Raw genomic sequence first — 72089 nt, 5'->3', positions numbered from 1 at the left:
CATGAGAGTTGGGTAATGACCGAAAGAATGCAGACACGAATCCAAGCGGCTGAAATGAGGATCCTTCGAGGGATTGCGGGGATGACAAGACTCGACAGAGTCAGAAGCTCTGCAATTCGGGAAACCCTCAATACTCAACCGCTGCTTTTCCGTGTTGAGAGATCACAGTTATGTTGGTATGGGCACCTGGTCAGAATGCCACAAGAGAGGCTCCCCCCCCCCCCCAGCAGGCCCTCTTTGCCAAGGTGGGAGGCAAGGTGGGAGGCCAAGGACTTGCTGGATAGATTATATCCAAAACCTTGGGTGGACACGTTTGGGAATCCCACCAGAACACCTGAGCTTAGTGGCAGAGGATCGTGACCATTGGAAGTTCTTCTTGCAGCTGTTGCCCTCACAACCCAATTAGGAAAGGCGAGCCTTGAAGATGTATGTATGTATTATTATTATTACGGGCAACTCTAAGGAGTCCTCACTCTAATCGAGGGAGGCCCTAACATCATGTCAAGAACAACTATTCAACATTCACACAGTGTCTATTATACCTTGCCTTGAACTCATTCAGAGTCATGGCACCCACAACAGACTGGCAGATTATTCCACTCATTTACCACTAGCCAAGTAAAAAACCTAGCTCTAACACCCCTGCTAACCACACTCTTGCCCAGTTTCCCATCATTAGTCCTCCCATCACCAGTTTTGTTTTCAAAAATATCCTCTGAATTAATCTTACAGAAACCTTTCAGTAATTTGAATATCTCAATCATATCACCCCTTTTCCGCCTATCAACCAATTTCTGCAACCCACAAATCTTGAACCTGTTCTCATAAGGTTCATTCCATAGACCTGCTATCATCTTGGTCACTCGCCTCTGGATACTCTCCATCTCCTCCCTATCAAGAAGAAACCCTAGCACCCAAATCTGGGCACAGTTGTCAAGATGAGGTCTTATCAAGGCGTGATACAGAGGAACAATAACTTGCTTGTCTCTGCTTATCAAAATAATGCAAATAGATAAAGTCATTATTGAATTTGGTGTTAAAAAATCAATCTTCAATCAGAAACAAATTACTGCAATTAATTTCTGTTTCTGACTTGCCATAATTTGTGTGTACTCTGAATGAAGTTCCCATATTCTATTATTGAAAACATTTTCTTAGAAATTGTGTATTCATTAATATTCTAGTGCTTTTATTATTATTATTAAAAAGAAAATGTACATTATTACTAACTTCTAGTCAAGAATTTTCTGATAATCTGTTATTTATATCTTCAGTGTGTTTTCACTGCACGAATTTACACTAGACCATGGCCTTCGTCTGAGACTTTTACCTGTCACCTTGGAATCAAACACCTTTTTTGCAGATCTTTCCCTTTGCATTCTTTTTATCACCTTACTACCTTATATTAATTCTGCTCACACATCGTTGAATGCTGACAATATATTTCTTCCTAATATCTTAATTTTTATTACAATTTTTCCACTGATGCCATTTGTTCACTGCCGTAACTTTTCTCTGAGCTCTAATATCTGTACTCTCCAGTAATTGATAAACTGTTTTATTTTGAACCTGCCCTTAGAATGATAAAATTGGCTTAAACATTGTCTTGTTTACAACCTTTGTTTATTCTATTGTTCATTTCCATATTTGCAGTCTTTACTACAAATTGGGCCTAAATAGAACTGAAATGTTTTACTCATTCTATAACTTTGTCATTCAACATGCAGATGATGTTTTTAGTGGGTTTGTCTTTTTAATTGCTGATTTTCATACTAAATTTGTTACAGCAGTTATTCATTTATACAAGGAATCCTGCAGACTTGTACTGGATTTATTTAAGAGAACATCTTCTCCATTGCACTAGTATACCTTCTGAAGTTTATAATAACAATAATATCCTTCATTCAGCTAAAAACATATTTATCATCATCAACAGCTTTCTTCAGTCCGCAGCAAGATGAATACCACCAGACTTCTTCCATTTTGACCAGTTTCATTCATCTGTCCACCATCAATGTTAACAACATCTTGTTATTTCATCATCCCATCTATTTGCATCTAACTGATTTCCCATAATCAGTTCTTGTTCATATATTGTCAGACATTCCTGCCCGGCACCATTTGTTGCCTTTTATTAATAATGCAATGCCTTTGTTTGCTTCCTTATCCAGTTATTATTCATTTAATCTAACCATGTTGTTCCCAAAATGGCTCTCTTCATATTTTGTTGTATTGTTTTATTGGATGTTTTCAGTTTCTTCAGCTTTCTTTGTAGGCAGTTTGGTAAATGGTTTTTAAATATCTCTTTATAATGGGTAAAAACTTTCCATTCTGTTATTATCAAGTTTATGGTTACTTGCAATGTCCAAGTTCACTCGCTATTTCAAAATGTTTCGTTCTGGAGTATTTTTATTATACATTATTTTTGATTTATCCACATTTATTTGCAGGCCCATCTCTAAACTTACTTCATTTAATTCAATCATCTTGTTTTCAAGTTCTTTTGGTGATGTTACTATTAATATGATCATAGACTGCTAAAGTATTCTCCATTAATTCAATTTTCACTTCAATTCACTTTTTCATTTCATTTCATTTCACTTCAATTTTACTCCACTTCAGTTTTCTCATAGCATGTTTAATGGAGGTAGCAAATAATTTTAGTGAGATAGTCTCACTGTTTGACTCCTCTTTTTATTTCTATTTCTCTTTCTTTTCCATTTATATTTATTACTGCTGCACTACTCTCATAGTTCTTAAGGAGTGGAAGTAGGGCAAGATTGTGCCACTTCATAAAGGAGGTGATAGAACTCAAGCATCAAACTATAGGCCTATCTGTGTGTCAGGTGTTGTAGTGTTAAGTTGTTGGAGAAGCTTGTGAGAACTAGGATCCAGAATTGGGTTGACAAGAATGGTATTATCTTTGATGGACAGCATGGATTTGCTAAAGGGAGGTCATGTTTTAGTAATCTACTTACTTATTACAATAAGGTGACAGCTTCCTTGGACAGAGGAGAAGGATACACAGTAATATACTTAGATTTTGCAAATTCTTTTGATAGATTACTGCATGATAAGTCAAACTAGAGCGGATGGGGTTGGATATTACATTGGTGCATTAGATTGGAGACTGGCTATCTGATAGGTATCAACAAGTTGTGTATGGGGGGTGCGATATCCAGGAAAAGGAAAGTCACTAGTGGAGTGCCTCAGGGGTCTGTTTTAGGGCCATTACTGTTTAACTTGTGTATTAATGATATTGGCAAAGATTTGGATGGAGATATTCAGTTGTTTGCAGACGATGCAAAGTTGGAATGAACCACGAAGAGTAAAGAAGATGTTGTGGCTTTACAAGATGACTTGAATAAATTGAATGATTGGGCACAGTAATGGGGATGTGATTTCCATGTTGCAAAATATAAGGTTTTAAAATTTGGAAAACAAAGATAGGATGCAGAATTTATTTAAATTCTGCATCCTATCTTTGTTTTCCAAATTTTATATATAGAGCCAATAGGCTTCATTTCGGCGATATAAACATTATTCAAATTAAGGGGATATTAAATCTCACATTGTTTTAAAACCGAAAAAGAAACTCAAAGATTGGAATCAGAGAGTTTCATGTCGAATATAGTAAACTATAAAAGTATCGGCAGCCACTAACATGAGCTAATGCAAGTAGTCCTAGTACGTAGTACAATCTCAGGCAACTTGTTGCAAAGGTGGGGAAAGTTCTGATCGCTAATCTTGGTATTTTCCATAATGTAAAAACACATTTCCTAGGAAATGTATGCTGTTATTACATTATGGTGGGAGGTTACTACCCAGACCAGTTTCAGCCTTTTTTGAGGCTTCATCAGTGAGTAGCTAGACCAAATAGATACCAAAGGGTATAGCGAAAAGAACTTATATACTCTGCTATACGAGTTGTCAAACAGGTGCAACCATTAAGTTACTTAAATATAAAGAGCCAATAGGCTTCATTTCGGCGATATAAACATTATTCAAATTAAGGGGATATTAAATCCCACATTGTTTTAAAACCGAAAAAAAACTCAAAGATTGGAATCAGTGAGCTTCATGCCGAATATAGTAAACTATAAAAGTATCGGCGGCAACAGGTCTAGGTAGTGACCTCCCACCATAATGTAATAACAGCATACATTTCCTAGGAAATGTGTTTTTACATTATGGAAAATACCAAGATTAGCGATCTGAACTTTCCCCACCTTTGCAACGAGTTGCCTGAGATTGTACTACGTACTAGGACTACTTGCATTAGCTCACACTAGTGGCCGCTGATACTTTTATAGTTTACTATATTCGGCATGAAACTCTCTGATTCCAATCTTTGAGTTTCTTTTTCGGTTTTAAAACAATGTGGGATTTAATATCCCCTTAATTTGAATAATGCAGAATTTATGTTTGCTGGTGAGCATATATTGTCAGAGGTGGAGGAAATAAGAGATCTGGGGGTGATATTGGATAAGGATCTGAAATTTAGGGGACACATAGCCAAAATTGTGAAGATAACACAAAGGCTTCTGGGAACAGCGAAGAACACTGACTTGTAAAAGTAGAGAAATTCTTGTTCCATTGTAATAAGGCTTTGATTAGGCCACACATGGACTATTGTGCCCAAATTTGGTCACCTGGTTTTTCAGAAGGACGAAGAGATGTGTGAAAGGGTCCAGAGGCGACTGTTAAGGTAATTTCTAACCTCTGGAATGTCAAGTATGAAGAAAGATTAAGAAGATGCAACTTGCAGAGTCTGGTGGATAGGAGGAAGAGGGGCGATAAGATAGGGATCTACAAGTTAGTAAGTGGTTATGTTGAGCCTCTCCAGGATCAATGCTGGAGAGGGCTCTAAAGAAAATGGTGGAGAACTAGAGGTCATCCCTGGAAACTGTATAAAGAGGGTGTGAGTAGGGGAGTGAGAAACAGGTTTTTTCATGCAGAGTCGTGAATGATTGGAAAGCCTTGCCTGAGAGTGTGGTGTCTGCAGAGAATTTGAGTGTGTTTAAAGCATGGTATGATGAGCTGTGTGTATGATAAAAGGACCTCTGAGTTGAGTCTTTGACTCCATGGGGCCTTGGGTAATAATAATAATATGTATCTTAATATAAATATTAGCTGTTCCTGTATGCTTTGAAGATTCAAGTATTTTACATAGATGTATTGAGTCAAAGACTTTTTCTGATTTCTAGAAATTTAATATATTGTTTATTCTGCTTTTTTTTTTTTTTTTTTGTGAAAACTTATACTGAGAAGGGGTGTACGTCTATAATTTCATATGTCAGTTTTATCACCTTTCTTATGTAGAAGTATGATTTTTCCAGTATTCCAATTTTTAGTTTTTCCTGTTTGTAAACACTCTGTGTACTATTCTGCTGGTTTTATATGCAAGAGATCCCCTCCATTTTTTAACATTTCCATTAGTATTCCATCAAGTCACAGGTGGCTTTCCATTTCTCAGTTCTGTAAGTGCATGTTTTACTTTATCATCTTTAACTATATATTCATTATAGTTTTCAGTATGCTTTTCTCCATTGTTGTTCTCTATTACTTTCCCATTATTTGTATATAGTTTCTGATAAAATTTAACTATAATCTCAAACATGTTTGTTTTGTTTGTAATTCATTTTCTTTGTTACACCTGTCATATAAAGATCACCTGCATTATCATGAAGTTTCCTTTACACTACTGTTATTTTCAGTGCACTTCTTGTATGGAAATGTCTTATATCATCTTATCTTCTTTCCTTACTGTTTTGTAAAGTTTATGGTTGTTAATGGTTTCATGTTTCTTCTTTTTTTCATTATTGGGTCTTTATTTTCCTTTTTAATTCCCACATAAATTTTCAGCATTCCTTATTATACTTTTCATTAGGATACTGTTGAAATTTTCAATATTTGAACTTGGGTCATTTTTTAATTTCTTTTTCTAAATTTACTTGAAATTCTTTTTTGTTTCCAATATATAAAGATGTTTGTTGTTCTCTCTTTTATTTCATAAAGGTTAACAGCAGAAAACTTGCTTCCTGTCCAATTGGAAACCATGTCTTCTGATCCCTTGCTAAGGCCGTTGAACGCAACTTTTGTTCACCTGTATTTCCACCTCTCTCGTTCTCTTATCCTGATGGGATCACTGTTTCTTCACCCAAAAATAATGCTGACCTCCTAGCTCTTTTCACTCTGATCACTCTTTTCTACAAACTCCTGTATTAATTACCAAGGGAAAACTTTATCTACCATATACAAGAATCCAAGCACCGTATTCCTCCTGTAGTTTAGTGACAAAAAGACATCAGAAAATTACTAAAAAAGGTTTTTTCACCTTTTTTAGTAATTTTCTCTAAAGTCTCCTAGTCCCGATGGCATCTCTCCGTTTGTTCTCAAATATTTGCGCTTCAGGGCTAACACCTATCCTGTGTGCCATCTCTACTTTCCATTATACATCACCATAGCAGGTACTTATCCCAACTTTTATAAGCAATCTCTTATGCATCCTATTACAAAAAAGGAGAAAAAGCTATCATAACTACCAACCAATTGCCATCACCTCAGTCTTCTCCATAATAATGGAGAAAATCATTAGTAGCCAACTTTTCCATTACCTAGAGGTCCATCAATTACTCAGCAACCACAAGTATATATTCCACCATTCAAGACCCACTGCTGACCTCTTAGCTTAACTCACCCACCACCAGCAGACATGTGCAATGGAGAGGTTTGTAAAAACTTGTACTGTTGCTCTTGACATTTTCAGCGCTGTGGATTGTATATGGCATCATGACTTGATAAACAAACTGCCATCCTTTGGTCTACCTTTGGTCAACCCACCACCCTATGTAACTGGGTTGCTAGCTTCGTCTCTGGTCATTCACTGTGTCATGGTTGATGGCTTCCTCTCTTTGAGAGTAGGTCATATGAAAGAGAGTAGTTCATAGGACCTCAAGGCTTGTAGGACAGCCTTGAGGTCCTCCTGCATTGTCGGTGAAGCTCGAAGAGTACTATCGTTTGGAAGACGATAGTACTCTCCATTCATCCTACTCGTATGACAAACCACACAGTGCACAAGCATCAGGATTATGACAAGTGCATTAAATACAATCTTTCCTCTTCTCTCAAAAAGAAATCTCAGTTCACATTTATTTACCCCCAGTAATACACAAATCACCATACAAGTCCAGATCTAAACATTCAAATCCAGCCTCTCGTGGCACAGACATCTGAACAAAAGTTCCTCAGCATCAAAAAAACTAGGCATTCTCCTTTGTTCAATATGCTATTTTACATCAAACTGACTCTTAACGATATATAAATCCAAAATCCACCCATGGTTAGAATACTCGTCAGATTGGAGTGGAGCACCTAAAACCTCTAAAAATTCTTGACACTGTCCAGAGAAGAGCAAATCGGCTCATAGACAATCCCTCCCTTACAGATTCTCTTCAACCTCTATCTCACATAGCGTTTCAGTTCTGTGTCTGTTCTACATGTATTTCAATGGTTGTTACTCCATTTAACTGGCAACCGTCATTCCTTCACTTTCTGTTGCACCTATTCATAAAACCAGTGTGTGTTGTTGCTGCTCCTGCATCAGCAGCATACACTTTTACTATGCAACTGCAAATGCACTGAACATGCTTTTCCTCTTTCATTCTGTCTATATCGTTTGAAACAGTCTACCACAGAAAGAAAAATGTGAATAAACTTCTATTTCACTCACCCCCAGACATGGCAATGATGTTCTTATAGATTCTTTGACCTCTTGTATATGGAATCAGTGTTTATTTATTTATTTATTTCTAAAAAAGTTATTTCTAAATCTTCAAATCTTAAATATAGATCCTTGTTTGTTTAATTGCCATACCTTCTCAACTGTCTATTAATTTCCTCTAATATGTACTCATGACACTGTGTCCTCCTGGATGTTTTACTGAATATTTCAATATCTCCTTTAGTCTTTTTTTTTTTTTTTTTTTAATAATCTCTGATTGCCCTCCATTTGGTAAGCTTGCACGGTACCTTCAGAACATTTTTACCATCTTCATGAAATTCATCTTCTGTATTGTTGTTAATATCCTTCATGACTTTGGTTAGCTATTTTTTATACAATGCCTTATTAAATTTCATTTTTTATCTGTGTTTTCTAAGAACACATGCCAACTTATTGATAAGAACATTTTGATAATGCATTCTTCTTTAAAAACTTTTTCTTTCGTGTCTTGAATTAACCATGAAGTTCTGATTGTTTTTGTCTTTTGAATACATTGTCACCATACATTATCCTAGCTCAGTCACTGATTTTTTTTTTTTTTTTTTCAAATGTTTCCACTGGGTCTTTAAGGATCGGTTCTTATTTTTCAAATCCTTCATTTCTCCAACAATATTTGTATATTTGATTCTGCAGTTCATATTACTGATAACTGCTATGAATTGATTTTAACTTGAATACTTTTTTTTTTTCTTTTCAATGTGACATCCAGTTTTACCCTGCTCAAAACTCTATGGTAAATACATCCTATATACTCTTGTATCTTTTCCACTCTCAAGATATCACTTTAATAACAATAATCAATAGTGTTTCATATGTGTTTTTACTCCACATCGATTTATATGACTAGTCTGTTTAGCTCAGAAATCCAGCAGGTGATTGCCATTATTAGTCTGAGCATTTTGTTCATTAATTTCTGGAAACATTTTTCTATGCATATAACACTTTCATGTAAGGTGCTTCTACCCATATAACAGATAACAATTTTTCTATTTCTTGCGAATTGATTTAGGATCTTTCAACAGACTAATATATGATATCATCATCAATTTAGATGATTATATCTCGTACTTTAACTCCCATTTGATTTTAACTCCTCCCAACACTTATACAGTAAGATACTGCATCCCTCAATCAATCCCTAACTATTACCCATGTGCTATTCTATTGCTACTTCTTATCCGATATCAATGCTCCAAAGAAAATATAAAGAAAAAAATAAAGGTGATCACATGATAAGGAGAATTAACTTGGATTATGAAAGGAAATTAGCTAAGTAAGTCAAAGGAAATACTAAAGAGTTTTTTGCTTTGTAATGAGCAAGAGAAAGAATAATTATGGTAGGATCACTTTAATCATTGCTGATGGTGTGAAAGTTACAGAAGCAGTATTTCTTCTGTTTCTATCAGGTAACAGATGAGTCAGAAGTGATCACTTGTCAAGATGTATCATCAAGTTGGTGATATATACAGTTGCTGATGCAAGAATTCACATAGATGAACAGGAAGTGCTCAGCATTTGACAGTGCTACCGACCAAGTGATTATTATTATTATCATCCTAAAACCCCATTGGAGTCAAAGACTCATCTAGGAGGTCCCTTTGTCATACACACACACACACAGCTCATATACCATGCCTTAAACACATTCAAATGTTCTGCAAACACCTTGGGCAATGTATCATTCACAACTCTTCATGCAAAAGACCTAGTCCTCACTCCCTTGCTCTCACCCTCCTTATACAACTTTGAGGGATGAACTCTTCTTCTACCCTGACCTCCCACCATTTCATAAAATAAATGCCTGCAATGTTAATCCTATAACAATCCCTTTCCAACTTATATGTATCTATCATATCACCCTTCATCCTCCTATCTACCAGACTTTGTAAATTGCATCTTCTCAACCTTGCTTCATATTTAACATTCCAGAGATCAGAAACTATTTTAGTCAATCACCTCTGGACACTTTCCAACATTTCTTCATACATTTGAAAACCAGATGACCAAATGTGGGAGTCTGCACGGTTAGCCTAGTGGCTGTGCGCTTTTCAATCATGTGCCTGGGGAAGGAGTGTACTGGATTCCTGTTGGTGATGTGAGGAGCTGAAGGATCTTCCTCAGCCATAGCCAAGTTAGCTAGTCTTGGGCATGGACAGTAGGGGTTTTTCATCCCACAAAGCAGACAAACCAGCCTTGAGAACTTAACACTACAGAACGTAGGATACAGGAGGCATAGGGCTGACCACCTTATCCTGTGAACGGTTTGAGGGCCGATGATTAATAAACCCTCGAGACCGCAAGGTAAAAGAGGTTATAAAGAAGATGAGATGAGATGACCAAATCTGTGCACAGCAATTGGTATGTTGCCTAATCATGGCCTTATACAGTGGAACTAGAATCTTCTTACTTCTATAAGTTAGTGTCCTCTGCATCATCACAAGAATTTGTTGTGTGTCCACACAATCTTAACAATGTATCCTTTAAATATTAGATCCTTATCCACCATCACCCTAGGATTATTTCCTCCCAACAATGTATCCTCACCAACAGTAAATTCTATATTCCATCTGTGTTTTCTATATTTTAAAGTCTGACATTTTGCAACATTGAACTGTCCCCCCCCCCTGCTACCACCACCACCCATTCATTGTCTGTTCAAGTCTTCTTGTAAGACAACAACATCTGCTCTACTTCTCATCTTTCCATCATCTACAAACAACTGAATATCCCCATTCAAATGCTCTCCAATATTATTAACATACAGGTTAAACAGCAATGGCTTTTTGAAAGGTAGGTTCTACTTTAGTAATGTACCCGTATATAATAATACAGTGACAGGTGAGTTGGATTAGGGAAACGGTTACACCATATTGCTGGAGTACAAAGGCATTTGACACAGTACTGCATGGAAACCTGGCACTGGAGCAGGTGAAAATGAATATAAATCAGTGGCATGGATGGGATACATGGCTGAGAGACAGACTCCAGACATTTCTACATGGTGTAGAATGCAGAATGAGGGTGACTGCTCAGTACTGTAGAATGCAGAATGAGGGTGACTGCTCAGTACTAGGTTCATCTGCTGTTTGATTTACATATTAATGATGTAGGGAATAATTTGAGAGGAAGCATCCAGTCATTTGCTAATGATGCAAAACTAGGGAAGGCAGTAGTTAATAATGGTGATGTAGAGATCCTGGAGGATGATTTAAGTAAATTGGTGGTGTGCACAAACTGTAGTGGTTTTAACATGGCAAAGTGTAAGTTAATGGGATGAAAAGATTACATATGAACTACAGGAAATTAATGAGGCTAGAAATTCATGGAAGAGTGGCACTTGAGATCATATTGCAAAAGTGGTCAAAAACAGCTAAAAGAAATACCTGGATGTTGAATAACACATTGTCACTTAGAAATATTATTATCCATCTTTATAAGGCTATATTACAGCCACACCATGACTGATATGGACTGATTTGGTCTCGTGGGGTTTTGGAAAATCAGGCTGTGAAGGAGAGTATCCAGAGACAGCTGAGCAAAATAGTGAAATTGTCTTATGCTCTGTATGAGGATAAACTTGGAGGTATATAGATTGCAAAGTTTAATTGATTGGCATAAAAGTAAGGACATGATAGCAACATATAAATTAATAAAAGGGTTCTATAAGACTGATATAAAAGAAATATTTTGGTGGAAGTTGTGTAAGAGTTGGTTATTACTAGGTGTGAGGACTAGATTTTTTGTTTCCAAGTAGTGAATGACTTAAATGGATTGATATAGATGTTTGTGACCCACACATCTGAAGAAATACAACTTAAATCTACTATCCACGAAACATTTTTACTGACTCAAGGTATCTACTTATATAAATATTGTTATAGGTGATGTTTTAAAAAAACTAAATGTTGTGAAGACAATTAAATTCAGGAAAACAGTAAAGCAGGTTGCATGCACGTGCTGTAGAGTCAGACTCACTTTTCACAATGGACTAAGTTACATGATATGGTCTTTGACATGTATTTGAATGATAACTTTTTATTTTTTTATTTATTAATTTATTTTATTAATATATTAATTATTAATTAATATATACTTTGCCCTACTCGTGTATGTTAAACTTTTCCCCACATTCACTCCTTTTAAGAAACTTTTAGCAGCTTATGTGTTTACATCTTATCTCCAGTTAAGATATATATAAATATATATATACATACATATATATATATATATATATATAAGGCAGTCAAGATGTGTACATATCAAAGCCTCATGGAGAGGAATAACGATTTCTTTGTTTCAACTACTAGTCAACATTGAAGAAAATAAGAGATCTGGGGGTGATAGTGGATAAGGATCTGAAATTTAGAGGACACATAGCCAAAATTATGAAGACAACACAAAGGCTTCTGGAATGATGCAGAGGACACTGACTTGTAGAAGTAGGGAGATTCTTGTTCCATTATATAAGCTTTGATTAGGCCACACTGGACTATTGTGCCCAGATTTGGTCACCTGGTTTTCAGAAGGACGAAGGGATGTTGGAAAGGGTCCAAAGGCGACTGACTACGGTAGTTTCTAACCTCTGGAATGTTGAGAATGAGGAAAGATTGAGAAGATGTAATTTGCAGAGTCTGGTGGACAGGAGGAAGAGGAGAGATATGATAGAGATCTACAAGTTAGTAAGGGGTTGTTATAGGATCAATGCTGGAAAATAGTGGGAGATTGGGGGAAAACCAGAGGTCATCCCTGGAAACTGTATAAAGAGGGTGGGAGTAGGGGAGTGAGAAGCAGGGTTTTTTTTCATGCAGAGTTGTAAATGATTGGAATGCATTGCCTAAGAGTGTGGTGTCTGCAAGGAGTTTGAGTGTGTTTAAGACATGGTACGAGCTGTGTGTGTGTGTATGTGAGATAAAAGGACCCTAGATGAGTTTTTGACTCCATGGAGTCTTGGGGTAATAATAACATGTTTTTAAGCATCCAAGGGATCTGCTATATTGTTTTGATATTTTTGTAATATGGTGAACCTCTAAATAAAATGAACCACTAAATTTCAGTTCATCATATTCCACAGGCGAAGCCTCACCAATATAATATACAGTTTGAATTCTTTACAAAACAATGTGCATAAATATATTTTGCCACAGTGAAGCAAAACCATTTTCCTTTGCTCATAACATCTGCTTATTCAAATCATTGTGAAGGATTTCTATACCTCTTTTATTTTGCCTTCCCCAACTTATCTTCATCAAGAAACTGATCAAACAGTAATGCACAGCAATAACAGAGTCCTAGGGCACACCACTAGTCACCTGCCTAATCTTTTATTCTACTCCACCATACACAATTGTTTGATTTGTCTTCCAGCCATTCTCCTGTCCATTCCCAATTTGTTACACTTAACAGATTATAAGGTAGTATCCTGTCAAATGCTTTAACAAAGTCCATCATCTGCTCTCCAGATAAAAGGCTGCGGGATCGAATCCCACCGTGGGCATGGATGTTTGATTTTCTGTGGAAATATTAGTGGTGGTGGGCGGTAGATAACATTGGTGTGGATGATGGTGGTAGTTGCGGTTTGTTGTAGTTAATGGATTTGAGGGGTAGCGATAGAGTTGTAGTGTAGGTGTCTTCCCTCGATGAGCCTTTGGACTCCCTGGAGGTCATATAATAATAATAGTAATTATTATAGAAACAAAGAAAACTGATAAAAAAAAAAAAAAACCTCCTCTTAACAAAGCCATGCTGCCCTCTGCAAAGTATCATATTTTCATCCACCCATTCTTGAATTCTGAATTTATCCAACTTTTCACACCATTCCTTAGGTAGTAATAGATGTACCACAATATTTAATTACATTGTGCCAATTTTTAATTTTTTGTTTATAATTACAGGTTTCTTTTGTTAATGAAATTATATCGCGAGAAAAAGTTTTTTTTTTTTTTTAATAATAACAGACATATTAACTAAATTAAAAGCATTGATTTGATTATAATTATTTATTGGAAATTATTACTGCAATTTAATTTAAATGGACTCATGATATGAGAATCTTATTGTTTTTCTTGAAGTGTAATGTTATAACAATAACACATAATAGTGGCTCATTGTTTTGGAGTTCAGTAGCAGATATTTATGAATATAAAAAAGAAAAATGTTTAGAAGTTATCAATTTCTGAAGGAAAAGAAAAAAGCATATCAAATTCCTGGCAAGTAAGTCAGCTTGTGCTCTTAGAGAATACAGAGACATGTAAGAAAGCTAAACTCTGTGTAAAACTAGCTAAACAAAAGTCATGGGCAGACTTTGGCAAGAACATAGAAAATAAATATCAAGAAGGTGGCAAAATATTCTGGAGGTTGTTGAAGAAGCTTAGGAATGGAGGAAAGAGTGCTGAAAAAGGAGTTAGAGATGATAAAGGTGACATGAAAACAGGAGAAAAAGATATCCTTGAAGTATGGAGTAATTACTTCGAGAAATTGCTAAATGAAACAAGCAATGATAGCACAGTGGTAAAAAACACTCAACAGGCATACACTCAGGAATACATATCCATACTTGAAGTAGAAAAAGCCATCAAAGGCTTGAAATGTGGAAAGGCAGCAGGAGTAGATGATATTCGACCAGAAATGCTGAAGTATGGTCGCATAAAAGTCTTACAGTGGCTGCACTGCATAGTTCAGAATGCATGGACAGAGGGACGAATTCCCGATGATTGGAGTAGAGCTCTCATAGTACCCATATATAAAAAAGGGAAATAAAACTGAATGTGAGAATTATAGAGGTATATCCCTACTGAGTGTTCCTGGTAAGATATATGCAAGTATACTTGAGAAACAGTTGAGAAGAATTGTGGAAGAAAAGCTTGGTGAAGCACAAGCTGGATTTAGGTCAAATAGAGGCTGTCAGGATCAGATCTTCACTTTACGACAAATCATGGAGAAATCATGGGAATATAACAAACATCTATATTTAAGTTTTGTTGATCTGGAAAAGGCATATGACAATGTGCCAAGAGAGAAGCTATTCAATACGCTACAGTTATATGGTGTCAATGGGACATTATATCAAGCAATAATTAGTCTGTATTTGAGTTGTAAGTCGGCAGTTAGAATTGAAGGATGTACAGGAAGATGGTTTAATGTTAAATCTGGTGTGAGACAAGATGTACATTATTCCCTCTATTATTCATTATCTATATGGATCACAATATGAAGGAAAGTGGTATTAAACATGATATCAGAATTGGAGATGTTAATGTCAGCTGTTTGCTTTATGCGGACAATGTTATACTTCTGAATAAATCCACTACATGTTTGCAAGATTCCCTGACTAAATTGAATAAATGTTGTAATAGATATGGTATGAAAGTCAGCATTAAAAAGACAAAGACAATGAAAATAGGTAGAATTGTTGAAAATGTCAGCTGTGTTGTGAACGGGGAACCTGTGGAACAAGTAAAACATTTCAGCTACTTAGGCACGATTTTTAGTGAAGATGGTAAATTAAATATGGAAATAGACAACAGAATCAACAAAGTTGGTATTTGTAGGAAGTCAATTGAATAAATTCATATGGAATAAGAAAGAAATTAGTTGGAACACTAAATTAGCTGTATACAAGAAAGTGTTCAAACCAGTTTTAACTTATGGATCTGAGAGCTGGGTCTGAAGTAAAACACTTAACCAAAGACTAGAGACCGCAGATATGAGAGTCCTGAGAAAGATTAGAGGCGTGAACAGATAGCATCGATGGCAATACCATATTAAAAACGAGGATATTAGGAAAGAACTTGACATTGTCAGCATCCAGGAATGCATTAGCAGAGCTAATCTCAGATGGTATGTTCACTTAAACAGAATGGGCAAGGAAAGATTAGCAAAACAAGTGTTCTCTGCCAGGTTGGCAGGAAAACAACCCAGAGGAAGGCCAAGATATAGGTGGGTTGATACAGTACAATGTGCCTTAGATGATAGAAATATTTATTATTATTATTTCCCAAGACCTCATGGAGTCAAAGACTCATCTGGGAGGTCCTTTCATAACACACACATCTCACCACGAGTCTTAAACACACTCAAACTCCTTGCAGACACCACACTCTCAGGTAAGGCATTCCAATCATTCACAACTCTGCACGAAAAAAACCTGCCTCTCACTCCCCTACTCACACCCTCTTTATACAGTTTCCAGGGATGACCTCTGGTTCTCCCCTGATCTCCCACTATTTTCTGTAGAACTTCTCCACCATTGATCTTATAACAACCCCTTACCAACTTGTAGGTCTCATATCTCCCCTCTTCCTTCTCTCCACCAGACTCTGCATATTACATCTTCTCAATCTTTCCTCATACTCAATATTCCAGAGGTCAGAAACTACCTTAGTCAGTCGCCTTTGGATCCTTTCCAACATCTCTTCATCCTTCTGAAAACCCGGTGACCAAATCTGGGCACAATAGTCCATGTGTGGCCTAATCAAAGCCTTATACAATGGAACAAGAATCCCCTACTTCTACATGTCAATGTCCTCCGCATCATTCCCAGAAGTCTTTGTATTGTCTTCACAATTTTGGCGATGTGTCCCCTAAATTTTAGATGCTTATCCACTATCACCCCCAGATCTCTTATTTCCTCTACCTCCAACAATATATTCTCACCAAGCATAAATTCTGCATCCCATCTTTGTTTTCCAAATTTTAAAACCTTACATTTTGCAACATTGAACTCACATCCCCATTTGCTTGTCCAATCACTCAATTTATTCAAGTCTTCTTGCAATGCCACAACATCTTCACTACTCTTTATGGTTCGTCCCAACTTTGCATCATCTGCAAACAACTGAATATCTCCATTCAAATCTTCGCCAATATCATTAATATACAAGTTAAATAGTAATGGCCCTAAAACAGACACCTGAGGCACTCCACTAGTGACTTTCCTTTTCCTGGATATCGCACCCCCCATACACAACTTGTTGATACCTATGAGATAGCCAGTCTCCAATCCAATGCACTAATCTAATATCCAATCCCATCTGCTATAGTTTGACTGTCAACTTATCATGAGGTACTCTATCAAAAGCTTTTGCAAAATCCAAGTATATTACTGTGTATCCTTCTCCTCTGCCCAAGGAAGCAGTCACTTTATTGTAATAAGTAGATTACTAAAACATGACCTCCCTTTAGCAAATCCATGCTGTCCATCAAAGATTATACCATTGTTGTCAAGCCAACTTTGGATCATAGTTCTCACAAGCTTCTCCAACAACTTAACCACAACACCTGACACACAGATAGGCCTATAGTTTGATGCTTGAGTTCGATCACCTCCTTTATGAAGTGGCACAATCTTGCCCTCTTTCCACTCTTTAAAAACTTGACCAAGTGCAAGACTCGTATTAAAAAAATATGTCAAGGCAGGTGTCAACTCTCTGGCACATTCCTTCAGAATACGCGGTGATATATTATCAATCCCACAGCCTTATTTACATCTAGTTTTCTCAACTCCCCAAACACCTCTTGCTCACTTACAGTCAGTCTCTCCTCCCCATCATCAACTGCTCTCAATCTCTCCATGAAGTTACATTCATAAGATTGAAAGATCTTTATGAACTACTCATTAAGTATCTCCACCACACATTCTGCAACAGCTGTCTTTATACCATTTCCTCCAATCAATGTCATCCTTCCATAATCATTCTTTCTTTTTCTGGCTACATATCGAAAGAACTCCCTAGGATTGTTTTTTGCTTCATTATCTAACTGCTGTTCATACCTCTCTTTAGCTACTCTCACCAACCAAGTCACTCTCCTTGCCTGGTCTTTGTAGACCTCATGAAATTGGTTACTTTCACTTCTCTTATGCTGCCTCCACAATGCCCTTTTTCTCTGTATCACATGCTTAATCTCTTTATTCATCCATCTCACACCTACCTTATTTAACCTTCTCACCCTTGGAATACATTTAGACATTGCATCTACTAAATAGTTTTTGAAAATCCCCCAAGCTGCAATGATCTATTTTCCAGCTAACTCCTCATTCCATGCTACACCTGCAAGCTGTCTCCTGAGCTCATCATATATAATGCTGATAATGATAATATTGGAGTCTTGACAAGTAATAGACTGATTTGGAGGAAAATTGTAGATAGGAAGTTAGTAATGATGTAAATTTTTCATAGTACTATCATATCCTGTACATCCCTTGAGGGTACATGTCAGGAATTTGATGATGTGTTTGTTTTCTTGTTAGGGTAAAGCACTGTTTTTTTTTTTTTTTTCTGGTTGTTTTAAATTATGTTATTTTTGTTATGGCATGCCTGTTATTTTTGTTAGGTGCAGCACATGCAAAATGATTTGCTTCATATGGTGAACGATTTTTTAGAAACTGAGTTAAACTAATGAGAATGTTTGCTAGAAGTGCTATAAGAACAACTGATGGAAAAAAAAATTGATGTACATAGCCTCAAATGAACTGCCAATGTACATCTACTTTTTTTTTTTTTTTGAAAGTTTTTTCACTTGGTTATACTATAAATTAAAGATGCCAAGAAATTATATTCTTGGTTTCATCCTTTATCCAAGTATAAACAAACAAAGTTGATGCATGAAATAACTTCACATGTGGGCTACTTGTATATAGAAGCTAATGACTTCGCATCAATTACTGTATTTGCCAGCGTATAAGACGCACCGACATATAGGACGCACCCCCCCCTTTTTGTGCACATTTTTTAGGAAAAAAAAATTATCACTGAATATTATAATGAATTTACAGTATTTCAAATATAAAGTAATAAATAGGTCTACTTTCAACAAATGCCTAATCTAACTAGGAAAGAGTACCCACCTTTTAATCATCAAAACCTAGAAATTCATCTCCAGAGCTAAATGAAGAGAACTTGAAACCTCTTCTAAATCAGAATCTGAGTCATCATACAACAAATTGTCCTCTGTACCATCCAGTGCATTACTAATTCCACACTTCTTAAATGATTTAACCACTGTCTCAGTTTTCACAGCATCCCATAAAGCTTTGACCCACTCACTAACCTGCAAAATGCTAGGCCTCTTCCTTCTTCCTGATGGCGTAACCTCAAAATCTGAAGACTGCATCCAGCTGTTCCACTTCTCCTTCATAAATCCCTTAAATGGTTTATTAATACAGACATCTAAAAGGTTGAAGCTGACTAGTTAGACCTCATGGAATTACAGCTAACTGAGTTTTCAATTCCTTGAGTTTATTTGTAACATCATCTGTTCTGTGAGAAGAAACTGATCCCATACTAGCATGGAGGGCTTCTTCAACAGTCCACCAGGGCACCTAGACCAAATTTTATCTATCCATAACTTCATTCCTCCTCCATCCAGCCTTTTGCATGAACATGTACAAACACTCCTTTAAGCAGTTTTTCTTTGGGTAGCGTCTTCCTGTTAAAAAATCAACAGTGGCGGCAATTTTGTCCCATCAACACAGCAGGATAAAACAACCATGTAGTGAGTTTTTTCGTGCCCCGAAGTTTTAATAGTAACATATTTAGTGCCCTTGGAATCTACAGTTTTGTTTGAGGGCACATCAAAAGTCAGCGGAACCTCGTCAATGTTTCCTATTTGCGCAAGTTCAACATTTTCTCATTTCCTTACGTTAATGACGAATCGATGAAATTCAATCATTTTTTCTTCATATTCAGCTGGCACCTTTTGTGATATTTTCGTTTTAATCCACATACATAGCTGGTTTCTCTTCATGAATCTTGAACACCATGATGTTGATCCAGTAAAGTTGGCGATCCCTCTGTTAGTGGCTATCGCTTTCACTTGATGAATAATCATTTTTGTAGACACTGAAATTCCCGCTTTTCTGTGGTCTAAAATCCAAGTATTCAGTTCTGCCTCAAGTTTCTGGCCATTTTGCAGTTCCACTTCGTAGGTTATGTTTACTGTGAGTTGCTTTTTTTAAATCCTCTTCCTGATTCCACCAAGTTCTTATCATTTTCTCAGTTGGAAAATGACAATGGAAAGTTTAAACAAACAGGACACAGCTGTGATCATTGATGACAGCGCATGCGCATCCACTGAACTGTACATCAGTTCACTGGATGCGCATGTGTTTCTCAAAGTGTGGTACACATACCCCCCCTGGGGATACATGAAAGGTCTTCAGGGGGCCATGGCAATTTTCATCTATGCATCATTAACGCATAGAATAAAATTCAATGTATCCGTGAAGTTCAAGATCGTAAAACGTTCCTATTGTATCACTGAATAAAGTACAGAGACATCTGCAGACTGTGCAATATGTTTCTCAACAAACACCAAATGGGATAACAACGGCACTAACTAATGAATCACATGCCCCCCCCCCCCCACACACACACACAGAAAATGCTGTATGACTCAAGCAAAACCATATGTTGCCAGTTCAACATATGGTTTTGTTTGAGTGAACGTGTTAAAACGAAGAAATATATAGTGAATGTGTTTGAGATATTATATAAGGAATTCGGTTGAAGAGAATTAGCATTTCAACTCAACTGTCGGCTTGTCTTTGTCGTTTAGTAGCACGATCTTTTGTTAATACCGCACCAGTCATATGAACAGTTCAACATATGGTTTTGTTTGAGTGAACGTGTTAAAACGAAGAAATATATAGTGAATGTGTTTGAGATATTATATAAGGAATTCGGTTGAAGAGAATTAGCATTTCAACTCAACTGTCGGCTTGTCTTTATGTCATTTAGTAGCACGATCTTTTGTTAATACCGCACCAGTCATATGAACGCAGATGTCTGAAGTTTGAGAAACACTGCTCTACATAACTGGAATGCTCTCACACATACCGCAAGGAAGCAATAAAGAAATCGCATAACTCGGAACAGAGAAAATTTCCAGAAATGAAAATAATAAAAAACTGAGTATCGACGTATAAGACGCACCCTGTTTTTCAGACCTATTTTCAAAGAAAAAAAGTGCATCTTATATGCTGGCAAATACGGTACCTTAGTATCCCATAATACAAGATACATATCCTTGCAGAAATGTATAATGATATGCATTATGAGAAAGGTCACAACCCAGACCGGTTTAGACTTTTATTGAGGTCTCATCAGACCTCAATATCTTTATAGACATGTATAGATATCGAGTTCTGATGAAACCTCGATACCTAGCTATGCAAAGCATTATGGGAAGGTATGTATAGCCATGTACAATGCTATGTATTATGAGAAGGGCCACTGCTCAGACTGGTTTCAACCTTTGTTGAGGTTTCATCAGTGGGAGCTAGATCCACAAGAGATGCCAAGGTTGAAGTAATGCAGGAGCCATATATTTCCCATATACAAGTGGTCAAAAGATATCACACCTTATTGATAAAATACCCTGTACTAAAGATAGATGCTTTAAGGTTTTTTTTTTTTTTCTCTTGGTTATATGATAAATTAAAGATGCCAAGAAATTATATTCTTGGTTTTGTCCTTTATTCAAGTATAAGCAAAGTTTGCTGGTGAAGTAACTTCACCACTGGTCTGCTTGTATATAAAGAATAATGACTTCCCAAAAATTGCCTTAGTATCCCATAATGCTATGCACATATCCTTACAGACATGTATAATGTCATGCATTATGTTTGGATGAAGTCTCATCAGTGGTAGCCAGACCAAGAAGTGACACCAAGGTTGAAGTAATGCAGCATATTTACATACACAGACAATCAAAAGGAGTCTACTTATTACTAAAATACTCTGGATTAGAGATAGATGAAAGGATTTCCACTTGGTTATAATATAAATTTTTGATGCCAAGAAGTTATATTCTTGGTTTCATCCTTTATCCAAGTGTAAGCAAACAAAGTTTGCAAGTGAAGTAACTTCATGACTGGTCTACTTGTATACAGAGCCTAATGACTTCACGTCGGTTGTCTTAGTATCCCATAATGCAAGGCACATATCCCTACAGACATGTATAATGTTATGCATTATGGTAAGAAACTTTCAACATCTATCTGTAATCCAGAATGTTTTAGTAATAAGGTGTAATACCTTTTGACTATTTTTATATGGGAAATGACTTCAGCATTACTTCAGCCTTGGTATCTCTTCTGGGTCTGGATCCAAATGATTCGACTGGTCTGGATGGTGGCCTTTTCTATAATGCATAGCACTATATAGTGCGTGTTTGTAAGTATATGTGTCTTGTATTATGAGATACTAAAGCAGTTTATGTGGAGTCATGAACCTCTATATACAAGTAGCCCAGTCATGAAGTTAGTTCATGTGCAAACCTTGTTTGTTTATTGGATAAAGGATGAAAACAAGGATATAATTTCATGGCATCTTTACTTTGTTGAGGCAGTGTTATGTCAGATATAAAACCAACAGGGAGGGCTGTTGTCAGATTAGATGGCATCCTGAGGCAAACAATTACATAGCACTATATAGTGCGTGTTTGTAAGTATATGTGTCTTGTATTATGAGATACTAAAGCAGTTTATGTGGAGTCATGAACCTCTATATACAAGTAGCCCAGTCATGAAGTTAGTTCATGTGCAAACCTTGTTTGTTTATTGGATAAAGGATGAAAACAAGGATATAATTTCATGGTCTTTACTTTGTTGAGGCAGTGTTATGTCAGATATAAAACCAACAGGGAGGGCTGTTGTCAGATTAGATGGCATCCTGAGGCAAACAATTAAATATCACTCCTGATGGATTATAAGATAAAAATATAAGAAAATCTCCAATTGTTATTTTGTTTTTATTACAAGAGAAATTTATGCAAAACAATTATATAATAATATTAATTAAACGTTTCAGACTAAATACTTGTATAGACTATAAAAGTTTATAAAATTCACATTGTACGAAACTTTATAGGTTGTTTCCTTTAGTATCTAATAAGTGGATTCTAAAATGTTTAGTTTTAGTATGTATGACTATAATTTTTTATTATTAAACTATAATAAGCACATATTTAACTGTCAATGGAAATGGCACCTTTTTATTTGCTAAACTAAATGTTGTATATATATATTTGTAAAATATCTTGTTGCCTTAATGCGGTGCGTACTGCAATATGGGTAAACGAGCGCCCTTATTAAATGGCGGCATGAGGCAGGCTGCCTCTATGCTACATCCTGTCGACGGTATTGCCAACAGGTTGGAATATATAGTTTTTTCTGCTATAGGACAAGGGGATATAAGGAAAATTTAGATACCATGCAAACTAGCACAGTGAGTGCAGGAAGAGAAATTATTATGGGGCATGTCAGCTGTGAAAATGTAGGTCAAGGGGAGGAATGATAACTGGGAGAGAAGTAAATGCAATTTATACAACTACTAAGAGATGATTACCTAAAAGACGACATATAATGGAGTGGAGTTAAGGTTTGAAAATGCTAAATATGGGCATAGCATCAGAAAATTTAGATGTAACCACATGAGGAAAGCACTCATTTTGTCTTGACATCAGATATCACCATATATGCAGGAGATTTTATAAGAAAGGATATATGCGGAATTACAAAGCAAGTAATTATGGTAATCTGAATAGTAAGAGTGGTTCCATGGCATAAGAATTTGGAGGGGAAGGCTGTTGGCAGTGCACAGAAGATGGTCAAAGGGTATTTCAAGAAAGCAATATCAGACTGTATACCCAGAATTAAGAGGATAAATCAGGTAGCTGTTAGATGGATGAGCAGAATCATTACGCAGCAAGTGCAGAACCAAAAAATATTGTGGATTAGTGGATAATATATACGAGGCATGCTCAAAAAATGACTGAACTTTTTAAATAACATGCCAACCAGCACACTATTTAAACAGAAAGTGCACTGGGACTACTGACTACACCTAGCAGCAGGTTTTGTCAACTAACTGTCATTTTCCCCATTCTGCTATGAGTATAGCCGTATGAATTACATCCACTGAAGCATGCGCACGCTGTTTGTTGGATTAGTGACACTGAAAGAGCTTGAAGAACAACATATGTTCTTCAAGCTTCATAAACACAATCAACATCACTTTGATCTTTGACCCATGAATCTGTTTGTTTTATTTTTTTTGGTCGATCATACCCATAAATTGATGTCTCAATTTTTACCAACTTTCAAATTTTGCTGCAAATTTCATAAAAAATTGACACGTGGGTTTATGGCTATATGTTGAAACCGAGATGCAATTGTCGCAGTGGTTGGGGGAAGTGTCCCCTTGACCAAAAAAAAGCAAGAATGAGTCGGTCAAAGATCAAGGTGATGTTGGTTATGTATTTTTGTTTGGAAAGGGTTGTACCATACGTTTCAGTGTGTTTGAGGGATGCTCAAAAAAAGAGGCCTGAATTGTGAGAAAACCAGACCTGGACCATGACAATGTGCTGGCTCATGCATCCACAGTCATATGGCAAAACATCAGGCATCCACTGTTCCCCATCCGCCCTATTCTGTAGACTTAGCCCCAGCAGACTTTTTCCTGTTTCCCAAATTTAAAACCACTTTGAAAGGACGTTGTTTTCAAACCACAGAGAAGATTCAGGAAAATGCGAAAAGAGAAGAGAATTGCATGCCATCACAGAAAGTGTGTTCCAGGAAGCATTCCAACAATTGAAGAAATGTCAAGAATGGTGTTTCGCCAGTAGAGGGAGACTACAACAGTGCTTGAAATGTTGTAAAATGTAAAAGTCATTATAGCAAAAGTTTGGTCTTTGTTTTTTAAAATGGCTTGTATATATAAGTGACCAGCAAGTCCACAAACAGTGCAATCACAGGCAAAAAGAATGACCTGTATGGTAAGGAAGACAAAAGATAATTAAAAAAGGAAGTTAGCTGGTGAAGCAAAAGGAAATCTTAGAGTTCTTTCACTTTGTGAAAAGTAAATAGAAAAATGAGTGCTGGCAGTTGGGAGGTAGCAGAAAAGCATTAAATAGTTGAGTTAGTGAGTACCATCCAATTGGAGATAGTGTAGTTCCAGATGTGACACTGACTGACGGAAGAATTAAGGTAGATGAATCTGAGTTACTTACAATATTGCTCATTCTTAATGCGAACACTACGATAGGATTAGATTTTCATGCTAGTCCAAGTATTACCAAAGTGTGCAAGAAAACTAGCACTTCCTCTGATCAAATTGTGTAATTTAATCCTCATTTCTGGGAAGTAAACAATGGAGAGGAAAGATAAAATAGTTCCACTGTATTATATGCCAGTCAGTGTCTTCGGAGTGGTGGTTAAGGTATGCGAGAAGTTGGTAAAAGATAGAATTCAGGACTGGGTAGTCAGGAATATGATACTTTAAAGTGCAGTATAGTTTTGTGAAGGGTAGGTTTTCTCTTATTAATATGCCTACTTTTTATAATAAAATGACAGTTCATTTGAATAAAGGAAATGTTATAGTGTTGGACTTTTGCAAAGTCCCCTGACAGGATTACGCACAGAATTCTCTTATATAAATTGGAGCAAATAGCAATTATGAAGCTTGTAATTTGGTTAAGAGGGTGGTTGATGAACAGATATCAAATGGTGATGTTTAGGAAAGATGAGTTCAGGAGAAAGCCAGTCAACTAGCAATGTACTGCAGGGGTAAATATTTGGTACTCTGCTGTTTATTTTGTGCACAAGTTATCTAGGAAATATTCAGTTTTGCTTATGATGAAAGGTAGGAAATTCAATGAGGATTATATAAAAATCCTCCAGGATGAATTAAATAGATTGCCAGTATATGCTAAGGTAAATGGCTGCCAGTAGTATAAGGTTTCACTTTGGGATGGAGAATTCACAAATTGTGTACTATATAGATGGAACTGATATGCAAGAAATTGATGAGACAGCCAATTCTTGCCTCATCAATTTTCCAGGGGATCACAGGTTATTGTGGTCTGGGTAACGAAGCTAATAGGACATATTACTAAGACCAAACCGCAGATTGTGTGGTTCTTGAAGAACACTTGGTTAGGGAAGGTTTTGTTTCCCTTCATAAGGCTTTAACAAGGCCACAGTATTGATCCTATACACAAGAGGTCAAAGATCCTAAAATAAGCATATCAGTGTCGTGTGTGTGTGGGGGGGTAAGATAGAAGTTTATTGATGTTTTTTGAAGCGTTGTAGGAGGTTAGTTGTTTTTTTTTCGAAATACTAATTGAGGGAGGCTGTTCCAGAGAAGGCTACTTCATCTTTTATTTCTACCCAGCTGGTAGAAATAATAATAATAACAATTATTATTACAGGTATCTCCATGTAGTCAGACTCATTGCAGGAGACCCAAACTATCAAAACAATATCTGTCATATCTCTTCTTGAATTCATTTACAGACGAAGAACTCACAACTAGAGTCAGGCAATGCTTTTCGCTCATTCACCACCCTCCAGGCAAAAAAAACCTCTTTCTCACACCCTTGTTAACCACACTTTTCCTTATTTCCAGGGTTGACCTCTTCTTCCATCACTATCAACATAGCTGAAACATTTCCCCTGCATCAATCTTATAAAACCTTTTAGTAATTTAAATGTTTCTATCATATCCCCTCTTCTTTGCCTATCAACCAACCTCTGCATTCCACAAGCTCTCAATCTATCTATTTAGGGAGCAATTTTTACAAAGCTTTTTACAAAATTTTTACTAAGCTATTCAGCATGACTCTCCCTGTTTCATTACTCAACTCTCTTTTACTTACTCCCTCACTCTCACACAACATCTCATTTTTTCTAGACCTCTTGTGCTTTCATTCTGTTGACTCCCAGTCACTCCCATACTCTTTATTACTTCATTAATCACCAAAGACTCTCTCATACTTAATCCTGTTCTAGTTACTTCAGCTAAAGTAATCTCCATAGTCCTAATTTCTTTATTCAACACATTTAACTAAGTTTTAATTTTCAGAACCAATTCCTCTTGCAGAAGATGAAAGTCACTTTTCATTTTCACAAACTCCTGCCGAAGTTCTGCTACAGTCCCGACATCTGCTTCCATTCCTAACAGCTCCAGCCTATCCCGACTCTTCTTGCATAAGTCGACATTTTCATTCTTCTCATTTAGCAAACAGTTGACAGATCCTTCACATTCTTTGGCGCATACATATAGCAGTTTTCACAACATCCATTGCGAAAAACCCAATGCAGAGGCAGACTTTCTTATAGAAGTCCTCCAAGCCGCTGACGTACATCTTTTGTTGGACACCATCTTTAGACGCTGAAGTAGTGAAACAAACAGCAGCGAAAACACAAAAGTTGTATCCAACAACGTGTATCTAACTTAATCAAATTACAACACAATTTGAGACAAAGCCACAGTATATCTTAATTTAAAAACATGTTTTCTAGCATAACACGACCACCACATTCTCTAGCGATATTAGCGCCCCCCAAATAGGACTAAAACCAAGTATTTTCTTGGTATCTTTTACACATTATCCGCGATGCCTACTACACCAAATGACTACCAACCGTCTTCAAGATATGATAATTCTCATTTCATTTCTTTTTGAGAAGCAATGACATATAAAAGATTAAGAGGAGGAGGTGATTCCATGTGTTTGCAGTTGTGCAGACACTGCTCTTGTATTGACAGGTACAACAGAAAGTGAAGAAATTATGGTTTCTAATTCTATGGAGCATTGACCATAGATGTATCTGTAGAATAGACACAATGCTGAAGCACTGCATCTGTGAGATAGGGGTTGAATTGAGTTTGTAAGAGGACTCATCTATCAGCCTAATTGCTTGCCTCTGAAGAGCATCATTTTAAGGGAAGTGTTAGGTGCACAACCCTAACCATGTGATTGGAATTCTAAGCATGGATAGATTTAGGATTTGCATATAGTTAAAAGTTGATTGGGTGTAAAATAGCATCTTCAATGCCTAATATTTTAGGTGCTGAGGAGAATTTTGATGTGATTATACCAGGGAAGACTGCTGCAACACCAGTTCAAGCAGAGAGATCTGATCTTGTCTGGTGATCTGTTTATTATTGAGGATAAGAGGAAATGAACTGAGTTTTCCTTTGTTAGAGAAAAGGCAAGACTATATTTTGGTGGCAATTGTGTATACATGGCAAGATTCTCCTTGTCCCACTGAAGGATAGTAAATAGATCAGTTTTAAAGCACTAGTTGGAGAATATCTCATAGCCTGGATCCAGAGTACTGCATGGACTGTCAAATGACGAGTTTTATTGTCTGCAAAGCCATGGATAGGATTAGTGATGAATGAGAGTAGCTCATTTATGTACATTTAGGTGATAGGACTTCAAACACTCCAGCATTGGTGGAAAAGTCTAAAAGAGAGCCATCTACCATGACTCACAAAGAATGACCAGAGAGAGAAAAAAAACAGATGTCCAACAATAGATCATGGTAGGACATCTGGACCACTGCATGCCAATCAGGTTAGAATTGATAAAGAGGGTCCAGAGGTGAGTGACCAAGATATTATGATAGGTTTATGGAATACTCCATATGAAAAGAGATGATAGCTCTGTGGACATTTAGCTGATAAGCAAAAAAAGAGTAGACATGATAGAATCATATAAGTTATTAAAGGGATCTAATAGGATTGACACTGAAGACTTTTCAGTACATGTCAGGCTGGGAGAGAACAAGAGGATCACTCTTGGAAGTTTTATGAGAGTGTGGTTAGCAAGTGTGTTAGGACTAGAATTTTGATTTTTTGCTTTATGTATGGTGAATGAGTTCAGTAAGATATATTGTTATTCTACAGGCACCTGCATGGAGTATAAAGACTCATCACAGGAGATTCAAACCATCCACACAATATCAGTCATATTTTTCCTTGAACATATTAACAGGCAAAGTACAGCTGACTCTGGAAATCCATTCCATTCATTTACCACTATGAAAGCCCAAAAAATCTAGTTCTTACATTCCCTAATAACCACACTTGCTCTACTTTCAGGGATGACCTCTAGTTTTCCTCCCCCTAGCTAATTGCTGAAGCATTTTGCCTATATTAATCCTATGTAATCCTTGAAGTAACTTAAATGTTGTTATCATATCCCCTCTTTTTCTGTCTATCAACTTATACAACCCACAAACCACTCACAATCTTGGTCACTCACTTCTGTATCCTCTCCACAACTTCCTCATTCCCAAGAATCCCAGACCTGCATGCAGTAATCCAGATGAAGATGTATCAAGACGTTATAAAGAAGAATAGCAATTTTCTTATCTCTACTTGTTATCATATTCTTAAAATAGACGAGTAATCCTGTAGGCCATCTTGGCAACATTAGCAGCATGCCATCTGGATTACTGCATCCAAATCGCTTCACCTATTTCTTGGAGTAGAGTTCTCACTGAGATAACACAGATTGTAATTTTTGTATCCTAAAGTGTGTAACTTTACATTTGTCTAGATTAAAATGATAATTGTCATGATATATAATAATGCCATACTGACAATATCAAATTTAAATTAAAATACAAATTTTACTTAAAACTAAATAACACAATCTATCACACATCCCCTATAAAATAAAAAATATATATAATGAATTATCAACTAAATTATAAAAAAAGACATCCTTCGCCAGTGCTAACTAATTACCAACAACTTATATAATGCCCCTCCTCCCATAGCCAACCCAAATGATAAGTATTGTGTGACTAATAGAGTTGATCTCCCATAATAAGTCTCTGACTCCATGGAGATGCCTAAGAAATTATTATTATTATAGATATAATTTTCTTAATCTCCATGGAGTCAGAGGACTCAAAGAAGATTAGTGCTGCTCAATACAAAGTCTATCGAAGCACTCCTTCAATTTATCAACCAGTTACACTTTCACATCCTTTCAGGCAATTCTTTCCATGCTACCACCTCCCCCCCATGCAAAAAAAAATAAAATAAATCTTATCCTTTTACTCACTACTTCCTTGTGTAATTTTCAGGGATGTCCCTTATCCTTGTTCCTTTCTCTCATTCTACCATATGAAAAATCTCCTAAGTATTAATTTGATATAACCATTCAACAGTTAAATTTCTCAATCATACCCCTCTCCCTTTTGCCCTCTCACAGAGTCTGCATTCTCTCAGTCTATCCTCATAATCAATACTGTACAGCAGGAGTCTTGCAGGCACCCAAGTGCCCGCCACTGTGCCAGATATCGAAGTGTCAAACAACCTTCAAACATTTTAGTGCGCATGTGAACCGCACATCACTAGTTACGCACTTCTGTCACACTAGGCTAGTAGCCTGAATTCTTTTCTAGAGTGACAATCAGTTGTTTATTTGATGTGTTTCTAATAATTTTATATATTTATATTATATTTTTTTACAAACCCATGATGGATAACATAAATAAAAATATCTGTTCATAAAGATTTTAATACAAACTTTCCTATAAGTTCTATAAATAGAAAAAAGGATTTGTGAGCTGAAACTGAACTTAGCTAAACACCAAAGCATTTTTACCAAGGCAACTTCACAGTCAAAGAAAGCAACAGTTGCCTCTTTTAAAATTGTCCATTTGTTAGCAAAGGCCTACTAGGCAAAATACCATCATTCGGCCTGACCCAGGGCTTCTGTAGGTGGATCGCCAGTTTTCTGTCTAGATGCACACTCTGTGTGATGGTGGACGGCTCCCTATCCTCTCACCACTCAGTTAATGCTGGGGTCACACAAGGTTCTGTCCTCTCACCAACCCTCTTCCTGCTATATAATAATGACCTACTGAATTTGACCTTCAACCCAATACACAGTTTGGCAGATGACAGCACACTACACTCTTCGCTTGCATTTGATAAGCCTTACCCTACACAACTCACCTCCACCTACAGAAAATCAACCACCGTGACCCTCAACTCCGATCTCCAAGCCATCCTCCAATGGGGTTCAGATAACCTCATAAATTTCAATGCCAATAAAACCCAGTTCTGTACTATTTCCAATAAAAAAAAGAACCACTTTTTCCCAATATCCTTTTTTAATGATACCCAAATCTCCAGATAGTTTGAGATCTCACTCCTTGGAATCACCCTCGTATCAAACCTCTCCTGGCATAAACATATCTCAAACATTGCATCCTCACCCTCAAAAAAACTAGAATTTCTCTTTCGCTCAAGATGTTACTTTACCCCCAAACAGCTATTAACATTATACAAGTTACAAATCTGCCCTACTATTGAATACTGCTCTCACATATGGGGTGGGGCCCCAAAAAGCTCTCTCAAAATGCTCGACTCAATACAGAGGAGAGCAATTAGACTTATCAATGATCCATCCCTTACCAACTCCCTCTCCCCTCTTTCACATAGACGTATGGTCTCTGCAGTATGTATATTCTACAAATATTTCCATGGGAAATGCTCATCAGAAATATCATCAATAATTCCTCAGCTCAGTACTAAACTCATTGGAACAGGTACAGCTGCTGCACAACATCCCTTCATAGTTCACCTAGAAACTAACAGAACAAGTTTCTTTTCCTCTTCCTTCATCCCTGCAACTGCTGTACTGTGGAACAGTCTCCCACCTGCTGTGTTTCCCAAGGAATACAATTTAAAGTCATTCAAATCAAATGTAAACAAATTCCTCCTTTCCCAACCCACCACCCATACACGGTACTAATGTATTATAGGTTGACCAACCAACCTCCTGTATATAGGCTTAGCATAAAAAAAAAATACTGCTATACAGTATTGCTAATAATTTTTGTTATCCATCTCCATACCTTCTTCAAGGTTACTTCATCCCTTCCAAATCAGAACTTCAGATCTGAGCACATAAATCGAGATGTGATCTCATCAAAGCATTATATGATGGAACCATCACCCTTTTTATCTCTTGTGGTCAATATCCTTTTCAGCATTGCAGCAATTCTCTGTGATGTCTTCATAACCTTTGCAATATGTCCTGTGAACTTCAAATTTCTATCTACAATCATCCCAGGATCCCTTGATTTCTCCCCCTTCTTCCAGCATAATTCCACCAAATGAGAATGAAGCATCCTATCTGTGGTTCCTAACTTTTAAAACCTTACATTTAGCCTCTCTATCTCATTCATTTGCCCACATTTCTAGCTTATTCAAATCTTGAAAAAGCCAAACATCAGCACTGTTATTGATAAAATTCCCAAGTTTCACATCACATACAAACAACTGAATATCTCCCTTTAGTCCCATGACAAAGAATGAACAGTAATCGTCCCAGTACTTAAACCTGTGGAACTCCATTTATAAACTTGCTGCTACTTGATACTAATCCCTTATATTCAACTCTACCTTTCAGAAAACCAGTTACCAATCAAATGCACTAACCTGAATATCCAAACCCATATGCTGCAAACTAAAAACCAATTTGTCAATATGGCACCCTGTCAAATGCCTTTGCAAAATTCAAAAACATGACATTATATACCTTACCCTCATCCACTGCTCTTGTTACTCTATTGTGAAATGTAAGCAGATTACTAAAACATAAGCACCCCAGGTGGACTACATACTCTGTAGAAGAGAACACATGAAGGAGGTAAATGATTGTAAGGTAATACCAAGAGATGCAGTGGCAGAGCAGCACAATCCTCTACCAAGTGGAAATAAAAGGGGTAAAACAGAAGTTAGTAAATCTGATTATCAAAACAACATGGAGCTGCTGATGTGGTGATTTGCACAAAGTGTGAGCAGGAGCTGAAGAAAGACTGAAAATACTGGCTTGAGGTTCAGTAGAACTAAGAGTATGTCTTGTGGTGAAGCAGTATAACATTACATGACAGAGGCAGTCACATGTGTTTTGATTCAAATACCTAGGATCATGTGTTTAAAGCGATGGACACATGGAAATCAACAAGAAAATCCATTCAGAGGGAGGGTAATCTGACAAATGTTTAAGGTATCTTGTGTGATTACAAAAGTGTCTAGCAAGTTAAAAGGAAAGATCTACAGAAACAATAGATAAAAAAAGATAAAAAAAACACTCACTCATCCAGAGTGGTAACCGAAGTATCTGGAAAGATTAAGGAATCATATACCCTTAGTTTTTGGTTTTGGTCACATTATGTGGCAAATGAATGCTATGTGGGAAGAAGTGTGCTGGCATTGAATCCACCAAGCAAAAGAAGTAAGAGGAAATGTAAACAGTGATGACAGGACAGCTTTGGAGGGGGACTTCCAATATCCTCAGACTGGAGGAAAACATGGCCTTAGACAGGACTGACTGGAGGCAGTTGAACTGCTGCAGTGATCCCACTTGAGTGGTAAAGAAGTTGAATAAATCCTACACCAATCCTATTTTAAGATTGGTGTTAGCATAATAATCCTACACCAGTCCGTGAAAGGACTGGTGTTAGCATTGTCATAATCGTGTATATTTTGCCAACAAATATGGTCATTTCTTCAAAAGCATGTAGGAGATGACAGACCTACGTGGTTATTATAAAACTGAGTTTTTTTGTGGCAAAGTCATTTCTAGTATGTATAAACCAGTGTGGTCTCACTTTTTTTTTTTTCCACAATACTCTGAGATGGTTGTGACAAATTTCTTTCCTCTGGATCGAATAATTCTGAAACTCATTTGATGGGATAGCCTTGTTATCTAGATACTACTTCCAATTAAATTTCATAGCTTCATAATGAGACTATGAAATAATTTCATTTTTGGATGTAGTTGTGGCCACTATATGTTAGTTTGCATATATAACAGTTATACATAATCAGATCTTTATTTCTATTAGACATTTCCTGTTGCTAATTATTCATCATCAATAATTCACAACATATGGTTAGCTCATTTTTATATTAAAACTAATAAAAACAATATTCCCACAGTTATAGAAGATAGCAATATTATCTAATCAAAGAAGGTAAAAAATTTGTTAACAAACGATCGTGAATTATACTAAAACTTTTAATTTATCAGAAACACAAATCATGAAATGTAATTTTACATGAATTTAAAATTGTTATATATGAAAGAGCATCCTTCGTTATTTCATTTGAATCTATATTTCTCTAAAATTTCTCACTTCATGGTAGAAAGTTTTTTTGACTTGGTTACAAATTAAATTTGCCAAGAAATTTTATTCTTGTTTAATCCTTTATCCAAGTGTAAGCAAAGAAAGTTTGCACATGAAGTATCTTAATAACTAGACTACTTGCATATAAAAAGGCATAACTTCACATCAAATGCATTATGCATTCACTTGGATAAAGGACTAAATAAGAATATAATTGCTTGGCAAGTTTAATTTTATGTCTGACTGCAGTCTGAAAGCTAAATTATGTGTTGTTTTATGGTGCCAGTCAAGCAAATATAGTGTGATGTGTGACTGTATGACAGAAGAAATTCAGAAAGAAAAAAAAACTAGTATTTTGCATATGATCTAAGTTAGAAGGTATATGAACAAGCCCAGACCCTTCTGTAATATAGGTAGTAGACAAACATCATTGCCTAGTGGAACGCTATTATTTTCTTATGAAGAAACCTCATCACTAAGATTGGCTTTCCTGCATGCACCTGGCAATGCGCAAGTCTCGAGTGACATCCTTTCTTTGAGCTGCACATGGCATTTTCCAAAATTATCCATTTGTAGTTTCATTCAGTAGTGTAATGTTGTATAAGAATAATAAAATATTCTGAGTGATTTTCAAAATGAAAATGCAGCAGGTTCTAATAGAAATATTAAAGATCTGATTATATATTGAAGACTGGTTACCTCGTTTTCAGTTAAATCACTAAATACAGATGACTAAAAAAATAAATTAATACTATACACACACACACATATGGAACAATTAATTTAATTTAAAATATTTGCTTTTTACTTAAAAGCAAGTAATTTACCCCTTCTTTGTACACCTTCTCTACAGGTCCTGAGACGTGATAACATGTTCATTTAGTGTAGCACTGAATTCTGAGTGACAAGTGTTGGCATAGTTAGCTAAGTGATAGTCCTTTGGTGGTGGTGATATCACTTAGTATGAAACTCACCCTGCTTATTATTGTTCTGGCTCAATGGAGTCCCAAGACTCATTGTGGGAGGTCTATATTGACAACAGAATGAAGTCTAACATACCACTCCTTAAGCTCATTCACTGTTTGCACTCATCTCCCTCCCAGACTATGCATTCCATGTGTCTAACACGCACTTTACAAAAACGTTTTCTTACAGTCTTACTCTTTACTTCCTCTTGCAACTTTCAGGCAGCAGAAGCCTGAAGTGGCTTGAAGTTCCATGTTTCGTTTCTAGAGCATGATATTTGGATTATCTAACCCTTAGCACACTTATTCCGGTGGTACCTAATATACCATAGGTTTATAACCTTTTGTTGATGGAACTCGCATAAAATAAAGAATTGATGTGATTGACAAGAAGGATGGAAGCAACAGCTCTAAAGGAAACATACAACACAATATTCCTTCTGAATATTTTATTAGACTGTATTTTGTCAAGACTGCTATTGTAAATGAACCATACTACTTGTGCAAGCCCCTGTCATTTGCCGTATGACAAACCATTACTTCTATGTGTCGGCAGATGTTGTTTCCACATGTCTTGTGTATTGAGATTATGTAGTGCAGGTCAAGAGAGCAGAAATGCCATATTCATATTAGGTGGTAGATAATGTTCATTTCCCAGTATCAGATAACCACCCTGCTTAGAAGTCTGAAGTGACTAGAAAAAAATTTCCATTTAGTATTTAGTGCAGGGTTCCCATATTATTTTAACTCTTAGTCCACTCAGGGTGGTAATGTGCAGTAGGTTGACAACTTTCATAGGCGAGATTTTCATTAAAAATAGGTAATTTAATTGCATTTGTGATATTAAAATCATTGTTCCATATTAGTATTTATTTATTTTTCTCATCTTGTATTTACATGATTATTTGTTTTAAATACTATAATAGATGGTAAATAGTATCTGATTTGTCAAAATTATCACAAGATGATTTCATGAGACATAAAAACCATAACAATTTTCATAAAAATATAAATAGAACTTTGAGTGTGTATACATAAAGATATCGACTATATAAAGCCTGCTATACCATTTTATTAAAAATTTTCATCTTATTTACTTATTTTTTATATACTTAATTTGCTGTTCTTATTCCAAAAACATTATGTGGATTGAGTGGTGTAGACAGATAGCTGTAGAGTAGGTGCCCTTCCTCGATGAGTCTTTTGGCTCTCTGGAGGTGCCAGGTAATAATAATAATCATACTGTGAAGTAACAATATCAGAACATAATGTTTTCAGTTTTATTTTCCTATCTTTCTAATTTTATATATTTTCTGCTACCAAAAAATTAGTACCAACACCTATTGTTTTAGAAAAAAAAAAAAAAAACAGCCTAGTGAATTACTTAAGAATTACTTAACATTCAATGTCTGATAAATCATGTGTCGCAGGATGCATGTTTATATTGAAATGTACATGCGTGTGTGTGTAAATAACGCAGCTACTAATAACTAATATTTTATTGTAAAAAAAAAGTTCAGAGGTCTCAACAACTGTAAAGACAGAGGACAGCTTGGGTGGTTTGGCAATGCAGAGCTGAAGGAAAGAACATTGGAAATAATTCAGCTAATGACTGTAGAAATAGAAACTTTAGCTATCTATCTAAATTTCCTTAGTTTGATTTTCTTTCTTTCAATTTATTTTTAAATGCATCTCTTTATATAGTTGTATATGTCTTCTAATATGGGCATGCAAGTATCTGTTAGAAATTGTATGTTCTACATTTATCTAGTATGAAGCATAAGATATTTCCATGTAAGCTTTCTAAATAATATATATGTATTTGTATAATCTTATATACACAGTCAAAGTTCTATTCTGTGAGAAGTTTTATGCATCTCACTGTAAGGTTTGGTTTTTAAGTCTCAAGTCTACATCCTGAGCATCCAAAATATCCAAGTAAAAGCCATAAAAGATAAGAATAAAAAGAAGTTCTCACAATTTGGGATGTTGACCCTGCGATCAACCTGCTCCTGAACAGCACGGTGCTGGAGATCACACTTTGCCCGTCTGATCCTCCACCAAGAGAGCCGCTTGTGGATGTTCTCCTCCGATGCAATCCTATATGGAGAAGGGGGGGGGGAACAATTCCAGTTAATCATCTAAACAATATTTGTATTTATGTATTAGGAAACAAACTTGGTCATTTAATGATAGAACGACATTTAATTTCAAGAATTCTTAATATACATTGCATCCAACTGAAATATTATTATTAATAATATCTTGACATCTCAGAAGTCCTAAGTAGTTTGTCACACTATTATGCCCATCACACCTCTCCTTACACCCATTCACTAATGGTATATTCATGACACCCTTTGGCAACTCATTCGACTCATTTGCCATTCTCCAAGTAAAAACTTAGTTCTCACGTCCAAGCCATGCTCAAACTTAAGTTCCAAGGATTAATCATTTTTCTCTTCGCTCCTGCCATTATTGAAATTTTGCTTTTAATTAATCCTATAAAGTCTCCATTGTCATGGTCTTAATGGCATGAGTGATTCTTCCAAAATATACAAATATTTTTCATTTGTTTACATTATCTTTGATATGTTTTAGCAGCAGTTAAAGTTAAACATTCTAACAAACATTAAATAGAGAAAATAATTTTCAGCTTGAGAATATTATATACACCACATTTCTTATTATTATTATTTATATTAACCTCAGTTCGGTTTCACTTATCAGCTTGTATATCTTTTTTTATAAATACCTTTCTTCAAAAAAACTGGAATGTTTTCTTAAATATATAATTACACTTACCAGTAGTCTCGGATGGTAACTTTATCCGAGAAGGTGACTCTCCGGCCCCGTGAGTTGCTGGGAGGTGGTGATGATGCTCTTGCTGGTGCTACTCGATCAGAGAAGGTTCCCCATCCGACTGCTCGTCTCTCCCTTCTCCTGGTACCTACAAGAGGAAATAATACTTTTGAGTTTATTTTAATGAGCAATGTTGCAGTAGCTATCAGTATCCTAAATTCATTCACTTACATGGCTCCCTGACAAGAAACAAGTATGAGCTGAACATAATCAAATGGATCAGGGTAAAATATAAGACAAATTATATTATTCCTTTTTTGATGGAAAAAAAAAAAGAAGACATCCTGGAATATTTGAACATATTTTAAAACACCTTAAAATATGCATAATGAAGAAAAAATTCTAATTTTTGTTATGTATAGGAGTATGCTCATTTAAGATCAGAATGCAAATGACTAACCATATGAATGGGATGATTTTTTTTTTGTATAACATGAAACACATTAGCAAAAGTGGAAATTTTAATCAGTTTGGCCATGTCGTTCAGAATTTAGGACCTGCTGCTTCTATCCTGATATAAATCTCAAAAAGTTCCCTCTTATTAAGTTTAAAAAAAGGTTAATTTCATTTTAACATTTTATAATTTAAAGTTTTAAATTTAAGTTTATAAATTATTAAAAACATCAGAAAGATCCAACCTGAGTCTTCTTTCGGTTATTATTATAATTATTATTGCTCCTTATTCAAGTCAGTTATATAAAGCAAAATGGACTTACCTTGAGGATCTTTTAAAAAATATGGTTAACTATACAATACCTGATATTCTATTCTTGATGGAAGTCCAGTTCATCTCTGACAGATTCTACTCAAAACATTATGACCTTCAAAATTATATACTTGCTGCTAATAATGACAGAGAAAATCATGTTATTATGCAGAAAAGAAAATCTTAGTTATTTTACCTTGAGGATTTTTTGCATAATCATATTACAAGAATAAAATACATCAATCAGATGAACAAAAGAACAATATCAAATGAGTCAGACAACAACCTCTTTGTGACTGTGTATAAACATGAAATTAAGGCAATATTTAGATACTAGTATGTTGATTATTGGAAGAGGGAGGCTAATGAAATGTAAACTGTAGAGTATAGTGGATAGAGCAGAAAAGAGGTGGTAAGAAAATGTTTAAAATGTGAAGGGATTTTACCACATTAATATAGAAAGAATTACAGAGTAGACCTTGAGGAATTTAAAACATTTCGAATTAATTTAAAATGCTATTTGCATATTATAATTATCACATCAGTCTGCTGACTCCATGGAGGGTGTGATGATAATAATAATAATGCACAGCCTTATGTCAATTAAAGCCATCCAAACATATGGTAAGGAGTACAACAGTCATGACAAAGACAGTCTCATACGGATGCAATCTCTCTCTCTCTCTCCAGTACTTTTTCTCCCTGCATCCACCAGCTAAACAGTCAAACCTACCCAGAAGAGCATTTGTATTATGCCTAACTTAATTGTGTGTTTAGCTAGATTTGGGGGGGGGGGGGGGGTCTAGAGAAGAAGAAAAAAAAAAAAAAAACAGCCACATCGTTATGAGACTAACTTAATCTTATTCAATTTCAGTTCAGTTAGCTGCGCTCGATCAGATTTAAACCCACGTCTTTCCTACCAAAGGTAGGAAAGTTTTAACTCCATTGGTAGTGATGGTAGCATCACTACCAATGGAGTTAAAAACTTATTTCAAAATACCTAGACTGATTAAATCCTACTGACGTTTGAGTGAACATAAACATGGCATCAGTTGTTTCCAGAGTACGAATCCAACCGTCCGCCCACTCCTTTTTAACATATGCACATTAAGGATGTTTTGAATGTCAAGGACAATAATATATGGTTAGATAATATTCTAATTATCTAACCGTTCGGTTACTGCATCTGGTGTCGAATAGTTAGACTCCAAATGTTGATTGAAAAGGAAATTTAATGTTATTTATAAACGGTCATTGAGTAGAAGACGTTGCATGCGACAACAAAATAAATTTTCTCTCTCTTTTTATTCCCGAAAAAGAGAGAGAACAGGAAGCTCCTTTAGCCTATATTGGAACCTTATCCATCAACGATAGCTAAGTTGATTATCGATGATTTTGAATATATCAGGATTAGAGTACCTCGAATTATCGGTTTTTCTGAGATGCGAGTTGCAAACTCGAGTTTTGCACAAAAGCTTCACTAACACGGGAACCGACTAAAAAAGTTCCTCTACTCGGTAATAAAAGTCAAGAATATAACGATCTTTCTTCCGGCAATGCAGTATTATGGAATCAGAACCGTTGCCACAAAGCTACGCTTCTGTTTGGAAAATACCACACTGTCACTTATCCTATTCATTCCAATAATTAAGCCTAAATATGCTCTTGAATTTAAAGATAACAAAAGTTTAATATCTATCTAAATATAGCAGTTTATAAATTTACTTACGTTGGCGACAATCCATTCGATTCTTCTTGTAGTCTTATTCAGATTCAGTAAAAGTCAAGTCAGATCAATTAAGTTCAGGTCAGCAAAAGTAGCAGTGAATAAAAGGCACTTTAACGAGCAGTAAAATCAATATATCAGCTTTATATTAGGCAATATAAAAACGCTTTTGATCGCTTGGAGTCTCAAAGTAGAGTGAGTGAGATAATTGGAACATAAACAGGTATTTGAAATATGCAAATGATGTAACAAAGCATTGAATTGTTGATAAAGCAGGTTTAATTGGTTTCTTTGTTTCCTGTATTAACATCAAATTTTTATTGTTTGAGTCGTAGTTTTTAATTTGACTAGACTACTGGTATATTCCTTAAACTAATGAATTTACGAATACTTGATTTCACAAAATTAAAAAATAAAATAAACAGAGAAAGAAATTAAGGAAGAGGAGATATAGGAGTAGCACAGAGACAATATGGAATATGAAGAAAGCCCAAAGATATCAAAAGTATCTGAAAATATAATCGAAGAACAATTCAAAGTATTAAAAATATCATTAAAAATGAATAAACGGGGATTACATGAAATGCAAAATAAGCAGAGGAATAGTACAATACATAGAGAAAAATAAAAATGTGCTGTGATTTTTATAGGGACCTATACTAAAGCAGAAACATACAGATCCTTCGCTAAGTTTAGATGTCAAAACAGAAGCGCGAATCATAATAGAAGATAATATACGACATAACATCAGGTCATCCCTGCAAAATATATTAGGAACTGTATATCTGAACTCAAGAGCCAGTATCAAATTAGAATATGAGAGAAATAAATTCAATATTGAGAGAAGAGCGAGGGAAGGAGATCCGTTATTATCCAAATTATTTTCTGCTACGATTACTCAACGTACAAGAAAATGATGTTCGTTTACGTTTGTTACTTTGGGAATTTATCACAAAAAAAAAAAATAATAATAATAATAAAATAACATCAATGGAAGGGATCTAAATAGGCTGACCATACTCACCGTTTTTTTTTTTTTTTCCCAGCCGTTCCGTCGTTTTAATAAAAATGTCAATTTTGTCCTGTTTTTAATAAAAACTATAAATATACTTTAATACTGATCAATCATAAATTATTATTCATAACCTATAATCGTATATCAATATCATGGATGCCAGTAATTTGTATAACAATGGAGTCGCATTTTTTGATACTAAATATCGATATCTGCAGTAATTTATTCAGAGAAAAAACAAAAATGCGTGGTGGCAACACTTGCGCGTCTGTTCTTCTGTAGTGTTAGTATTTGTTTTGCCTGTATGCTAACCAGTGGCTTTGTTATGTCGGTGGTTTAAATTTCATACTTTTTTTTAAAGCTGTAAAAGTCTATCTTTGCATTGTCAAAGTGGCGAAACTGCAGTTTTAATGATATCTCCAGAGAGAATTCAAATTTATTTTACTGGACAAGCTGTATACAAGTAATGGAACAAAAGTACAGATTTTTTTCTGAAATGAGCGAAAAACGCCTAGACTTTCAAGACTTTTGTAATATTGTAGAGTTTATTCTTTGTCTTCCACAAAGTACAGCACCTGTTGAGAGAATATTTTCTGTTATGCAGAGTATGTGGTCAAAGGAGAAATCTAGATGAAGTGTTGCGACAATGAGGGCTACGTTAGTTGTAAGACAAAATTGTGTCATGGAGTATCAGAAGTTTCATGATAGGATGTTGAAAGACAGAAATTTGCTGCGTAAGATCACTTCATAGGAGAAATATTCATGGTATTATACGATCGCGGTGAAATACAGCCCCCCCCCCAGACATAGAGTCTACCCTTAGGTAGACTCTACGTCTGGGGGGGGGGGGCTGTACCCATATTAAATTTTTATATGGGTTCTGTCACTAAAGAATAATGGTAAGCTCAATATGTTTTTTTTCATGAATACAGGATATTACATAATTTGTACCGTTTTTATCTCAAGGAAATATGGTCAGCCTAGGTCGAAATCATATATATTTCACAAATAACCTGTGAAACGTAGCAAAAAAAAAAAAAAAAAAAGCAAGGGAGGGGGGGGGGGGAGCGTTAAAATGTGCCAGCCATATTAACAGATGATAAACAGACAGAATTAATCACTGAGTGGATCTCCACAGAAGTAAAGGTTGCCAAAGAACAAGATGGAAGGATAATCCACTAAGGCTTGGTGAGATGGTAAACTAATGAGAAAACAACTATAAAGTAGAAGATTCCGGCCTGGATCCAGGCAGAAGAAGAAGAAAAACAAGGAAACTTGACATAAAGTCGTTATCCTACTGATGCATTTATTAAACTCTTGTTCATGATTTCAAAGTATATGAATGAATGAATGAATAAATAAATATACCAACACTCCTTCATCTATATAAAATCTAGATTTCTTGACTTTCTACATTTTAAAACTGTCATTGGAAATGACAAAAAAAAAAAAAAATCAGCTAACGCCTTTTTATTCCCGTATACGGGAGTAGGCGAGGCCATTTAGCCCTATCTAACTTTTGGAGACTGAGTGGGCAGTTCAATCTCCACTGGTACCCAATCAGAGACAGATGGCCCAAGGCTATCACTAATTAAGCGGTACGCAGTGAAGAGAGACGGCTCAAATGTGCCGCCATCTCGTGGTCCCTAACACAAATATATTTAATGTCTGAAAAAATAATGTGGGTTCTACGGTCGATTTTCTTGAGTTTACAGGACGAAAAACCCGAGTTTCCGGGAGGAAAAACCTGCTTGCCCGTGCCAGAGATCGACTAACTCGGGAACCGGTCGAAAAAAGGCTTAGAAAAAATTTCCTCTAGTCGCCGACTAGACTCGAAACCAAGACTTCCTTCGTGCGGCCAAGTGCGGTGGTGTGCAAACGCCACATCCACTGAGCTACACAGGAGAGTTTTAAAATAAATTTAAAAGTAGTTTTAAAATAGCATTTTACATATTAAATGAAACTGTTGATGTGGTCCCATTCACCAAAGATTTTTTTAAACCAGTAGTACATTCGTGGGAGAGCTGAGGATTTTTTCCTCGATTTTATTGTTTTTATATATGTACTAGGGGGTTCCCCCCCTGGCGCCTGAGGCGCCCTCCCCCCAAGTTCCGGACTGGTAGGAAGGTTCTTCTTGAATTCTGATGACTCGAATTTTGAAGACTCGACACTCAGGGTAGCCCCTGAGTTTCCAAACCTTTCAAATAACTTGAAACGTTTGACATTAAAATGTTACAAAAAGAGGCTTATCATTTTATGTTATAGGGTAGATTTTATTGTTTATATATATACTAGGGGGCTTCTGGCGCCTGCGGCGCCCAAACCTTAAGTTCCGGACTGGTAGGCAGGTTCTCCTTGAATTCTGATGACTCGACACTCAGGGTAGCTCCTTAGTTTCAAAACGTTTCAAATAACTTCACAAAAAATGTGACACAAAAACGTTACGAAAAGAGGCTTATCATTTTATATTATAGGGTAGATATATTTGTATTTTTACTTAATCAGAAACCTTCCCTATAGAGACCAAATATGGAATTTTTCCAAGCCAATTAGGCCTCCAATAAGTGGAGAGGTCTCAGACCGGAAGATGAAATTCACCTCCCACCTTTAGCATTGGTTTTAGATGGAATTGTATGACTGTTTTGTTTTCGTGAGTATTTTGTTCAGTTATCTTTAACTAGATTTATTATCACATAATGAAGAGTTTGAGCTCCAAGTAAATGACGAATAATTCAGAATTTTCGTACCCTCCGCTAGCTGAATGAAATTTCTTCACATGCCAGGTTGAGAAACTCTATAAACCTCACAATTTATTTTTGTATTTACAATATATTGGCAAAATATTTTGGGCGAAATTCAATACATTCGCTGTTAATTATCAAAATGAATAAAACTATTGCTTTCGGTGTGTGTGTGTGTGTGTGTGTGTGTGTGAGAGAGCGCGCTTAAGCACTCGAGATGCGGTGAGATCCACCAATACCAATCGTGCTATTTCAGAGAAACATAAGACGTCAGTCGCCTTTGAAACGTTTCGGCTGTATCCTGAATACAAATATTTATCATATATAAATAATATATATTTAAATGAATAAACAGAAATAAGTGTATAATTATAGGAAAAGATTAATGGTGTAATTATTTTTAGCCCACCACTTTAAAGCACTTTTTAAAAATCGATCGAATTCCATTAGTTCAGTTCTCCTCATTACGAGAGAAATCTTGTGAGCTTTTTAATTGAAGATGAGTTAGCCTGTCTGATAGGGAGATGTGAAAGCTTTTTGTCCTTGAAAGAGGCAAATAGGAATTAACAAACGTGTAGTGCAAGTTACCTGAACTGGTACAGAGTTGGATTGTGCATCAGAGATAGTAGTGGATGATGCAGTGTTGTGAAGTGTAAGAGTGGAGTCCTTGGATTCCATAGATCAGCCGCTGTTAATGAGTTAACCGGTCTCAGTGTGGGAGAATAATATCGAGAGTGCATGGGAAGCATTTAAAAATTACTCAAATAATGAGATATCGAAATGTGTCCCGAGAGTTCGAAAAATAAATATTGTTGGAGTGAAATGGATGTGTAATCTAATTAAGCAAGAGATTAGTAAGGAAAGGATGATGTGGAAGGAATACTGTGTGCATAAGGATTATGTCCTTTATGAAAATTATAAGCAGCAGGCCAGAAAAGTCGCAACTGTTGTGCGGAAAGCAAAGCATGAGTATGAAAATAAACTGGCTCTGCAAGCTAATGACAACCCCAAAGAAATTTATCGATATGCGGCAAATAAATGAAAATAAAAGAATAACTCTACTGAATGTGGATAGTGTGAGGATGACAGATGTAGAAGCGGTTGTTCAATTAACCAGTGCCCATTTGCTAAAAGATACCAAACTTCTGTATGCAAAGTTGATTCACTGCTACCACTTCACTGAATAAAGAAATTGAGGTCTATGAAGAGGAGGAATTAGAGCTGTTGCACAAACTGGATAGAAATTCGGTAATAGGGTCTGATGGGATATTAGCACGGGTGCTAAAAGAGTGTTCAGCTGAACTGGCTATTCCCTTGAATAGCTTAAAGTATACCCAGTAGGGTATACTCACCAGGTTGTTTAATATGAGTCTCACAACAGGGAAGATTCCGCAGGAATGGAAAGAATGGATCGTAATTCCATTGCATAAGGGTTGCTCAAAGACCGATGTATCCAGCTATCGACCAATTAGTATCTCAGGAGTGGTGGTGAAGATTTTGGAAAAATTGGTCAGGGCTCGCATTCAGAAATGGGTTGACAGAGAATCTCTACTTTGCAATGAACAGCATGAGTTTACTAAGGAGAGGTCATGTTTTAGCAACTTACTCACATTCTATAACAATGTTACCATTGAACTAGACAAAGGGAATGGATGCACCATGACACTTGTATTTTACTAAGGCTTTTGACAGAATAGAGTATGGAAGCTATTGCATAAATTGGAGAATATGAGTTTGGATTATAAAATATTATCGTGATTAAGAGGATGGCTGACTGACAGTTATCAAAAAATGATAAACAGGAGATGTAAGTCTGCAAGATTTACTTTAACCAGTGGTGTACCACCAGGATCAGTGTTTGGTGCACTGTTATTCAATCTGTACATTACTGAAATGATATTGGGAAGGATTTGACAGGCAACATACAACTATTTGCTGGTGATGCAAACATAGACCGGATAATCAGGAATGCTGCTGATATGCAGTATTGCAGAATTATTTGAATAGATAGGAATTGTGTACGTGAATAAACGGATGTTCAATAAATCAAGTCGCAGTTTGGTGTGATTAGATATCCAATATCGTATTATATTGGTGGTATTATACTACAAGAAACTGATCAGGCTATTTACTTTGGAGTGTGAGCATATAGGAAGTTGAAGTGTAAGGAACCATGTAGCAAAGATTGCAAATACAACTCAAAAGATAATTGAATATCAAACGAAATTTAACACTGAAGTAAAGATAAGGAAGTCATTTTGCCTCTTTACAAGGCTGTGATAAGACTTGACTTTGATTATATTGTGCACAGGTCTGGTCTCTTGGCTTCCGTCGTGATTCTGTACAGTGCCGAGTGTTCAAATTATATCATTGTTGCGGAATACTGATTATGAAGAAAAATTGAGAATTTGTAGACTGCAGACGCTATCAAAGAAGAGGACGAGGGATGATATGATTGTAAGTCTCAAACTTATGAAAGAGTGATAAGGATTTCAGTTGATGGATTTTTTTTATTTTATGGGGGATGAGGAAAGAAAAAGAGGACATCCTTGGAAGCATAGAATGAATGACAGTAAGAAGGGGTAAAATCTAGATATTTCTATCATAGAATGGTGCGTGATTGGAATGGATTGCCGTTGGATGTTGTGTGCGCAAGGAGTGAATCAATTCGAGAACAAGTGTGATAGTTGGTGTGTGTAGTGTGTGGCCTTTTTCGATGAGTTCCTGACACCCTAGAGATCTAGCTTAATATTACTGCTAATAATTATTATTATTACAGGCAACTCAAAGGAGTCCATAGACTCATCGAGGGAGGACCTAACCATCATGTCAAGAACAACTATTCAACACCCACACAGTATCTTTCATACTTTGTCTTGAACTCATTCACAGTCATGGCACCCACAACAGACGCTGGCAACTTATTCACCTCATTCACTACTCTCCAAGTAAAAAGAAAAATAGTTCTAACACCCTTGCTAACCACACTCTTGCCCAGTTTCCATGGATGGCCCCCTAGTCCTTCCACCACCAGTCCTGTTCTGAAAAATATCCTCTGAATTAATCTTATAGAAACCCTTCAGTAATTTGAATGTCTCAATCATATCATCCTTTTTCCGCCTGTCAACCAATTTCTGCAACCCCAAAATCTGCAACCTGTTCTCATAAGATTCGTTCTGTAGACCTGCTATCATCTTGATCACCCGCCTCTGGATCCTCTCCACCTCATCAAGAAGAAACCCTGGAACCCAGATATAGGCACAGTAGTCAAGATGGGTGTGTTATCATTGCTTCTCTCTACTCGTCAAAGTATTCTTCAGTAACCAAGTGATATGATAAGCTGATTTAGTCTCTTTTACGATGTACCCCCTAAACTTCAACTCCCTATCCACCAACACTCCCAAATCCCTGGCCTCGTCAATCTTCTGATGTACAGTTCCGCCAATGTGGTATACTGCTGCTAATATTTTCACCCCAAAATGCATAAGCTTACACTTTGCCATATTAAATTGACATCCATTCTTACTAGCCCAGTCCTCCAATCTATCCAAATCATCCTGCAAAATTTTGACATGATGTGCATTCGCTATTGCTCTACCCAACTTTGTATCATCAGCAAACAAATGAACAGTTCCTCTCAGATCCTTTGCTATATCGTTAATGAAAAAATTAAATAGTAGTGGTCCAAGAACAGAACCCTGGGGCACACCACTAGTCACAGGTCTTTTGGGCTCTACCCCTGAATAAACTACTTTCTGATATCTCTCCATCAACCACCCTCCTATCCATCCCCATATGTTGCAGTTTACGGATTAGAATTCCATGTGGTATCCTGTCAGACGCCTTAGCAAGGTCCAGCAGTATCAGTATACCGATTACCCTTATCCTGTTCAGCCATCACTGTGTTAAAAAACGTGAGCAAGTTAGTGAGGTATGATTTACCCTTCAAAAAAGTTTTGAAGTGAGGCATGATTTACCCTTCATGCTGTCCCCCATACAGTATCCCATTTCATCTATCCAATCCTGTATTTTTCTCTTGACTACTTTCTCCAAAACCTTGACAACGACTCCTGATATCTGATCGGTCGGTAATTTGCAACAGCAGTCTTGGAACCTCATTTATGCAGTGGAACTATTTTCCCCTTTTTCCACCCCCACGGTACTAACCCAGACCCGAGACTCAAATTAAACAAAATGGTCAAAGGCACTGACAATTCTTTAGTCGCTTCATATAAGACCGAGCTGGTATACCATCCAATCCCACAGATGTATTCACATTAAGGTTTTGTAATATACCATTCACCTCAATTCCCGTATAAGCTATTGGTTCCTTCATTCCTGCAATATCACCACCTGGATGATATACTCTTACAAAGTGCTCGCTCAGTAATTCCACTATATCAACTGATTCAGTTACCTCCCTGCCATCGGCGTTCCTTAAAATCATTCTGCCGTGTACATTTTTTCTCTTACTTGCAGCATATCGAAGAAACTGTTTGGGATTCGTTCTTTAGCTTGCGTGGCTAATTTCCTTTCATAATCCGCTTTTGCTTTTCTTACCACACTCGTTACCCTTCTGGCCTGTGCTTTATACTGTTCATGGGCCTGCAGGTCACCTTTCTCCTTAAATTCCCTCCACAGCTGTTTCTTTTTTTGTAGCTCATGCTTAATGGTGTTATTCATACATATAACCCCTACTTGATTTACTATCCGGACTTTATAACCCCTACTTGATTTACTATCCGGACTTTAGGTATACAGTCAGCCATTACCTCCTTCAAACGCTTCTTTACCGCTTCTCATGCACTATCAACTTCAGCCCTCGCAGTTTTACATTTCATGGCACTGAACCAAGCAATCTCCTAAACGTGTTATACTTACTAGCCCTGTAATTCCACATGTACCCTTTCTTAATTGAAAATTCCACACATTTAGCCACCTTTCCAGGTGGCTAAATGATCACTCCAACAATTGGTGGCAACGTGGTCATATTCATTACAGTCAAATTTTCAGATGCAATTACTAGGTCAAGCACTCTCGAACCCCTAGTATATTCCATTACATGCTGTCTCAGGTAGTTATCCCTTAATAACTGCATAAAATCTAATTCCTTCCTCCCATGTGTCCTCTCCTCCTTTCAATCAATATTACCATAGTTGAAATGCCACAGAATAATTATTTCCCTCCTTCCATTCATTGCATCTATTTGTCTGTGCATACTATCTCCACCATCTATTCCATCACCTGGTCTATAGAAGCACCCAACTGTATATTTTGTTCCACTAGTCTCAATCTCACACCAAATAGCTTCAAATGTGCTCTCTTCACTATCCTGCAGTTCAATTTCAATTCTCCTTAGCTGCAGTTCATCAGCTATCATCAATAACACTCCTCCCCCCATTCTTTTCACAGTATAAATTAACCACATTCTATCCTTTTTTTTCTTTTAATGATCAAACAAAGATTATAAGCGAAATGTTAATATTACTTTATGAAGTTGTTTGAATTCTTAATTCCAACTTCTTTAAGCGAGCATACAAACGTCGCTGCATGTTAAACAAATAACAGCACAAGCAGCGGCCTCTCACAAAGACGTATTAGAGTTGATAATTAGAACGAGAAAAAACGAATTTGAAAAACTTATAAAATATTTAAATAATTTTGTAACATAAATTATTTAAATTTATGTTACGCTAAATTTTTAAGGTTAAAAATGATGAGTGATATGTTGCAACTATTTCACTCGCAATTTCTACCTTTTCATGTTTACCATTTCTACTTTTCGCACGTACGAAGACAACGGTAAATTCTTACATACTTCGTGGCTGCTTCAAATGCATAAATACAGTATTCAAAACCAGTCTGAAGAAATGTTTCCTGAAAGTAATAGTACTTCACATACTTACCGATTCTTTTCTTCGGAGGAATAGAGCGGTATATAAAAGTCACCTTGGCGAAAACAAAGTTTAACATCAAAAAACACTATCGAAAGACCTCGCGTTATAAGGAAAGCTAGCTTTAAGTGCCTCGTGTGAACTTGCTCTCACCAGCAAGTATGATGAATGCAAATATATTATTAAATATGGCAGTTTATTTCCTACATTTTGATCAGTTGAAATCTCTGAATAAATGAACAGACGACTGGTTTTTTTTGTTTGTTTTTTTCATTTTTTGTTTGCTTGCAATGAAATGTAACTGTGCACTTGTGATACGCTTCGAGATATCTCGACACTTGGTTCCAGAGATAAGTAGGGAAAAAAAAAAAAAACATAAGATATAATAGGAAGAAAAATGGCAATATTTTCAGTGTTAAGTAATGAATATTAGGAACTTTTAAATCAAGGTTTATTGCCAAAAGCTAACGTTCTTTTCTTAAAATTTGCAGAATATTTAAGTTAAATGCCTGCTTTAATTGAGCATACTTTTATAAAAGTATGCTTAATTAGAGATCTCGACACTTGGTTCCAGAGAAGATAGGTAGGAAAAATCCTATAATCTTATAAAAGTACGCAAAATATCACTTTCATTCCAAACTAATACGCAAAATTTCATTATAGGAACACAAAGAGAGATAATGAAAAGGTCTTAAAATGCAAATTCCGAATTTAAAAACGTTATTTCAAACTTTTTTAGTTTTTAACTATCCTGAAAGTTTGATATAAAAGCAGTCAGAAAGAATGGTGTGCTTTTGTTTTTCACGTGACTACAGGGAACTCACGAAAGGCTGCAATGCTGTATCACATGAGTAACAGGTAATCCACAGATTTATTATTATTTAATTCTATTTATTTTTTCAGTATATCTTACTTATTTTTGCGACTAAATATTAGTAGTTTATATTCCTTTTATGTCGTGTACGACTTTCAGTGCAATAATTGTAAATTATTTTGCGCATGTTCCGCATCTATTGCTATTGCAAAGCAGCTACCAATCGCATGGATTTTTAACTTTATTCGCGCATTGGCGATGTTAGGAAAATCTAGTACGAGTTTTTCTTTCTTTCTGATGGAAAAGAATGGGAGCTCAGTAATTACATTTTGATGTCAGCATACAGCGGAAACTGTGGATTTTTTTTTTTTTTTTTTTTTTCTGAGGGGGTTAAAACTTTTCAAAACCAAATATGCAGAAACCCGGCATGGATTATTGAACTATGAAGAACAAGTTCATTTCAAGAAATAAAAATAAAATAGAGGCATATGGTAATTGGTACAATATTATAGTCTGGTTGATTTCCATAATGAACAACGAAATCAACTTAAAATATACATAAGTAAACAAAGAAAGCAAATAACCGCACACTCCTACACGTAATGCTCCCCCCCGCTGTTTCTTACTAAGTGCAATGATTCTAACTTTAATTATTCGTGTTCTCTGTCACCTTCTCTTTCGCACGCGAATGTAAATTTGAATATTTGTGTATATTTTCTGTATTTTTATCTTTTATATGAAGCATTTTATAGTGACTCGTGAATTAATTATATTTTTTTCGTGTTATCAGCAAAAACATCTTGCCATATTTCCTTAACCTGACATATACAAGTATAATTAATGCACATAAACATACACAGAATAGTATAAATACTATGCTATACCAATACCATACAATACCAGTAGATGGCAGGATAGTCGACGTCACTGGAGCAGAGAAGCGTAATTGCAGATTAAAGTATTAAGTTGTGGCGTTTGCCAACCACGGCGCTTGGCCGCACGAAGGAAGACTTGGTTTCGAGTCTAGTCGGCGACTAGAGGAAATTTTTCTAAGCCTTTTTTCGACCGGTTCCCGAGTTAGTCGATCTCTGGCACGGGCAAGCAGGTTTTTCCTCCCGGAAACTCGGGTTTTTCGTCCTGTAAACTCAAGAAAATCGACCGTAGAACCCACATTATTTCAGACATTAAATATATTGTGTTAGGGTTAAGGACCACGAGATGGCGGCACATTTGAGCCGTCTCTCTTCACTGAGTACAGCTTAATTAGTGATAGCCTTGGGCCATCTATCTCTGATTGGTACCAGTGGAGATTGAACTGCCCACTCAGTCTCCAAAAGTTAGATAGGGCTAAATGGCCTCGCCTACTCCCCGTATACGGGAATAAAAAAGGCGTTAGCTGATTTTTTTTTTTAGAAGTATTAAGTTAATCTCCAGTTTTCGTTTAATTCATGAAGTTGAGGAAGTGACAGAAATGTATACAGATTGAACCTGGGATCAAAACAAAGTAATGCTAACAGTTTTTTAATTAATCCTCTTTCAACTGAATCTTGTTAAGCGAGAGAAACTGATATTTTAACCAAGACTCCTTATTAATTCTCAGCGCTTTTAGTGCGTTTTAGAAAATACCCTTTCCCTGGACGAATTTGCAGTGACATACATGGACGCGTGGTAGTTACTATACAAAGAATGGAAGCGCTAACTGTGAATACAATTAGAAACACGTGATAGCATTTCAGGTTAATCCACATCACTCTACTTAGGGTTTCGCTTGCCAAACCCCAACATTGCTGTGAATTGCCAGCGAGTCTTTGTTCTGAGGACTGTTATTAACGCTGGGATACTGTGCTCCACAACTAACTGCAGCCTCAGCCATTCCTTTAATACGGTTCAGTAATCATTTAAAAGTACAATTTATTCATCGATTTATTAGTAAGAAGTCTAACTGCGTCACGTGACATATGTGGAGTGTCTTGTAATTTTATATCAAAATCTTATTCCCGAAGCGTATTCCAATTCACAAATCATTAGGCATAAAATGTTCAGCTTATCTGACTGAGAATTGAGATTTATGTCTTTAGGGGTGAAGCAAGATGCCTTTCACAACAGATACAAACAAACACGCACCCACAGCAAAACCAGTAATTCCCACGACTACCCGCAAAAACACAACATATGCCGATATAGTAAAAACAAACCAAGAACCCCTCACCCACAACGAACCACCCAACTCAGCCAAAATAACAGCCGCCCTAGGCAAAATGCTACTCGCATTCAGTAAGACAAACCCCACCCAAGAGTCAGCAAAACACTTCATCAAAAACGCACGAGTAATCTTCTCTACCTTCACTCATGAATAACACAATCAACACCAACAATTCACTGCAGATAATATATTGGAACGCAAAAGGCATACTCAACAAAATGCACGAACTAAGAGAATTCATACAACGCATAGACAGACAATACTAATAAACGAAACTCACCTGTGCCCATCAGGCAACTCAAAACTAAGAAATTACCACCTATTCAGAACCGATAGAACAACAGCCAGAGGTGGAGGAACAGCTATTTTCATCAGAAAACAACTCAGATTTAACGAAATAACCCCCCTAGAAATCACAGGACTACAAGTTCACCTGGCCAACACAAACAGTCTCAAAATTTATGCCACATACAACTCGCCAAACAAACACATATCTACCACAGACCTGTCGCACCTACTAGACAATAATGAAACTATAATAATGGTTGGTGACTTAAATACTAAACACACGGCATGGAATAGCAGGATTGCAAACAAAAGCGGCAAAATTCTACACAATTTCACCGTTAACAGGAACATTGTAGTGGCAGGACCGATCGAACCAACACACTACGGCACGATCGGGCGACCAGATGTCTTAGACATCGTTATCCTGAAAAACGTGAACCATCAATACCAGCTAATAACAATAAACGGTCTAAGTTCAGATCATAACCCAGTCCTACTCTAGCTGGGTGCTACACCAGACGAAACAACAACAAACCCTACCACCACAAACTGGACACAACTACCCACAAAAATCAAGGACACTATAGGACCCATACCTACCATTTCCACGAAACAAGATATCGAAACTGCAGTCTCCAACCTAGAAAAACAAATAACGCTGAGCCTAGCAGCAGTAACCTCGATTACATCTAGCACAAAACCAAACCAACTCCCAGAAGACATCCGAAAACTCATTCGGCACAAAAAACAAAATACGCAGATAATATCACAAAATATTAGCGCCACAAGACCGACAAGAACTCAACAAAGCCACTCAACTAGTCCGCTAGGCAATCAAAGATTTTCGCAACCAACAATGGGAAAACACACTCCGATCTATACAACCAAATGACCAAGCACTATGGAAACTCCTCAAAAGCCTTCACAACACATCAAGCTACGTACCACCAATTCATGGGGAACTCGGTATGGTCTACCGCGATGACGAAAAAGCGGAAGCATTCGCGGGCAGCCTAGAGCTACAATTCAGCCCCAACTACAAGAACGTAGACTTAACATTTATCACAAAAATACACCGACAGATGCGGCATGCACTAAGGCACCACAACCAACAACCGAATATCCGCCCAACATCTCCAAAAGAAATACACGAAATAATTAAACACCTTAAAAATAAAAAAAGCGCCGGGTCCAGACAAAATCACTAACAAAATAATCAAACATCTACGACACCTTGATGATTCCAGCATCGTCATATTTTGATTTTGAAGTGATCAAAGTGGTGTTTGTGTCCACTTCTGATGACGGAGGTTGGCTCTGATCAGGAATTGGTATATAATGTTGTGGAACTTGTGTGAAGAAATCAGTCAGCTTTGCAGTCTTGGAATCTAATTACAAAGTCTCCTCTTGTTTCTTTTTTGATAGTTTTCGCTTTTGTGCACCACTTAACTGAACACGTTTCATCTTGGTTCTTGGGATCTGTTAAATACAGAAATAAAAAATTATTTTTTTGAATATTAGGTGGCAATCAACACAGTTACACATATCACAGGCAAAATCATACGATCAATTTAATTTTAGGCTTACAGCTGAATCTTGTGCTTTCGTGCTTTAATTAACTCTTATTTTACCGGAGTCGCACTTCTGCGACAGCTAGGCCTTTTACCGGAGGCGCGTTTCTGAGACAACCACGTGATTTGTTTTATATTTGCTTCTGGAGCCTTTTATAAGACATAATTTATTAAAACAAGACCTAAAGCAGACAGGAAAATAAAAAATGAAATAGTTACATTAATTATAAAAAATTACCTCATTTGACTTGAATGGCAGTGCCAGAAAGCGTCGTGAGCAATAATACGGTGTAAACGAACCGTTATGCACGTGGTTAGAGTTTTATTAGGCCTTCTACACGTCATTGTTTGAAACAAAGTAGGTAACAGTAAGAAAAGATAAAAACAATGAAAAACTAATTAAAAGTTAATTTAAATTAAATTCGTCATCTAACTAAAGCAGAAATTCTGTGGGCCCCCTTTCCATGATGGCCTAAGCACGTGCTTATTTTGCTTAATGGTTAATCCAGTCCTTCATATAGCTACCCCGACCAACCGTATGGCAGAAGGGAATAGAACAGACAGATAGAGCTTGCCGGGTGGTTTATGAAACGATGTATTAAAAGGTGTTAGTTAGATCTCTCGCTATTAACTCTCTTAAAAATAAAGTGCTTTCAGTCCTAAGTTTTGGGACACGTGCGAGCCAGGAATAAGTTGGCTGGCACCTTTCCCAAAAGGTGTTATTTATTGTGATCATAGTATGAATGTACTATGGGGAAGAAGGGGGAATGTCATTCCTCTAGCATTCAACAAAACTTATTTGATTCTGTTACAAAAAAATATAATATAATATAATACACACACTTTTGACATTTGCTGTCAATATATTGAGTTTGCTTAATAAAGAAAAATTCTTCAGAAGTAAATAGTATTAGGGGAGAAAAAGTATATATTTGGCATCGTATTTAAACAAAACACCACTTAATTATAACCTTTAAAAAAGGAAACTGCAGAGTGCATCATGACTACAAGTTGGTAAATGGTGTGTGGGTGGATTACAAACTAGGATTACTGTGAAAATCGATCCAACTGTAATAATTTGTAGCGTACTTTAGTAGATCGAAATTACAATTTACCTCAAAGCTGAAATACGATACGGCTGTGCACGACTGAAATTAATAATCCAGAGGTCACTGGATTACTAATTTCGTGTTTCAGTGGTATTTGAATTTCGCTGTACTGTTGGAACACCATCGATTTACTGCAGGCCTGAAGTATCTTGAGGAAGTTTCTTGTTTGTCTCTAGGGCAGCATTATTATATTTAGCATATCCATTTATGGTACAGTTGTTGGGATAGAGTTACAACCATTACTTGGTGATTGAAATAAAAAAAAAACACTAAATTTATTTTCAACAAGGACTGTTTAAAATAAATTTAAATTAAACAGTAGCAGTCAGAATTTACATCAGTAGTCATTTTCCTCCAGTCATAACGTACAGCAATCATCAGGGGACTTGCACTTTGAAGGATTGTGCTTTATCCATGACTACTACTACTAAACATAAAGCGCATCTTCTGTTAACAAATCTTTCAGGCGCATATGAGTAGTTACGTCCCTTAAGCAGTGTAGGAGGATTTCGCCTTAAGCAAACATAAGAGAAAAGGTCAGTCAATTCAATATACAGTACTCGTTTTGATTACTCCATCTTGATGGCCTCTTTAATGGAGTCAGTAGCAAAGACTCCTTTGGTTGAAAAAACCTGAGTTTGAATCTTCTTCACGACTCCTAACACACTTAAGAAATTTTCAAGTGATGGTGAAATAAACAGTCTAGTAATGAGGCGAATGTTCACCCCCCCTCTCTCTCTGATCTGAGAACACGCAGATCTCAAAGACTTAATTGTTATCCTCTCTACATCTCCCTCCACTTTCTGAAACACTTCACTCAGTTTTCCCAACAACTTGGAGATTCCTTGGTCTCTCTTTCCATTTTGACACGCGTTCTACAACTTCGATATCCGTCTGGGAGGAAAGGATTAATAATAACAATAATAATCCGCAGTATTTAGAGGCTTTTAAAGGCTCATGACAATGCCAAGTGTCCTCGTCTTGCAACCCTTCACAGGAGACCAGCTAATTCACTATCAGTTATAAAAGTATTCAAAAAGATTATTCATGTTAGACACAGTTCAAACCGAAGTCCTCAACTAGTGGGTGCATGTCGTGTCATCCTATTCCAATCGATTACGAATTATTTGTTTTATTAAAGGTTTCCATTATACCATTCACTGAGAGATGCAACGTGTAACTACAGACAACTGAAATCAACAAAAAGAATCAACTTCAACATATGACTCGAAATCACATAATCTCTCCGAACATTAGAAGATAAGAGATTAATTAAGCAACTTGGCTCGATTTAAAAGCAAACAAGGAAAGTAATTTATGTCATTAGATACACAATTCCAACCACTTGTCTTTCTTCAGAAAGCCTTTCGTTATGGCAGCTCCAGTGTGCGAACCCTTGACAGCATGCAATTTGCATTTATTATTCATTTAGCAGTTACTTCATCTCATGTGTGCTTTGAGCACTTAACAGATTAGTGCTCATCTGTAAAAACCATAAGCATCAATTACCATCAAAGTGTGCGCTCCAAAGGACAGCTTCCTTCCTTGTTTTTTTATTACAAAGACGGCTGCTATACTGCTCTTCATAATTACGAAACTGTATGAAGACTGCAGCACTTTTCCTTCGTGTTGTAAAAGTAGGGTTATTGAAGGGAAAAAAAAAAGTAAAGTGAACTTTTTACCAGTAATCCTGTTCGTGGGCTGAAGAATTGAACTTTAGACAGTTCGTTAACACGAAGGAATAGACGGAAAATAGTTCAAACTGAACGACAAAATTAGAGTCCTTAGTCGCAAAGCCATTTAACTTTTAAGGTATGATTGCTTTAGTTGAGTCTACAGCATCTGAGGATATATATATTTCAGTACCCTGATATATTCAGGGTACTGAATATATCAGGGTACTGAAAATAAGCTAATTTTACACGTGTGTGTGTGTGTGTGTGTGTGTGTGCGTGCGCGCGTGCGTGCGTGCGCACTCTCATGAAATAATTTTCAAAATTTCTTCTTAGTTCAACTCATTATACACACATTCCTTCATTGAATTAGGCGTACTTCTTCGAGGAATCCGCTTACTATACAAAGGAAACACATAAAGATATGTAAAAGAAGATCAGCATAAGGAGGCACTTTTCATTCGCGAGGACGACATAATGACTTTCCCTTTACCTGGAAAAGATTCAAATCCTGTCAAGGACGCGTATATTTAAAAAAAACACTAGTCCACGTACTTTTATTACAAAACTGCTAAATGAAATCTTCCAACTGGGGGGATGTACCTGAAGCACTAAAGTTTGTATTAATCACTCTCAAAGATAAACACGTAAAAAAGAACCTACAGCGTCACTGTTACCTTTGGTGATCAACAAATCGTGGAGCGCATCTGCAAACTCTCCACATTTGTAGAAAAATTCCTCATCGTCCCGAAAACACAGCGTGGTTTGCAAAAGAATAAAAGAACAAAGTTCTAGGAAGATTTCACCAGCCTACACTGCATGATATAAAACAGAACAGTGTGGCTGGTCGCAACATTAACCAACTCCCAAAAGAAAGAAACAAGGAAAATATTCCAATACTCCGACGACACGAGTATTCTGTCCATCCATAATGATGTAAAACAGCCTACACAAAAAACAGCCTATCGCGCAGGACAGATAAAACGCGATACATCAGACTTCTGTTCGATCGTGATTTATACTGGAATAGCCAAATAAACTATTTGCACAACAAGCAAACTATACCGAGTAAAAGACAACACCCAAATGCATAAAAAACTAATCCGGAAAGTATTACGTGAAAGCAACTTCGATTGATTACAAAGTAAAAAAAGATTGCAATCGCTTTAATATAATATGGTAAAACTTATTCTCTGGGAGTAAGGAGAATATGTTAGGCACAAAGACAGAACACAATATTCTTAAGGTGAAACATTTATGGCTCATGCTAAAGCAATACTCCCAAGGACCGGGTACTACGGTTTGGCGAGTGGTTAGAATTGGTTGTAAATTAGTGAGAAGTATGGCGAAGTCAAGTAAATTGTGTTGATAGTGAAGTGGATTGATTATGGTTACTTTTTAATAAAGTTCACGAGTACTTTTATTCAGTTGAGTTGAATTCTGAAAGGCTATTAAACTGAGAATAACGCAGGTAAGTGAACTGCAATTGCAACGAGGGCGATTCGCTAGGCTTAACCGCCGCTAGAATGGCCAGCGTTAGCACATTTATATATTAGTTCAGCAACAGGTCCCCAGACTTGCAGGATTTACTTGCGTTTACACGCAAATGAATAATGATGAACGTGTCAGATCTGGACGTCCTCATTGACTCTCTCGATGAAGAGCCGGCACTTATCTTTGTAAATAAGCTTTAAAGGAAGTTTAAGCTTAAATGGCAGTCAAATATGATAGATCCCGACATCATCATCATAGATTCTCTAGATAAAGGGCTGGCATTCAGCTTCATAAAGAAACTTCTCAAGAAGTTCGAGCTTGAATGGCCCGGCTTCCTAAATTTCTACTCTTTACCCGGGACTGACGATGATCAAAATGAAGACACTCCTCGAACGGAGGAAAAACTAAATCTAGTGATCTCCGACTCTACTCCCTCTGATCAAGGAGAGACTCACACCCTCGCAAAACTCTCGCCTCTGAGTCAACAATTGATAATGGCATGGATGAAGATGCTCCCACACAGACTCCTCTGTCTCCCCCAATGAAAAGGTGCCTCCAGTCATTCTAAGGGAAAAGCAGAGATGGACAGCCTTAAGAACCATCATGGCTAACCTGCAGATTAACTACTCCACTGCCAAAAACATAGATGAAGGCATCAAAATTCAGCCCACTACAGTGATTGATTACAGAAATTTAACTAAGGAGATGGATGTAAGAGGTATCCAATATCATACCTTCACACTTACCTCAGAGAAAAATTTGAAAGTGGTACTCCAAGGAGTATCAGAAGACATTAAAACAGATGAAATAGCTGCTGACCTCCACATGCAGGAGCTGACTCCCATAAAGGATAGCAGAATGTACAGATCAAATAAGACCCCTATGCCTCTGGTGCTGGTGGAGATACATAATATCTATAAAAACATATACAACTTGACAATCTGTGGGCTTAATGTCTCACCGGAGCCACTTAGGAAGAGGGCCTCTTCTGGGCAGTGCCACAGGTGCCAAAAATTTGGCCATGTCCAGAAGTTGTGCAAAGCTCAATACAGATGTTTAAAATGTGGTGAGACTCACCACACACACATACCTGCTCTAAGCCAAAACCTACCCCGGCTAAGTGCGCTAATTGCGGTAGTCCTCACCCTGCTAACCACAGAGGATGTATTTGCCACCCCCCAAAACAGGAAAACTGAGTTATTCAATCAATCTCTCTCATTATTAAAATCGAGAGTTCCAGAAACTTAAGTTTATCAGTCTCCCACCAGTTTGAACAGGGTGACAGGTGTTCACCCACCATCAACTGAGCCCCCCCCCCCACGAAGAAAATGAACCTTCAACATCAAACAAGAACATATGCCGACGTGTCCCGCCCCAAAAAGACAGTCCAGGATCAGAATATGCCAAATCCACATTCAAATATAATGGCCATCATCACCTCTTCTCTTGCAAATATGCTACAGGATTTCAGTAACTCAAATCCATCACTAAGCACTACAAATGTTCTTACAACAAAACCAGTTCATTTTATCTGCAGTCTCCGATGCATAGGAAAAAATTCACCCCAGATTCTCTAAAGATTATTGCTTGGAATTCAAACGGTCTCAAAAATAATATACTAGAAATACAAGAATTCAATGACAGATATAATCCGGATATATTACTAATTAATGAAACTCACCTGAGACCTGTTGACAATCCCAAATTCAAAGGATACCAACTTTACAGGAATGATAAGCTTGAATACAGAGGTGGTGATACAGCCGTCCTTATCAAAAATCACATCAACCATCTCGCTGTAGCCAACCCTACAACCAATAATCTCGACACAGGTATCAATGTCATCACTAACTCTGTCGGAACCGAAAAGTCTATGTTTCTTACAACCCACCATCAAAAACATTGCTGACCTCAGATCTGGATGCCATCCTCGGAGTTAAAGTACCGTCATTGTCGCCGGAGATTTAAATGCAAAACATCATGCCTGGAGCAGTAGGTCTATAAATAGGAATGGCCGCATCCTCTTTAACTATACAAGCTCCAATTATGCAGCTGTGGTCGGCCCCTCAGTGCCAACTCACCACAGTCCGATTGGTTCCTCCGACGTTTTGGATATAGTCATCCCCAAGAATGTTAACTTGCAGTACACCCTGGAATCACTGAATACATTATCATTAGACCACAACCCTATTCTGCTCCAACTGGGTTATCACAGGGGACTTCCCCCATCGCCTCACACCTTCATTCCTTGGAGAAAATTATCCAAAAGTTTCCAAACTAAATGAACCCAGTTCATCATATTAATTCCAAGGAAAAAATCGAATCTGCAGTCAATAAACTTATTACTCAAATCAACGCAGCCATAGTATCTATCACCCCAAATTCAACTGTCTCTTAGCCTAAACGACTACCAGATGATATAATGAACTTAATTAGGGAAAACAATAAAGCAAGAAAAAATACCATAACACCAGGGCACCCGAAGACAAAATATTTCTCAACAAAATGAGCAATGCAGTGAGAGGTGCACTTAAAGCCCACAGAAACAAACTATGGGAGACCAAATTAGTCTCCATATCACCTAGTAATGAAACAATCTGGAAGTTGCTGAGAAATATCAAAAACAAAAACAAATCTCTTCCCCCTCTCAAATCTGATCTGGACATTGTTAACACAGATGCAGAAAAAGCCAACTATAGCTAAAAATTTAGGAAAACAGTGCAACCCTTCATACGATAATGTAAATTTCAATCATATTTATAAAATCCACCGCCACGGCAGATACGTACTGAAACGGTCCGATACCTGTACCAGCCAAGTCACACTTACTTCTTCAGCTGAAATTTATGACATTATACAGAATTTAAAGAATAAAAAAAGCTCCTGAGCCTGACGGAATATCCAACAAAGTTATTAAACTGCTACCCTGAAAGGCCATTGTACATCTTACAACAATAATAAATGCTATGTTCAGATTCAAGTACTTTCCCTCTGCATGGAAGTTGACAGACGTAGTTCCTATTTATAAGCCTGGAAAGGATCCTCAGCAGCCTCAAAGTTATCATCCCATAAGTCTGATTTCTAATTTGGGCAAAATTTCAGAAAAGCTATTCTTTCCAGAATTCAAATTTCAGTAAAAAAGTTAAACATCCTTCCTACAGAACAGTTTGGTTTTCGACAGTTTCACAGCACCACTCAACAAATCCATAGATTAATTGAGTTCATTACCACAAGTTACAATTGGCACCAATATACCGGAGCAGTTTTTCTTGACTTAGAAAAGGCATTTGACAAACTATGGCACTTTGGACTACTATACAAGTTGATTTTAGCTGGCATTCCATTGGACCTTGTCCACCTTGTAAAGTCATTTCATAGTGGCAGAAGAATGGAAGTCAAACTAAATGATATATTATCTACCCAGCGACGAATCTTGGTAGGAGTGCCTCAAGGGTCCCTCCTGGCACCGATACTTTTATCGATTTACATGGCGGACATACCGTACAATCCAATGTCATCTATCATTGCCCTGTACGCGAACGACACAGTTATACTAGCCAGATCTATTAAACCGCATCTTTTCACCAAGAAACTGCAAGAAAACCTGCTGAAGCTAGAGCACTAGTTCTCCAATTGGAGATTGCAAGTTAACCCTCAGAAGAGTATTGCCATGCTTTTCACTAAAAATTCAATATCTCCCAAAGACGACATCTTCCTAATTAATACCAAGATTACCTGGAGAACAGAAGCCAAATATCTTGGTGTACTGCTGGACAGAAAAATAACCTTCAGTCCACACACAAAAGCCTCATATACAAAAATCATTGCATATATTTACCCTCTTATCAATAAGAATAGTAAGCTGGATACCAAAATCAAACTGCTCCTTTATCAGTTGATGATTCGACCCATTATTACTTATGCGTCCCAGCCTGGAGCCACACCTCAAGTACAAATATCCTAAACTGCAGAGAGTACAAAACAAATGCCTACGTATGATCTTAAATGCGCCATGGTATATCAGAAATATCCAACTTCACCGGGATACAAATATCCCCTACATCTACTCTTTCCTGCAATCTTTAGCAGTAAAGTTCTTCTCAGCATCGTCTTCACATCCAAATGAATTAGTACAACAAGCAGCAAATTACTATGAATCAGATTTCTCCAAATATAGGAGACCTAAGGCCATCCTAATTCCTAACGAAGATCTTTAACTCGCACCCACCTGGGCAGATCACTTAGCTCATAAACTTTCTCCTACACAGTAACCTTATCAGATAGCAGGGATTATAAAAGCATTTTTGCTTCACCCTTAAAGACAGTAACGTCTTGCGTCAATACTCCCAACGTAACTACAGAATAACCGGAACAGCACATCTGATAATAAGCCCAGTCAACAAACTACCTCACATAACGATCAGTACAGCAAAGCCGTCATCAAATTGCTATTTGATAAGAGAAACCTTGGGACCTACAGAGCTGGAAAGGACACTATGCAGACATTACGAGACGGAAAATTAGAAGAAAGTTTCTCCAAATAAATATAATGAAGTTCTTTCAAGTAACAACGCAAACGTGCCCTATCCAATGCATCCCCCCCTCCATATTGCTCGTATATACACGACGACAAAATGCTTAATATGGACGTAAACGTGTGTGAGCATGAAAGTATGCTGTTAAACTGAATACTACTCAATATTAATTGGATAGGAAATCCAATCTATTATCCCCAAATATGCTTAACCTAGAACAAAACCCTCCGAAATTTAACTAATTGGAGCCTCCCTGGAATTCATTGTGAGAGACTACTCCGCTCTACCCTACAACATTCATCACCATAAACATATTCCACCGTGCTAAAAGCGAAAGTTCTTAGAATAATCTCAGCATATTCAACTAAAAGGTTGCTCTTAACACCATAGCTTAGATTATGCATATTTTCGAATTCAGTTTGTAAATCACCAGTAGAGGTTTACCAACCATCTTTCTCTTTCTGCACTGAAATGTGCAACGATATTTTCCCTTTATTCAACACCAACATGTTCAGTAGTTTATTTCGCTGTTCCAGTTTCCGTTTTCAGCGATCTTATTCGACCGTTTCTAATCAGGCCTCTTTAGTCACAACAGCAATCATACTGTGGTGAGTATAAAGCAAAGATGCGGGGAATGTGATTGTCCATATTAAGATCCTTTTCTCGCTTCTCTTTCCACACTTTTATACTGAAAGGCAAGTAGAAATAATGTTGGGTTAATTGCCACAATACAATGCTGTTTATTGACCTGCCTGGCTCAGCAGCTAGAAGATAAGAGAAATCACTTTCGTACTTCACATAGAAAGAATAATATTCTGAAATATCAATGATTTTTGAGCATTTTTTGTCCTTCACGAACAGTGAGTAACATCATTTTCAGTTACTAGATGGAGTAATACCATAACACAATGTTATCAGCAAGCGAGTGGGGGGGGGGAGAACCGAGGTTTTAAGCGGAGTAAAGAAAATACTTATATCAAAAGCTGTTAAAAACATGCGGATTTTTTTTTTTTTTTCCCGCTGATACGTGTGCGTGTGTGCACTAATGTCCCCCACAGTGCTTCAGCAGCGCGACATTTGTACTTCAAGGGATAGACCTGAGTTTTCGAATTCTAAGACTTGGGGGGGCTTTATAAATGGTTTTTCAGCACGTTTTTACGTTGTAATATAGCTGTGGCAGGCCTTTATATTTCGGAAACTCGGGTTATTTCTCCCTCAACACAGGCAAACCGACAGGAGAATGTCACAAATTTAAGGTTTATCACAATGCTCTGTTTCATAATTTTATTACCTAACTTATTCCTTAGAAACTCTGCTGTAACTTTCAACACGTTCTCTTTCGTCTGCTTTCTTCGATTAACTTGCAAAAAAAGCATCTACCCTTTATAGTTTTCCAGAATTAATGAAGTTCACAGAAATCCAAGATTGTGATTCTGATTGAGAGCAAAATGCAGTCTCAAATGAAAAATTCAACAACACACGTGACTGAAGCGGAATGATGAACACCTTATCAAAATACATGGAAGAGTGAATAAGAGCAGAAGGAAAGATGGGCATGCGAAAGATATATCGAATGATTCGCGAGTGGTTCTCTATGGAGATTCCATTATTAGAGGTGTGGTGAATGAGAAGATGCATAAGGTTTGTTTTCCTGGTGGTAGAATGGAGAGAGTGATTGAAGCGTTGGACATGAGGAATAAGAGAGCACAAGGGTTGGTGGTTGTAGTAGGAACAAATGATTTGGATGGGAACAAGGAAAATGCCAGATTGGATATAAGGAGATTATTAAGGCGAGTAAAAGATAACAGTGTGGTAGGAAAGGTAGTCAGTGTTGCCAAGGTATGATAGTGATGAACTGAGGAGGCGGGCAAAGATTATGAATGATATGTTAGCGCAGTTATGTGAGGAGAATGGAGTGCATTTTGTGAATGTGTGGGAGGAATTTGAGGGATGGATGGAATTGTATAAAGAAGATGGGCTGCATTTAAATGGTTTTGGTGTGAGTCTGCTGGAGAGATTATTACTGGCAGGAGAAGTAATGACTGTAATGAATATATCTGAGGTGGTGCGAAGTGATATGAAAGAGCAAAAAAGTAAGGTAGGGAGAGGTATTTGTTCACTTGTAAATGGGGAGGTGAATATTATGAATGAAGTAAATGAGAGAGTGGAGGTACAACACCAACGGGGAAACGGGGGGAGTCAGGATGGACGGGGAGAAACTTTATGAAATATGCGGGTGCTGAATTCAGAAGTGAATCTGTAAGCGGACAAACACAGATTGAGATGGCCTGGGATGGGTGGAAAGAGTTTAGGTGTGAAGAACGTTGTAGAATTGGTGGTAATACAGAGGAAGTGCCAGGGGAAGGTATTGAAGAGTCGCATCGCAGGAGTGATGCTCTTAGGACTTGTAGAAGCAGTAAAGATTTCTTATGTTTATTCACTAATGATAGAAGTATTCGAAATAAGGGGAATGAAATTGTGGCTTTGCTCGAGTCTGTTCGCCCCAAAATTGTTGGTATAAGTGAGACGTGGTTAGATGACGATGATATCCTTACAGGAATAGAGATGAACGGATATGATATTTTTCGTGAAGATAGACAGGGAAGAAAGGGAGGAGGAGTACTGTTAATGGTAGCAGATGAGTTGTGCCCATCTAAGGTGGAATTGCAAGGTGTAAATAGTGGTCACGGTTCTGAGGCCGTATGGTGTGAGGTAGAAGTAAACACAATGAAATATTTAGTTGGGTGTTGCTATAGACCTGGTAATATGGAGGGTAATGAGAAGGAAATTTATAGGCAAATTGGCCTAGCTAGCAAGAAACGAGTTATCATTATGGGCGACTTTAATTATGGTAATATAGACTGGAAGCAAGAGACTGCATCTGGGGGTAAAGAAAATGAATTCTTGGAGTTTTTGAAAGATAATTACCTTAGGCAGCACGTAACGGAGGGTACACGAGGATCAAGAATATTGGATTTGATCATCTCATCAGATGATGCTATTATAAATGAGGTGTCAAATCTTCCACCAGTTGGTGAGAGTGACCACGAGATGATCACGTGCAGGGTGACCAGTCATTCGAGAACGTCTGTTAGAAAGGGATATATGTGGAATTATAAGACTGGTAATAACGAAAAGCTCAGGAAACAGCTTGCGATAATAAATTGGAAAGAGGAACTGGATGGAAAGGATATCAATGCTGCTTGGGCCATACTCAAGAACTATTTGGTGGAAGCAATATCAGAGTGTATTCCAAGGGTCAAGAGGGTAAACTGAGTGGGTGTAAAATGGATGAATCAAGAGATAAGGTATGCAATCTGGAAGAAGAAGGTATTATGGAAGAAGAAGGTATTATGGAAGAAACACAAAATGAGTATATATAACAACCAGTTGCATGAGAAGTACAAAGAGCAGGCGAGGAAGGTGACTAGCTTGATAAGGGTAGCAAAAATGCAGTATGAGCAGCAGTTAGCTAAAGCGGCCAAAAAAAATCCTAAGGAGTTTTTTCGATATGTCGCCAGTAGAAGAAAGAATGATTATGGTAGGATGGGATTGATTGGTGAAATCGGAGAAATGATAACCGCTGCGGAGGATATAGTTGAGATATTTAGTGAGCAATTTCTAAAGGTATTTCATTCTTGTGAATGTGGCATCATGCAGAACTTAAAAGCAGTGGGAAAAAGAGGAGGAGGAACTGTTAGTAAGTGAACAGGAGGTATATGAAGAATTGAATAGACTTGATGTAAATAAGGCTGTGGGACGTGATGCTATTTCACCACGTGTCTTGAGGGAATGTGCCAGAGAGTTAACAACAGCTTTTGTATATTTTTTCAACATGAGTCTCTCACTGGGTCAAGTTCTAAAAGAGTGGAAAGAGGGTAAAATTGTTCCAATTCATAAGGAAGATGATAAGAGTAAGGCTTTGAATTATAGAGAAGTTAGTTAGGAATAAAGTTCAGAATTGGGTTGACAACAGAAAAATACCCTTTGGCGGCTAGCATGGATTTACTAAAGGAAAATCGTGCTTTAGCAACCTGCTTACTTTTTATAATAAAGTGACAAATGCGTTGGATAAGGGTATTGCATATACAGTGGTATATTTAGATTTTGCAAAGGGGTTTGATAAATTGCCACATGACAAGCTGGTAATTAAATTGGAACGGATGGGACTGAACAGTAGATTGGTTCACTGGATTGGAGATTGGTTGTCTGATAGGTATCAGCGAGTTGTCTATGGAGGAGCGATATCCCAGAAGAGGAAAGTTACTAGTGGTGTACTTCAGGGGTCTGTTTTGGGTCCATTGCTGTTTAATTTGTATGTAAATGATATCTGGAGAGGTCTGAATGGTGATGTGCAGTTGTTTGCAGATGATGCAAATTTGGGCAGAGCTATTAGGAGTAGTGTGGATGCTGTAGCTTTGCAAGAGGACTTGAATACACTGTCTGAATGGGTTAATAAGTGGGGTGTCAATTCAATGTTTCAAAGTGTAAGGTTTTGAAATTTGAGAAGCAGAGATGGGATGTAAAGTACACAATCGGTGCGAATATCTTGGAAGAGGTAGAGGAAATGAGAGATCTGGGAGTGATTGAAGACAAGGACCTAAAATTTCGGGGACATGTTACTAAAATAGTGAAGACAACACAGCGGATAATGGGAATGATGCGGAGGACATTGACTTGTAGAAGTAAGGACGTTATGGTTCCTTTGTATAAGGCTTTGATCAGGCCACGTATGGATTACTGTGCACAGATCTGGTCACCGGGTTTTCAAAAAGATGAAATTGCGTTGGAAAAAGTTCAGAGGCGATTGACTAAGGTGGTTTCTGGTCTTTGGAATCTAGAGTATGAAGTCAGATCGACAAAATGCAATTTGCAGAAATTGGTGGATAGAAGGAGGAGGGGGGATATGGTTGAGACATATAAGCTGTTAAGTGGTTATTACCAGATTAACGTCGGGGAGGTTTTGCACAGAATGGGTGAGGATAGTAGGAGAACAAGAGGTCATTCCTGGAAGCTGTATAAGGAGGGTGTGAGTAAGGGAGTGAGGAGCAGGTTTTTTGCATGGAGAGTGGTGAGTGATTGGAATGCTTTGCCCGAGAGTGTGGTGTGTGCAGAGACAGTGAATATATTTAAGGTACAGTATGATAAACTGTGTGTATAACAGTGCACCTCCCACGATGAGTCTTTGACTCCATGGAGGTTTTTATAATAATAATAATAATAATAATAATAATACTTGTACGCTCAACTTAGAAGTTCAATATCAGACTCTTTTGTTGTTGTTCTTCTTTCCATCCACTTACACTGGGGAGAATCGGAAGAATATTTTCGCTGAAGAAATTCGCGCGTCATGGAAAATACTGGGGCCTTCTAGAATTTACCAGATAACTAGGGTGATACACAAAAAGAGGAAATTCAAAACGTGCATAATTTGGTTAAAAATATAAATCCAGATGTTGAAATTTCACAAACAGATGTTACGGAATGGATTACAGGTAAAACCGGAAGTGAATTTGAAATCAAATCAGCTGCTGAAATTATAAATACGACGCTACAGAATGAATTAGAAGACGATGATGACGATAAAGAACTCGAAGAAAAATAAGTAAAACATGAAGAGGCAGTTGACAGTTTTAATGTGTGTATAGAATGGGCTAAGCAGAATGATACGCCATTCCACAAAATTTTATTGCTAATGCAGCTCCGAGAAGACGCATTCGAAAAACGTTAAGCTTCCAAGAAGCAAAAGAAAACCAGTGGCTTTTTTTACAAAGAAATAAAAAAACTTTTTTTCGTGTGTTATTTTGTGAAACGTTTTTTCTTTTGTTGTGTACAAGAAAGTGACATTTTTTACGCAAATTAAGTTATGTACTGAACTATGCAATTTTATTAAATTAGAATCCTCAACAATACAGGTACATACAAACTAAATTTTTTACTAAAAGTAAACTTGTGTACTGTATTATTATTATTATTATTTAGTTTTACATTACAGTACAGTAGCTTTTTTTCTATCAGTTACTTCATTTATTTGCAGAATTAAATTGATGTACCATTAGAATCTGATTATTTTTGTCTTGAACGCTAGTTATTGTTCTCTCTTGGGGGAAAATTTTCTAATCCGAACGGCACGGTTTTTATTAGTTCGGATTAGCGAGATACCACTGTAGCTCTAAAAAACCAAACAGGTAGGCTATCTATAGACTGTAGAAATTTTTTGAAATATGCTTCCATAATTATACACATCTTATTTTTAAAATTCTGGTCCCATGACAAATGTTAAAAAATTAATCACACATCGCGTTTTTTTTTTATACTTAATAGCAAATATCCACATTACTATATAAAAATCCTTTGATAACACGTTGTCCAAATTCCGTAAAGGAAGTAGGTGAGCTCTTTGCCTTAAGTCTTTATTTTAATCAAATTTATCTAATTAATTAATTTTGAAACTCTTATGCAGACTATCCGAGTACAACATGAAAGGTGATAATATTAGTGATTCTGTTATGATAAGCTACGTATCTTATTAGCGTATTCATGCCCAGGTTGTGGACAGAATATCTAGGGAATGAGATGAGAAGTGTGAAAGATGAGATTAGGCGAATGGAAGAGACGAATGCAAGGCGAATAAGAGTAGGAGTGAGAGAGAGTTATGGGAATGGTAGAAGAGGAGAGAAAGAGAACAGTAGAAGACAGGGAACGAGAGAGAGAGAGAGATATGGGAATGATAGAAGAGGAGAGAATAGAAACAATGGAAGAGAGGGGAATGAGAGAGTTATGGGAACGATAGAATAGGAGAGAAGGAATGAGAAGAATGCGAGGGCGCACTGGTACCAGGGATAGAGGGATGTCAGGAAGACAGGTAAGTAGGAGAACGCAGAAAGAAAGGGTTAGAGGAGAGGGAGAGGGAGCGATGCATGTGGGCAATCGAGGAACGGGGGGGGGTAAGAGGTGTAATGTATAGAGACTCAATAATCCGTGGTGTGCAAGATAGGATGCGTGAGGAGTGTTTGCCTGGAGGAACGATAGAAAGTGTGGCTATGGCAATTAAAAAGGGTGAAAGGGTGGATGAGATGATTGTGATGGTAGGAACAAATGACTTGAGAGATAATGTAAATTGGGCAGCGAGAGATAACAGATTCTTGCTTGAGGTTGTACGAAAGAAGACGCAGAGAGGAAAGGTAGTGTGCGTGTTGCCTAGGTATGATTGTGACGAGCTGAGCAGAAATATTGAATAACATAATAGCTAGAATGTGTCAGAAGAGAGGATTGGAATATGTGGTTTCTTGGTGGGCGTTTGAGTATAGAAAGGAATTGTATGCGAGAGACCGCTTGCATTTCAATGAGGAAGGACGTAGGCTTCTGGAGAAATTGCTGTTCTGAACGAGTCGGTGTGTCAATGCAGGGAAACTAGAATGCCCAGGGTAAATGTTAGCAGAGGTTGGGGAGAGGAAGATGCATGTAGCAAGAAGGGAATGGAATTTCTAGAATTCTTGAGGGACAAATGTCTTAGGCAACATGTAATAAAGGGAACAAGAGGTTCAAGAGTTTTGGATTTGGTCATAGCATCAGAAGAGTTGATAATAACGAAGAGAAGATGACATCTCTCCCACCAGTTGGAGAGAGTGACCATGTGGTTTGACTTGGAAGATTAATAGACATGCAGGAGTATCAAAGAGAGAGGAATGTATGTGGAATTATAAGGCAGGTGATTATAATAGTCTTAGACATCAATTTGGGGAAGTTTCATGGAGGGAGGAGTTGGAAGGCTGGGATATCGTTAGTGCTTGGGAAATTGTGAAGGAATATTTGTCAGCAGCAATAGTAAACTGTATTCCACAAGTGAAGAAGACACAATTTGGAGTAATGTGGATGACAAACAATATTAAACAGGAACTGCATGTGAAGAAGCTATAGCAGAGATATAACGAGACAGGTGAAGCGCAGATGCATGAAGAATATAAGACATAGGCCAGAAGGGTAATTAGTATGGTAAGGAAGGTAAACCTGGAATATGAGAAGAGATTGGCACTAAGATCCAAAGAAAATCCTATGGAATGTTTTAACTATGTGGCCAGTTTAATACTAGAGTATTTTAATGGATGAGTATTTTAATACTAGAGTAATAGGGCAAGTTCGAGGTTGAGAGGTGCAAAAGGAGAGTGTTTTCCAAATACTGAGTACTCTGGATGTCAGTAAAGTCTGTAGCCAGAAAGTCTGGCTACAGGAAAGCTGCCCAGGGAATGGAAAGAAGGTTAGATAGTACCATTGCATAAGGGGCTAGCAGACTGGAAGTGTTTAATTATAGGCCAGTTTGTGTATCATCAGTAGTTAAGATCTTGGAGAAATTAGTGAGGGACCGTATACAGCACTGGGCAGATGCGGGTAATGTTATCTGTGAGAATCAACATGGATTTGTTAAGGGGCGCTCGTTTTAATAATATGCTAGCCTTTATAATAAAGTTTCAAGAGCAGTAGATGAGGGAAAAGCATATACTGCCATTTTTTTTGGACTTAGCAAAGGCATTTGACGGGGTGCCACATGATAGACTGATACTCACGTTGCAGCACAGGGGTTTGGATGTCAGATTGGTTAACTGGATTCAGCATTGGCTGTCCAATAGGTAGCAGAGAGTTGTGCATGGTGGAGCAATATCAAAGAGGCAGAAGGTTACAAGTGGAGTTCCACAGGGCTCAGTACTGGGACCTATATTATTTAACATTTATATCAATGACATTGTCAGTGGATTGCAGAGGGATAT

The sequence above is a fragment of the Typopeltis vanoorti genome, chromosome 6, assembly GCF_054136105.1.
Source record: "Typopeltis vanoorti isolate ZY-2024b chromosome 6, IOZ_Tvanoo_1.0, whole genome shotgun sequence".
In the NCBI taxonomy this organism is placed as follows: Eukaryota; Metazoa; Arthropoda; class Arachnida; order Uropygi; family Thelyphonidae; genus Typopeltis; species Typopeltis vanoorti.
The sequence above is the reverse complement of the archived record's forward strand: the minus strand, read 5'-3'. Positions refer to the sequence as shown.